General features: G+C 33.0%; 1 protein-coding gene across 1 annotated transcript; it reads right to left on the reverse strand.

Moving 5' to 3' along the window:
- Positions 1 to 37,822: 37,822 nt before the first annotated feature.
- On the reverse strand, positions 37,823 to 49,602 carry LOC149420841 (acyl-CoA Delta-9 desaturase-like). The gene is made up of 4 exons (XM_089635131.1): positions 49,383 to 49,602; positions 44,185 to 44,315; positions 40,751 to 40,956; positions 37,823 to 38,351 (listed from the first exon to the last, which is right to left on the reverse strand). The coding sequence occupies exons 1-4, from the start codon at positions 49,600 to 49,602 to the stop codon at positions 37,823 to 37,825; spliced, it is 1,086 nt and encodes a 361-aa protein (XP_089491257.1).
- Between the last annotated feature and the right edge of the window lie 22,487 nt (positions 49,603 to 72,089).

Raw genomic sequence — 72,089 nt, forward strand, 5'->3', positions numbered from 1 at the left:
TCCCGATCTGGCACGCCACCTAGCTGTTGGGCAGGCGCATCCCGAGCACACCTCACCCGATGAACCCGGGCACCCCTGCTTAGTCACCAAACGTAGCGAATCATTATAGCAGAGGTTTTAGCTATCCAACAAATGGTCTCCGGGGCGGTGGTACCCAAACCCGCCTCCCGTATTGTTAAGCATTATCATGCCACCAATCATAGAACATGCAAATTAATTAATATGTTTTATTATTTGTTATTTGAATGCTGAAAAAGGCACATGAACAATGAAATTAATGAATGTGTCTATTATCGGAATAATTTTACTAAATATATTTTGCCAAGACAGCTGGCAGATAAATAAAGCATTGCGTTGTAAACAAGTAGTAAAAAATAAAGTCTTCACCAGTGTATTAGAGAATTGCCTGTTTTTGTATATATTATAAATGCCTAGGTTCTTACTCAGTAACCAACCTTTGGATCTCACCTGTACTTCCAAACAATGCCATTTATCTTAGAAAAGCAATAATAAGTTCAGTGAAACAAATTTCAGGGTCACCTTGAAGTGTGTTGGTTCTGAATTATTAAAAAAACTCGTATGATCCGCTCAGGGAACAATCAAAATTCACGTAGAGAAGTTTCATTCAAATTTAAAAATATATCCGTCTACCACATCGTCGCTGCGCTTGCAAAATCCGCTATGTAAAAAAACGTTACTTTTCAGGAGAAGGAAAAAACTGATTAATTCAACAATGGATCGCATTTTTTAACATCAAAATATACAGAAAATTAGATATTTACGCCGGATTTTGTATAAATGATAATTTACAATTAAATATTTAGTTCTTTGGCGGTTATATTTAATTTTGTGAATAAATGACACATAGCTGATTTTATATGGGTCTTTAAATCCGCTTTGTGTTAGAGGTAGCATATATTCATTGACTAGGTATTATCGAAGCATAGTTGAATGATTGAATACATGCTGATAAAACTTTAACGTGTTATTAAAAAGCAGTGTAAACTGTCAACATAAACAAGTTTTTAGTTCAAGCAAATATCAGCCTGGATTTGTCAATAATACCTAAACAATTTTTTTGGTCCAAGAACTGAAATAAGATATTTAATTGTTGAAAGAAATATAAATTATTAGTGGACCTTGTAATGCTCCGCAATTGCTAATGTCTTTCTTGGGCGTCTCCGACTTCTTTCACCATTCTCTACTGTATACCACAAAGTAACTGTTAAAAAAAATTACAGTACATCTTCTTTAATTTGTCTCCGTGTCTCATTCTGGCGCAGAGATAATAAGTTAAGTATCTCCCGTCCACCAACTTCTTTAACAGGTTGGGGCAAAAGAAATCACCTGATGTTCTTTTGCTGTATTTCTATGTTTATTTGTACGATAAATTTTGATACTGCTAGTTATTCCGCGTTCTTGCAAATTAAACCGATTCACGTCTTGTCGATTCGCAAATGTCAAAACCGAATTGACATTTGGCGCCATTTACAAAAGTTATAGCGTTTTTTTAATAGGATGATTACTTTTGCCCCATATGTCTTGTCGATTTATATTCTGCGTTTATTTACTTCACAAATGTCAAAACCGAATTGACATTTGTTGCCATTTGCAAAAGTTATAGCGTTTTCCAATGGGGTGATTACTTTTGCCCCACATGTCTTGTTGATTTGTATTCTGCATTTGTTTACTCCACAAATGTCAAAACCGAATTGACATTTGGCGCCATTTGTAAAAGTAATAGCGTTTTCCAATAAGGTGATTACTTTTGTTCCACCTTGTACCATCAAACTACTTTTTAAACATTTCTGGCACTAATAAGAACAAACTTTGAAATTTTCAGCGATATCGGTCGACTACTTTTTGAGTTTTGAGAGCAAAAATATACACTGGCTGAATTTTTATATTTTACTAGCTGACGTGTACCCGGCGTTGCTCTAATTTTCTATACTTTCTATAAATAAAATATACATTAAATATATATATATTAAATGCATATTTAAATTCTCTAAATGAATGTGAAAACCCTGTCAAAATCCGTTGCGTAGTTTATAAGAACTAAGAGTACAAACAGACAGACCCGGAGAGCAACTTTGTTTTGTACTATTTAGAGAAGAAGATCATCTGGTCTTACCGAGACCATCACTCTACCAATTGAGCAACTGATACCTAATCAAATTTTGTCATTTAATAATAATTTGTAATTTGTAAATTAAATTGTGTAATTCAAAAATATGCTGAGAGAAAATACCGTTGAACAGTAATGTTATTTTTTGGAAATTCCTAATTAGACTGACATCCGAGAAAATCGTGGTGACTTAACCAGTTTACAAATTAATATTCTTTACAAAGTTTAAAATTGCTACAAGCATGTTTTGTACAGAAACGGCTGCGTACCCATGTTTCAAGCCAAGCAGATTAAAGCGTAAGTCAATAATTCCAAGACGGTACCTGTCAGTTTTCTCAGATAGGGGCGAAAGTTCTCAATAATGGTTGAAAGAGCTAAAGGCACGCGTGGCAACAGCTTGCTGTGCTTTTAACAGCCTCCGTATCCCAGACTTCACCGCTCTATATTATAAAGGCGCCCGATTACGAAGAAAACCGAATGTAGCGATGGGTTATGACTCATTTTATTTGGAGCGGGAACCACGGTACAAGCTCAATATTGTCGTACGGTTCAAAGAGTCTACTCAATTGACCAGAGCATATGAGCAATAAGAATACTGTTCTCGCCCGGTATGACTCGCCCGATATGGCTCCACTGGTACAGCTCCCCCGCTACGGCTCCCCCGCTACGGCTCCCCCTCTACGGCTCCTCCGATACGGCTCCCAGATCCCAGCTGATCCTGGTAAGAGCTTGGTCCTGGTCTCGTAGGACTCTCGGTAGTTAGAAGGTGAGGGTACATACTATATCTAAGTACAGATGTCACGTCACGGTTCACGTCTCTGAGTCTGTAGTCTAATAACAAGTTATACTTGGATACTTTTAATGGCGCTATCCTTGTAAAATATCTCCTGATAAAAAGTACTAAAAGTTCAATTGAGCCATGGTGCGGTTTACGGGGAATTGGACGAATTGCTTTTCAAAAAGAGTTCTTCTCAATTGTTTGACTCGCTCTTGAACGACTCATCGCCAACCGAATGCCTCCTTTGAAATGCTCTTTGAATCCCGCTTAGGCTCAAGTATAGCACATGGTATAAAATATACATTTATGTACTGTTAGAAAAATTCGAAAATTAAACTTAGAAAATTTCGTGGCCAAACTTTTGAGTGATTACACAGAGAAAAATGATCCTGTTAAAAAATGATAGCATGCCAATTTCCTAATAAAATATTAGTCATTCAGAACATATTGAGAACACGTATTGTTTTCCTGATTAATATCATGACGGAATGCGACAATATCAGTAAGTCAATATATATATATATATATCAGTATTTGTATGAAAACGTGTTGCCGTTCTCATAAAAAAATCGTTTGTAATGAACTCAATTCATTCGTTGAAGGCCTGCAGTCCCATTGTTAACAGGATAACGAATAAATTTGACCAGCATTTTAATAAATTAACAGTAAATTTTCTCAATATTATTTCATATTTGTTTGATTTAATGATTTTGAGATCAAATCCTTTTATCAGAATGTTCAGTATCCTTAAAGCGTAAGAGCGCAATACATTGGATTTCCCACCTACATAATACACGTCATGTAAACACTGCCTAACGCCTTCTCCAAATTGCGGTCTAGAACCTACCTACAATCTGGGTTAGTCGCTTCGCTTATATTGTAGTGTTATCGGGGCTAAACCGTGCGAGTAGGAAATAATATATTGAAAAAGTTTCCGAAAGAAAGTCTTCGTGATCCCGTATAGTAAATAAACGAACTTAAATAGTAACTTGATTTGTTAGTTTAATTTCACAGAAAAGAATCCTTTTATTAAAGAAATCCAACTTGTATAATCATCATATATTTATGTGTTGTATATATGTAAACTATATACCCAGAGGGGTTAGAAGAGAGGATTGACCGCCACAAAATTGTATTGTAAATCTTGTCATAACCCGACTCAAGTATTTGATTGACTTGGACGTGCTACGTCTTCCTCGAGCGTCCCCGACTTCTACCATTTACAACAGGGTTGTTTTGGCAATTTATAGCTAAAATCGTATGTTCGGCAGCATTAGGTTAACAGGGGTAAATTTAGGTCTTTTGAGCGAGTAATTTCGAGCTAATATTATGTTCATCTGATTAATATATTGCGTAATTTTAAGTTAACAACTCTCAAATTAGGTCTTTAGCGATTTACACTTAAATCTCCTAATGACTCATAACACGTTGCGCATTATTAGGCTGACAGGTCTGAATTTAAGTCTTTCGAGCGATTTACAGTTAATGTTGTCTTCTTTTGATTAACATGTTGCATAATTTTAGAACAACATGTGTGAAGTCTTTGACAATTTATGACTAAAACCTTCTAATCTTTCGCATGATGCGCAATATCAGGCTGATATGTCTGAATAATCCATGATAAATAGTATAAAATAAAGCCGCTATCCGCGCTTCCCTCTTTGTGCGTATTTTGATGAGGGTTTTCAGTATAATTTAATTTATTTTTCCGAAAGGTTTAAATATTTAATATCTCCTATTATACTCAGAGAAAGTAGAAAAAAATCAATGTGTTGTAATCAAGTCGTAAAAAAACGCCAGGTACACGTCACCTAGTGACTAATAATATTTTGCGCATTAGTAGGCAGGTCTGAATTTAAGTGTTTGTCGCGATTTTCGAAAGTCTTCAATTGATTCATTATTTGCTATACAATACCCTTTTCTGAATTTCGAAAATAGTATGGAGAGCCAATAAAAGGAATCAGACTCAAAAATGTATCATTGTTTTCATTTTTTTTCCAAACATGTTTTTACATGATTTAGGGGTGTTTTACGGTATCCCGAGAACAGAAGCCACGAGGTTTTAATATAATTCGGGAGTATCTTTGGGTGCTCTCCGCGAAGGAAACCCGTGTATACTTTATCTCCTACATCCCATAAATCTTAGAGCGTTATTTTATCTAAATACACTTCACTTCCACGCTCAACTGACAGGCTGCCTAAAGATACGTTTCAATTACTGATAGGCTTAAACACCAAAGCAGAAATATATCAAAGAATACAATGTAATATTGTCATGGATGTATTAGATTACAATCGAATCGAACGCGTATTGGATATAAAAATATTGAGTAAAATCAAAACTAAAGTAATATTAATAATCGTTAAATAAATATTGTTATTGAAAAATATCATGAAAAAATTCTGTCTTCTACCTGGCAATTTGATAAATAAATCAATATTTTCATTTTAGAGAGGAAAAAAATGGAAATTTACCGATCATATATTTGAGATTTATTTTTATTTTTATGTAAGTACCGCAAAAGAGTTCCAACTGCTCCCGACCGTCTGGAGCCAGTGAGAATATGGCATCCCCAATCGATACAATCTTGTGAGGCTGAAGGTACTGGGGAGTGGAAGGAGATGGGGAAGAAGAAGATTGAGGAGTATTTGGCTATTCAGATCTAGTCACTTAACAAGGCTAAAGCCATTTAGCAACGTTTCAATTCCGGTGATTCGATTTCAATTTCAACGGTGGTCTTGCACCAGGGCAATACTGAAAATATCTTCTTCGCAAGTATACTACATATTATTTTTAAATTGATACATTGAGAAATAAGGCAAACTTACTTGGGAACTCCGGGATTTATACCTGCGACCTTCGGCTTGCTAGTCGAGAGCCTTACCCCTCGACAACGGAGACCAAATTATTATTTTTACTAACCGGGAATCTTAATAATATTTTTAACAGTACAAGTACAATATAAAATATGCGTAATAAATTCAAAACTATAAATTATAATAAAAATAATCCCTCTTATTTGCTAAGCATGTAATTTACGATATTTGCATATCAATCTTAGTGTTTTTATCGTAAATTTAAGCATGTCAATCTTGGTAATTTATACAGGAACTTATATGAGGTTTGACAATTTTATAAGCGTAATAGAGTGTGCTACATTAAAAAAAATTAGCCTGAAATAACTCCTTTTTTGACAAAACGCGACTGTCTAGAAATCATGCTCGAAGTCAATTTTTTTTTAAATTTTTAATCCCAATGGATGGATCAGTTCTTTCTGGTGTAAGTAGAAAATTACGGGTTAAAAAAAAATTATTTTCAATAAATAGGAATCATAGATCCAACCTGGAATTCAATTTGTAATTTGGGAGGCGGTTTTGGGTACCGCTGCCCGGGAACCATTTATTGGATAACTGTAACGTATTGTTGTTTTATAGGATAGAATACTGGGCCCTTAATCTCCAGTATTCTAACGAGGATAGGATCTGGTTATATATTGAATAGTCGTAGATTCTTATATACGGACGTTGTTTAATTCGGAATATAATAAACTGACAATACAAGTAACGAGTTACCTAAAGGCCGTCTAGCGAGAGAATGAGCTCCTCGCAGCCCGACAATGTAATCGGAGGCCGTTGGTAGCGTTCGGTTATGTTCGGCAGAACCCGAACCTGCCCGAACCTAAATCACCAAACACTACAATAACCAACACCTCTGCCATAGGTTACCTTAGATGCTTCGCTGCTGTATTCAGTGCTTTTGGGCAGTTGGAGTGCCTAGAAAGCTGCCTTCGGAGAGAGAGAATGAATAACGTAACAAAAATTTATTTTTGAAACTTGAGTCTCGACTGGTGTCGTTTAAAACAGCCATTTGTGTGTTTTCTCCTTCTGTTTGTTTGCACAGTGTACAGTGCCTTTATAAGTGCAATGTAGGTCAGGTTTGTCTATAAGAAACTAAGCGAGCGCAAAACACGACCGTTCTATGCCACAGAAGGAAAACTAATTAAGCAAAGAAAATTACTAGAATTGCTATTTCTTTTGAGAGGGACAGCTGTGCGGCCTTTTTCATAAAAAAATTAAATTTGAATTTGAGGCCAAAACACTTGTCTAAACTGATAAATAATAATTTTATTCTAAAGGTGTAGAAAATATGTGCTATATTATTTATTTACTTTTCAAATTATAAAACAAAGGTCATTAATGAAATCGGATTTTCATGATTTGAACTTTGGAAATTATTTGTGATTAATAGTATTTAGTAAAGATCTTAGAAGCAACTATGGAAATTATTTATGAAAAATGGTATTTATTAGAGATTTTAGAGGCAACTTTGAAAATTATTTGCGAGTAATGGTATTCATCAATGATTTTAGAGGCAGCTTTGTAAATTATTTGTGAGTAATGGTATTTTTTTTTTTGTATTTCCTTTATTTTTTCCCAATTTATATATTTCACATTACAAGTTTTATAATAATAGGAAAGGGAACCCACTAAGGCGCAGCCTGTGCGTGGGTAATATAAGTTAATACATCAGATTTTTGTACCTAAAAATATATAACAGTAAAAATAAATAAAAAACAGTAAGCATAATAAAGACAAACGGTAGGATTAAAATTAAAGTTAGTCTAAAAATTAAACTAATATAACTACTATGTAAATAAAATGATATATATAGGATGTAAATAAATTCATATAGACTTTTTGTCATACATGTAAAGGAGATCCTAAAAAAAATAACTATCCATCTTTTGGGATGCTGTGTGGAGGGTCTTTTTAAGAAAAGGAACTAGAAGAAGTTCTGGGAAGGTAGAAGATATGAGGGGTGGGTAGGAATATGGGGATCAATGTGTCTAAGAGTGACGGACATTTGAATATATCCCTCCCACTGGGTTAAGATACAAGTTGGAGAGATCAAAGGTTCTCCCTGAATGCGCCGGGCGCAGGCGCATCATAAACACACCTCACTTGAAGAACCTGAGCACCTCTGCTAAATCACCAAAAGTAGAAAACAACTTGGGATGACCAGAGACTATGGCAGAGGTGTTGGTTATCCAATTAATGGTTCCCGGCGCAACAGCACCAAAACCCGCCTCCCAAAGTGTAATATAAATATTTAAAAAAACATGAAAAAAGCATTTTGATGGGATTAAATTTAAATTGCAAACGACCAATTTACATTGCTTACACAAATTTTTCGTACACAAATTTAATATTATATAGAATATCTTTTATTTGTTAAAGTTTTTATATCGTTATATTTTCAAAGTACGTGTATGCTGCGTAAGCTTGTTTTTAAGTAATTATCATTAATTAACATGCAAAAAATTGTCAAAGTTACTTCTAAAACTATGAAAAAAAGATTTCTAAATGGCTCATACTTTATAATTCAAAATAATAAAAAATAAAGTTGTACGAATATTATAAAGTATTTTGGTCTCAAATTCAAATATAAGTGTTATAGGAAAAAGGCGGTTCCTCTTCAATTGACGAGACAAGATAGACAGCTTAAAACCCACATCGTTAACGAACTATTCTTGGAGAAAAGCTGACTGAAGATGTAGGAATATATTCAAGAATAATAATTATTTGTTATTTGCTTATTTGCCTTTTTAAAATCTGATTAAAATTATTTGGCTTTCTAAAATTTTATGAATTAAAGTTTTTTTTATGATATAATTCTCAGTATCAACTCGATATCGCTTTATAAAAAAATAATGTTTTGGGCTTTGGCTGTATTATTTCCATTGTCTTAAACAGTCAACTTTATTCAAGAGTGAACATTGTGAACAGTGAAGATCTTTTCAACAAATCATCAAAGTTAAAGAATATTTCCACAAATTTTAAGTTTCTACGAATTTCCACAGTTTATACACGCGTGGAGCATCGTAAACGTGGAAAAAAAGATATTTTATTTTTATTATTCAAATGGTAGAAATTCAAGTATTTTTTTAGTTGTCAAATAAATGATCCGTTTTTGTTTACGCAAAAACAAGACTTTACACTGTTTTTATAACGCGTTTTTAACGACAGTGTTTTTTATAGACAGTCCTCAATTTCATATAAAAAAACCATTTGCTGAAATTTGCTTATTCTTCGTATGTTTGATAATACAAAAAATATGCATTGCATGCTCGGCGTGTTGACGTATTTTACAAAGCAGAGCGCTAAAACAGTGCCATATTACATTATAGGCCAGTGCAATTAGAGCAAAAAGGGGACGCGATCGTAATTTACATCATTATATCTAGGTACCTACTTTTTAGATATAGAAGAAAATTGTTTAAAAAAAAGTTGTAGGTGATTTAAGGTTCTACTAAATTTATTAAACCATTTTAGCCGAAATTTTCATTTTAAACGAGATATTACGGAAAAGCTAGGATTTTGGCTGGTTTTTTCAAAATAGCGGTATTAGCACAGGTCCGCCAAGGTCTAAAATATTACATCAAGGGACCAGTATACAAAACTTATACATAAATTGAGACGATCGAAATAATTAAGTTTGCGGATCACTTGCACTGGCCTAATATTATATTATTCGGACATATTAAAATTAAGATATTCATAGAAATATATTTTTTTTATTTATTGGATGATTTCGAACAAATACAGATTTTCCTTTATTTTAGCCACATTTTTTACTCATTGGTCCAGAGCTACGTATCCTAATCCTTATTTATATGTTGGAGATTATTTGGAACAAATGGTCAGCCCCAGTCTCATTTACTCGTAACCTTACTAAAAATGGGTTTTTATTGACGGCGTACTTTAACGCTTTGATTGAGAATACAAGGTTATAGGTTTTAGGTTAATCCGCACGGCAATTTGTCACCGATTTTTTGTATCAATTAAATGCTTTATGGTACAGACGAAAGGCAAAAACATCAATCACAATCATATTTATTGTTCATCTCTATTGTAATGACATTTTATTGTTCCAGAAAATATTTGAAAAAATTGTATTGTTTATTTTTACCCTCGAACACGAACTCATAAAAAATTCAATAAAAAATTACATATCGTCACTAAACACTAATCAGATAATAATTAGAAGATATAAATGATGATTTTAACTACTAATCCAATATAGGAAAATGAAATCAATGAGTTTGTTTATTAATCTATGAAATTAATTAACTCACCTAATAAATTTGAAATATTTAAATGAATTACAGGTAATAATTCAACAAAGTTAACAAAAATCTATTTATCTTGACTTCTGAAATATCTCCCTAAAAATTGTACAAGGCAACAAAACTTTTAACTATTAAAAAAAAATGAATATGAAACACGTATACTAATAAAACGTGCAACGAACACAGAAAAAAATCTTTAAATTAATTTAATTAAAATAATGAAGTGATTTAATATCGTGATGCATGTATTTGGGCAACTTTTCTAGTTAAATAAATGAAAAAGAAATTATCTTTTTTATGAAATAAAAAATACATTTTTCGACATAAATTTTATTCTATCAATTATTTTAACAGATTAGGGAAACAATTGTTTTTTTTGGACACATAAATAATGAGTAGGGAACGCACCTACATCTATCAAGGTAATCCTTTCATCTTTGATCCGACAAATTCACCAATACATTTACTTACAATCAATCAATGATCGTTTGGAGAAGCCACCTAATTTATGTCTAGGTACAAGTTAAATTTAACTAGTCTACAGATTTACTCCAAGCGATCAACATATTTTTTTGTTAATTTATTACCCAATAAAAGGGGTATTTATTCCTATCAGAAAATGTAATCATATTTTAATAAAAATAACCATTTAAATTAATTAAATAAAAATGGAAAATATATTTTGGATTCGTCGTATAATTTTTATCACAATATAACCGTTAAGCTTTAACATTAGGGGATCATCGAAATAAACAGTTTATATAAATATTATAAACAGAAGTAACATCAAAATAATGTACTAGTCTTTGAATGTTTTACTTGTTAGTCGATTATTGTTGTATAATAATAAGTAAACAAATTATATCGTCGGATTCCTTGTATAAAGAAAGAGTCTACCATAAACATAACACAAGATTCACTCAAAATGATGGATTAGTGGTTCAGAAATGTAGAAAATGGCTATTGGACACAGATTATATGTACTAATTACCTACTGAGGCCCTTGTATAGCTAATTGGAATTCACAATGGAACTTAAAAATCTATAGTAAATTGTTCCTACCTATGTATGTTAAATATGGATATTCTTTCGATGTGACTGTTTCAATTGTATTTGGCTAATATATAAGGCTTACACTGCAACTATATTTTTATTTAATGTTTTTATATTTTTAGTTATATTTTTTTGTTATATAAACTTAACCGTGTCATTGTACGAAGTGTTTTATGTATGTACCTGCTGACAAACTGCAAAAGCAGTTTAGCAGGTTTAAATTGTAAAATAAATAAAAAAATATATATTTATCAATTTCTAGCGACAGCTTATTTTCATTGAAGACGTGGTTAAAATGATTATAAGGAATTTCAATAACTATGTAGTTAGAAGCTGTTTTTTTGTAAGTGTTAACCCTCATTTTAAGGCTAGCGATATGAGATCACGTCTACGGACTGCAGAAATTACGAAGGTTTCAATCACATTAAGAACTCACTTCCGAACTTAGTGAAGTTTTTATGCGATTTTTGCACTTGCCGCTTGCGTTTTAATAAAATTATCCCACAGTTAACCAAAGACGACGTTTCTGCAGGAAAAAAATCTGATTTAATTCGTAGTTTGAGACATAAAGCCTTCCATCGCACCACAATGATGTCTTAAGCCAACTTGCCTGAGGAAATTACCCTCAACCTATGACACTTCATGTTAATTCAAACCCAATTCAATTATGAGATTGACTTTGTCTTCCTGAATGATTGCAAAGCGGCCGCATTGTGAATTTAAATTGCATATTTGGATTACAAGGGTATAAGTGGTAAGTGGTGGGTGGTGTTTGTAATGTCGGTATACAAACCCCAAACCCTTTTAGAATTTATTCCGCCCTATGTCACTTTGATTGTGCTATTGCCACACGATGTGAGCATTTCCACGCATGCTATTTGAATGTCGTTTTGCAAAATTAAATCAAGCGAATTATGAAGAAATGCGACATGTTTTTGTGAAAAATGTAAGTAATTAAACAATGCAACAAAAAACGTGGAAGTTATTTCAACATCTGGTCGTTTTGAAAATAAAAATACAGTACGACATTTTCGTTCTATTTTGAATTGTCTTACGTGCATTTTTTATAGTGCTATTAAGCGAAATAATTACCTTTAGTAAAATTCAATCATCAAAGACAATACTAACGACTCTTAAACAAAAAATGTAAAACAGAAAAATCAGAAAAAATTCGGTGGCATCTAGGAATTGAACCCAGTACCCTTGGGTGATTGAACCCTGCTGGGGCTTTGCTCAACCACTGAGCTAAGTAGACCCTATCTTCGTCGGTCATATTAAACCTTATCATACTTCAACTAAGAGAAATGTAAATTTTACAATTAAAGTTTTTACAAACCTAGAACAAATATTTTATATTTATTTTTGGAGTATACTGAGAAAATGATAATGATAAAAAACTACAAATTTAATCATTGAAGACAATATTAACGACTCTCAAACGAATTTTTTCTCTGAATTAAAAATCTTTAAATTAATAAAAGTACCTAATACCTAAAATGTTTTTCAATCAATGTTTTGTAGTTCAAAATTCTAATCTTGATATTTAATTTCCTAAACTTTAGTTGAACAAAAAAATATAATAAATTGATTTCGGTTTACATTGCTCAACTACGCGAAGCAAGGCAAGAATGCCTCAAACAAAAATTAATTTGACATCTAAACATATTTACCTACCCACCGATCATAAACTAATTCAACTTGGAATAAACTTATTCAACTTTCCAACTTGTAGGTTCAACTTCATAACTTATTTAATTTACCGTTCAATTCCGCCGATAGACATGCTTTCCAGTATTTCAGGAAAATGTTCTCACTATCGAACAGGATATAAGATGTCTGCCACAATTACCTCCAGATGCCGTCTGTGTAGACCCGTTTCCCGCCAAATGGCGCGCAGAAAAGCCTTAATAATTACATTACGCTTGCAAAGCTCTCCTACGAAACCTTGAGAATCCACACTAACTGAACATGATTGTCTTACTTACTTGAGGTGAGCATTCCATCAAATGTTTCAAACTTAGAACATTCAATAGTTAGTGCATAGTAGTTGGAACAAAGCTGAGGTACCCACTAAGCTAGAACTAGTGGGTTGATTAATGCATGCTAAAGGTGAACGTACAAGAAACTTTAAGACCACTTTTGAAATAGCTTCCGAGCAGAAAGCTACGAACGGCAGCTTAGAAATAACATTTCCTTAATTAAAAAAGACAAAGTTTGTTTGGCTTTATGCAAAGCACTACGAAGTAATACAAAATCATATGTTTTTGGTTTTAAAATTATCATTACAATTAAAATACTGCGAGTAAAACACATCTTGGCTTTTGAAATAATAAGTCTTTTCATAAGCCCAGAAAAAACTAAAATAGCTGTGAAGCTCAAAATCACCTGCTTACAAACCGTTTTTCGGTTATGATTTTTTCGTCTAATGTGGAAAATGGATAAGTTCTTTTAGAAAATAATTATGCATTTGTACCTGAACTTTGCTAAATAAAAAGTACCAGGCTTTTTAGCTACGTTTTTCTCGCATAAACCAAAACAAGCAGCTCGTGTAAAGGGTATTTAAACCTTATCTCCATCTACATAAGGAGTTATGTTGTTAGCCGCCTGATCCCAAATATTACACGACGTAGTGCATCGACTGAATTGAGTATTTTTAAATTATATTTGTGCATTAAAATCAGATGTGTGCAATCACCGAGGTCATATTCAGTCTGGTTTACGTGATGATTACTCATATATTCTTTGGAAGTGATAATTGATTTTCCTACTAACTAACAAAATGAATGAAAACATAATTCGAATTCCATATATATAAGGTTACATTGACTCCACACAGAGTCATCTCTAGAGATGCTGTGTGAAGGACTTTTTGAATAGAGGAAGAAGTAAGGACTGTGGTCTTGGAGAGACAGTCAATGATAAAATATAGGCAATGCGACATGTATTCATAATATATAGCATAAACTTGTTATAAATAACTAGCTATTAATGTCAGTAATAAGCCACAGCTAAAAAGCTAATATAATTATAAGTGATAGGAATAGATTACATGCATAAAATAAGGTGTTAAGCGACTTAAGGTGATATTATCACGAAAACGGCGCTATACAAATAATCAAACCATTTAATTTCCGACTTTATGTCCAGGTTAAATCTTCTTCACAGGAAAAAACTAAATTCTTAAAAACTAAAACTTCCACAAACGATCATCTAGTCAATCCACATTATGCAAGTGCATTATAGAAGCACAATAAATACAAAATAATACAAAAGCAACAAGTCAAATCACCAAAGATCAAAATGGAAAATAATTCACCGACTCCAGATATTTTCATATCACAGGGTTTGGCTCGGTAGACCTTCTAATTGGACCCATATATCCTACTGAAATTTATCAGAAATGCAGCTGCGCTAACCTAACCTAACCTAGCGTAAATAAAATACGATTTTTTCTTGCTATACCACCTTCTTCTTCTTCTTTCGTATTGTGGGGGGTCAGAGGGGGACATCTAGATCTGCGAGCCATTTTAGGGCCTCAGGCGTCGCCATGTGGACCTCATCAATCCCGCCGGGGAATGAATGGAGCGGAATGAATGAAAAAAAAGCTATACCACCTAACTCGATTTTACTCGATCATTTGGCATTTCATCTGCCTGTATTTTATTTGTTTAATTCCTGTTCTGATTCAAGACGGTGGCCTTATTTGATACTACATATTTATCCCGCCAGAGTTCACCTGATCGTTGTTCCTACTATGCATCAAATAGGAATAATCAAGATTGATGAAATTTCGCTTACTTAACCACCGAAACAAGAGGAAGGTCACCGTCGTCATCTGTTTTCAAAAATCTCGTTGTAAAGCCCGAGGGACGTCAGCTAGTTCAATATAAATTATAATGGGTTTCATGCGTGCCTTACTTAGCGATGGCAATGGGTCTATTACTACGCTTAATTCACTTATAATATATATCATACTTTGGGGACTGGTATCCAATATGTATATTAATAATATTCGAGCTGCTCCTAAGCATACCTCGATACTCCAAAAGCAATTACGACCCGTATTAAAAATAGTTTCATGAAACACCAGTGCCTCTTACTACAGGGTTTTCCAATAAGAGGTGTTATTTTGATATTCAATCGTAAAAGATCAGTAGTTTCGTTGCTTGTGTGGCACGTAGCGCCGTATTGTTGAAATTAAACGTTGTCCAGATCAATATCATCCAATTCCGGCCATAAAAAATCATTAATCATCTCTCGATAGCGCAATCCATTCACCGTAACTGTTGCTCCAGCCTCATTTTCGAAAAAAGTAAGGTCCAATGACTCCGCCGGACCATAAACCGCACCAAACAGTCACACGTTGATGCTTTTCAACACTAACTCTTCGGTTTTCCGATCCCCAGATGCGACAATTTTGCTTGTTGAAGCGTATATCGTTCCATTTTTATTAATGGCGTAGTTTCTACTTGTCAAATTTAAAAAAATGACAGCTTCAAAAGTAACATCTACTGAAACAGCGGGCCATTCAAAATAACACCTCTTATTGGAAAACCCTATAGATTCACTTCTGGGTTAACCCCTCAGGTATTTTTGTGAAATTTATGGCATAAATTGAGACGGACTCATACTAGTCGTTGGATCTCCTTTTGTATTATGATAAGACATACAATTTAAGCAGTGTTAAAAAGAAGCTACACCACGCTTCTTATCTGAATGCAAAATTTGACGACACTCTTAAAAAAATATATATTCCAAAAAGTCATAAATCATAAAATGTTGCTTGTGTGCGAAAGATTTGTGAAATTTCTTTAATTCTTTATTAATAATTTTTAAATGAAGTAAAGTCATGTTATGTTGTATAATAGGTTTGTCAAGTTGAACTGGTTTATTGTTTTGTTTCGCGTACAGTGGTATTTCTGCGGCCTACAAGAAAAAACCATTGTAAAAAAAATTCTGCCTTTTGTTGAAATTATAATTTTTTATTGCAAATGTCCGTTTGTTGTATTAAAATCTGAAAGATTCTATCTATATATCTTGCCTTCAAAATGAAATTTTATTTTGATAAACATTCAAAAACAGTTAATCTGTTAGAGAAAATTAATTTCATTCCGCTTCCAAATACGCGCAAAACTTTTTAATATGACGTGCTTATAAAACTCACTGCCTTACAAGATGCATATATTTTCAACTCTAATTTGAAATCATTTGAAATGCAGCTCTCTAAATTGATAACTTAAAGAATTTTTATTTTGTGAAAATGATACTATCATTATCAGTAGTTTTTTTTACTGTTTTGGATAGTTTAATAATTTGAAAACTTTATTTCTTTAATTGTTGATGTTATGCATTTTTTTTGGAATGCTTATTTGTAATATGGGTGGTACAAATACTAAATAAACATTTAACTTAATGGAACTTTGTCTAGAAATTCGTCCAGAAAAATAATGTTTACTGTTTTAATTTTAATGTACGACTGTTTGTTTCCTCAAAAAATAAAAAAATAAAAATCGTGAAATATTTCTAAATAAATGCAAAATCTCAAAATTCCCGAGGGGTAAAACATTATTTAAGCTTATTTAACAAAATGTATAAAATATTTCAAGGATGGAATCTTTATCGTTCCAGTCGCTAAGCAAGTTGCAGTGGGGTTGTTTTTTGGGCTAATCACGGGGCTCTCTTGTTTCACTTTTAATTTACGTTAAAGCAGTTTTGCGAAGCGCTGCTGCCGGAGTGTCTCATCATATATTTTTGTTCTTTTTTTATATTTTTGTTTTGTTTTTGGCTGTTTTATTAAAGCATTGCAGTGCCTTGCAAAATTTTATCAACGTTGATAAAGGTCGCGGGTTTTGATTAATCTTTCGGATGAGATGGGACCCAGATTAAAGTCGATGTTGTTTGTTTATTAGACCAATTCTATGTTTAATATTTTAATGTATATAATTTTTATATTAGTTTATCAGGGGTAAGATAAGAGATCATGGACGATATAAGCTGGTACAATTCAAGTTGTCATCGTGAGTTCTGTTGTACAAAGGATTCAAAAGATTTAAAATTATATTTCTTAACAATCAGAATACGCCAGTAATTTTTTAATCAATTCTAATTTTCCAAAGCCTGTAGATTTTGTTAATTATTTTTTTTTTGTTTTTTTGTTCCTTATGATACAATGTATCTGTTTGACTGCACTAATCCAAAGAATTTATGCATTCTCGTAAATTCGGAATCTGATAGTATTATTACGCCAGCGTCTGGACGGTTTAGGCCCTCTGATTGGTCGAATTCAAATATTATGTTTCGGGTAAATTCCACTTAGTCTACCCTGATGGCCAACAGAGCGCACCTCTGGCAGCATAAGAACGAACCAAATAACTGGCGTGAATATTTAAATATGCAGCTCACAATACACATAGTAATGCAAAATTACTTGACCATTAACAAGCGTTTTGTAAGAAAATTTCTTCTGGAAGCTTGTATCTTTGTGATATCATTATTTGTTTTATTAAAACACAAATAACTTTGTATACATCACTTTATTATATACAACCTCTGGTTACCGGATAAATCATCACAATGATAATTCATCACGTCTTTAAAAAGTTATATAAAGTCATGGAAAGTGATGAAACAAAAACTGAGTTATGTAGGTTAGGTAAGTTGAAAAATTTTTTTTCATCGTTTCTAATGACTTTATATCACTTTTTGAAAGTGTGTTGAATTGTCACTGTGTTGAGTTATCATTGAACCACAACCTCTACATGTTTCATGAACGAAGTTCAACTCATCAGGAGTAAGTATACAATGAAGTAAAAAATTAAATATGGTAAGAAGAAGTGGAAGGAGGGGTAAGAGTGGGAGGGTTTATATATTTTTTTGCTTATTAATTATATCTGATTTTATATTGACATTTTTCTGATTTCTAATATTTCAAAATTATTTATTTGGGATGCTTTGGAACCTGTATAACCTGATATTAAGCATCGCAAATAAAGAATTTAGAAATTTTAGAAATTAGAAAATATGTTAATATAAAAGCAGATATAAATAATAAGAAAAAATATTATAAACCCCCTTTAAAATATTTTCCCACTTAACTGGTCTTTCCCGTCTAACGATATTGTAATTCCTAATTCTGATAAACCCCGCCCTCTCTTACCCCTCCCCAATCCTTCCACTTCTTCTTTCCTATTGTAATCTATATTTAATTTTTGACTTTTTGGTGTATACTCCTGATGACTTCGTTCATGAAACTTGTAGTGGTTGTATATAATACAGTGATGTAAAGAAAATTATTTGTATTTTAATAAAATAAAGTTTAATAAGATTACATTATTTTATCTATTTCCGCTGTATATCAATGCATATGTACAAAATAAAATGTCAACATTATATTTTAATAATCTATTATTTCATTCTTCTTATATTTTTGAAAATCATAAATGCAAAATATTGTTTATTGTCATTAAGTTGAATAAAATGTTTGTTTGTTTTTAAATGCATATAAAAAACGGTAGTTGTAGGTAAATAATTACCATCAGTTGGAGTAAAATTAACACTTTTTAATCAAACCGAATGCTAATCTCACGCACAATCACGCTCATTTTATTCATTAAACGGGTACAATTAATCAATATGTAATAATCTATTATTTCAGCCAACTTTATTATAACTATCTTTAACTGTTGTGACAAAATATACGATATTGATTTACCTTATATACACTGACGGTTGTAACACATATTTGCGCACTGCAATGTATCCTATGAGCAGATTATATTAGACACGGTAACGGTTAATATCAGTTGTAGACATATAGTGAATAAAAGTATTTCATTTGAAATAATCTATCACAAATACGTAAAATTTCATTTATTCAAACAACTGTCATTCTTATTATGCCTAAATTGAACATATTATTCATTAGCTCTTTCCTGTTCCGTGTTTAAACAATATATACTCACCCTCTTTCCGTGAATGACCTAATATCTACCTATTAAATTTTACTGTTGTTAGTATCACTTAAACTAGGCGAAGGTTAACGAAGTGCCGCCCGCAGGGCCTAGCAGAAAAAAACCCCCCGGAGCGAGTTTTTAACTGCTAGTACAATTATATTACTACAAAAATATATTTTGTATAAATCATTTTCAATGTTTTATCTTGGTTCGGTTTAAAACGGTGACTTCTGACGTTGATGAATACAATACTAAATGATATAAATCACGTAGGGGCGTATCAGTGAGTTATCATACAGTGGTATTACTTTACATTTCCCTATAGTAAATCCCAATGGGCACTCTCACACTCCATAATTACGCACATGTTGGATTTTATGACGCAAATAGTAAGCCTACAACATTTACGAGAAAATACCAATTTTAGTTTTTTCGATTAAATCATTACAGACGATAATAATATTCATTAATACCTACTAAATTATAAATATAATAATATAATATTAAGATAAAAATTATATAAAAAGATTTTTTTTATAAATAAATATAAATAGTTAAATTATTTCACTCGAAATGGTTTATTAGTAAATATAATTATCTCGCTTAAATTTTTGTTACGTGAATACCGCACAAGAGTTACAACTGCTCCCAACCATCTAGAGCCAGTGAAAATATGGCATACTCAATTGGGAAGAGATGGGAAGAAGAGGAATGCGGGGGAGTACTGGATATTCAGATTTGATTTAAAAGCCATTTCAAGCAAAGTTTCAATTTTGGAGGGCGGTCTTAATACCAGAGTGATACTGAAAGTATCATCCACTCAGGAACTTGCCACAAGTGTACCATAATATATTATTTTAAACTAATACATTTTGAAGTAGAAATAAATAGCAGATCGCAGGAAAAGGACTTTGAACAGTTGTTTACTAGGCAAAGCAAAAACTTTTTAAGTTATAAAAAAATCGGGGAACTCTATCTGCAAAGAAGATAAGTAAAAACTAAGGACGGGTTGTTTCGGAGAATTTGAACAATTCATCAAATTTCAACGTTCATTTTCAAGTACTGTGAAAGATTTTTTCAAGTTCTGTTTTTATTTCAATTTTGTCAAGCACTTAGCCTATAATGATATAATAACAGAACTTGAATTGGACTTTCACAGAACCCGAAAATGAACGTTGAAAATTGATGAGTGGTTCAAATTCTCCGAAACAACCCGTCCTAACAGTACCTAGAATCTTCGACTACGAATAAAAAGTTTTACCACTTATAACGGTGTTAGATTATAACAGGTGGAACTTATAACGGCGTTAGATTATAACAGGTGGATCTCATTACGGCGTTAGATTATAACTGGTGGAACTTACACCGGCGTTAGATTATAATAGGTGAAACTTATGACGGCGTTATATTATAACAGGTGGATCTTATAACGGCGTTAGATTATAACAGGTGGAACTTACAACGGCGTGGTGGAACTAGAAAAGCACTCCCTTTATTTGAATTACGTGTGAATCCTAAAGGTAAAGAATAATTTGAATAAATATAACGACGTAAACCACGTAAAGTGTTTTCCGGAAACATATGTCCTTGCAGGAGCACGTACCGTACGTTAATATAATATTAAGTGCAGATTCCTATCAACCTCCTAAACTTTTTTAACAATATAAACAAAAGATACCAAATAATTACTGTTGACTAAAAGTAAAAGTATTATGTTAGCTTTTAATTAGGCGGGAATATTTAATATCCTTTTTCACGTTGTGACAGCGTTGAGTTTAACACTTTAAATTTAGGAACAATCCATCAAAAGAAATAACTGACATTTTAAATTAATTGAAAAACTTTTCCTCGTGCCTTCTCCTTTTCGGAATTTTTCAAATAAATTATCTAACTTTCCATTTCGCAATCTATGATCTAAAATCAGATGTATTCAACGATTGCGAATTTATCTCCTTATTTTTTTTCTCTGCAAAAAAGTACCTGCTGATATTTCTAATTAATCCTCCCTGCAACTAGTCTTGACAGTCGAGGTAATTACAATGTTATCAGGTCGAATGAAATAGAAACCAATAATACGCTCCACAGTCAGTCAACTACACAGACTTGACAGCCGAGGTAATTACAATGTTATAAGGTCGAATGAACTAGAAAACAATAATACGCTGATCATAAAGAGTGGTCAGTAAGAGCCTATATCACACTTATGTCTATTATAATTTGTATAAGTCCATCACATTTGATGTTCATAAAATCAACGATCATTTCCAATTTGAATGGTTCCCGTCAAACTACAAATCTATGCCCGTTTTAGCTCATGATCAAATTGTGATCAACTGTCAAGCATAACAGTATTGCGTTTTGTTTGTCTGCTGATCATAATTTGATCGAAAACCAAATTGTACCGAGAACCAGCTTTTAACCAACGGTCGAAAATTCAAAATGTCGCATCTAGACATTTTAAACACTCCAACCTACGATTTTCATGAATTCGTTGTTTGTGTTATTTATCGATTTAACTTTGAGAAACCATTTAAACTTGACCTTTAAATAATCATAAAATATGCGAACGTTTCGTACTTTTAGGTATTAAGTTTCTGTAAAAAGAGATATTTTACCACATAATTGTGTAACAACATTGGGATTGGACCTTTTTATAAGTTTTTCATCAATTGAATGTATCCCAAGCGTACTAAACAGATGGGAAAGTGTCTCTTTGCTAGATGGGTTATTGAAGCGAAAACAGAATTGAATAGAAAACACAGAGAAGTTAATATGATCTTCACCGATTTGAAAGAAAACTATTATTACCAAATTAGTAATAACTTTGACTCCAGGACTCCGGTTGAGTAAAGAAACATATGATCTCTTTATGAAGTGGTTTCAAAATTTAAAATATCAGTTGAAGCTGAGATATTATCGCAAAGAATATTATCAAAGATCTTTGCGCATGTTTCAACATATGTAGATTCTAATATAGACAGCCAGGTTTCCGAAGTGATTTTTTTAATTTAATTTATTATGATTTAGCGACCTTATCAACTTCTACAGAGAAAGTAAAACTTTAGCTAACTTAGTGTAAACGAACACACTCTTAATACGTCAAAATAATAATATTTTCCCGGGAGCTTGTATGTGGAGTAAATGTACAAAATATATCCTCATTGGGAACAGTGGCGTTTTCAGTTGAGATTTTTCGGAGGTGACGGTGATTTGGAAACGATGTGAAACGTGTATCTATTTTGCAAAGACTGGAAAACGAAGATAGGACCTATCAATATGGCTGAGACCAGTGGCGACTCGTGACTTTTGGGTATACTAGAGTGCTAATATTACAAAAAATTGCATTATTGATGTTGTTGTAGCTGAAAACAATTATTTTTTTTTATAAAATTCGATTTCTTGTATGAAGAATTTCAGGAAAACAGGAATTCAGTTTGTCCGTGAGCCGCACGGATTTCCTGAAAATCTTCATACAAAAATCGTTTTTTCGAAAAAAACTAAAAAATCAATTTCAGCTACAACAACATCAATAATGTATTTTTTTGTAATATTAGCACTCTATTACAACCAAAAGTCACGAGCCGCTACTGGCTGAGACGTTACGTCGCCGAGAAAACAGAGGTATCCAAAATGATGTATCAGCACTTTCAGCGAGGTACCTGAAGATGGAGTTTCATGTGTGGACACGATTCTCACAACCTAAAACTATATAAAAGAAGAATACATACGTTCATGATACAAAGTGGCGGACTAAGCCCGTCAGAGGCCTGGGGCGGCATAGATGAATGAGCCCCTCCCCCTCCAGTTTAAGAAGTTGATGTAATTTTACAAGCTTTTTATTCAGTTAACATTCAAATGTAGAAGTGTTTGTTTATTTAGTTAAAATCTTGCAAGCAAAATTTAAATATGGATATTGACGAGGAAAATAAAATACAAATCGATCCGCAAAAAAAAAAACATTCGATTTGTATGCACCAAGTCTTAAACTGTTTGAAAATCCAGTCAAAATGGCCAGGGCCGTATTATGCGTAAGGCAGTGTAGGAAACTGCCTAGGGGCCTCGCATCAAGGGCCCCCGAGACCAGCATTGCCTAGAGGCCCTGACATGTTTAATCCAGCCCTGGCAGGCCCGTATTGTCCATTAGGGCCTAATGATTAGGCAATGTAAGCCACTGCCAATGGGCCATACATCGGCTAGGGGCCCCTAGGGTAAAGAAGCCCCGAGACGTGCATTGCCTAGAGGGCCCGACTATAACACCACGTAAGGATTGTTTTATAAAGGGCACTCTTCTATTTTTTTAAATTTTTATGAACGCTGAAAATTAGCTGGTCCGCCATTTTTTATTTTTTTTAGATATCGAAATTCCCTCTACATGGTGTCACGAATACTGGATTTTTGAATGGTTTAAGAACTGTTAACTGAACCTAGTGTAAAGGAACCCCGAGACGTGCATTGCCTAGGGGGCCCGGCCCTCGCAGGGCCGTATTGTCTATTAGGCAGTGTAAGCCACTGCCTTGGGGCCACGCATCGGCTAGGCCCCCCTAGGGTAAACGCGCTCCTAATCGATGGTAGCTAAAGGTAATTGGTGGGTGCAAATTGCATGTATAGTTTGTTTAATATGTTGTCAACCAGGATGAAAAACGTGTTAAAAACGTTTCGAGAAAAACGCATTCAAAGTTTTGCTGAATGATAATTCAACATACAAACTGTTCCAAATGGTTTCACATAAAATCATCTATCTCCGTCAATTTTTTGAATTTCTTTAAAACATCTTGAGAGCATTCTTAAAAAGTGCATCTTTCAAAAAATTAAAATTAATAAAGATAATTTTTTTACAGTGTGATGGTGCCTTAAAGTCTTGTTAAGGATTTGATCAAGAGAAAATTGTGGCGTAAAGAGATCCTTGCTTATGTAATGATCTACCCTTTCTACTTCAAACTTTTCCTTCTCTTCTTTCTACGATACATTTTCCTTAAGTCCCGTAGGTAACTTTTCCATAAGGCTTTGGTTATATATATATCCGGGGTAGGAAGGTCCTCCCTGCCGTCTTTTCTTTATTACACACCCCTTCAAGTGTGTACATCCTAGTTTGTCTACGTGACGTACGACCTTGAACGTACTCATTTCACGTGACGGTTCAGTATAAAAAGGCTTCACCGAACGTTGTGTTGGGTTTTTGTTTCTCGGCTTAGAAACCTAGTTATTTATGTTTTGTGTGGTATCCCTTGGTTCTTTTGAGATAGAGTGAGTTGAATCCATTACCGCTGTTTTTCAAAACCATTTCATAAACCTTATCTTCTAAGTCGCCTGCTCACCCCCCCCTAGCTACTCGATTCTACCTATCGTAGGGTAATGTGAATATAATAAAGTGTTAGATTTTATATATGTGATATACATACGATAAATTTATGGTGTTAGTTGTCGGCGCCATCCATGTATATATTTTGGGAGGGGAAGGAGAGGAAAGGAAATGAATTTTTTTCAAGTTAAGATTGACTCCTCCGCTTACCAAACAAAACTGATGGATGATAGTTCGAACAAGGCAATCGATATCTGCGTGTCTGGATATCACAACCGGCCGGGTCTCCCCTTGTTCCAAATCGGCAACCTTCACGCCAGAATAAAGAAAACCAGGTCTCATCACCAATTTCAGAATTGCCCCAATCTCAAACACCTCCAGGATAACCTACTTTACTGAGTGTAGAAGGGGAAAGCCATGACATCCCTTGTCACGAATCTAGTCGCGAAAGTGTGACACGTAAGGTCCTAAGTTACGAGCCACCTCTAGAAAACATTGTAACTCCCACGTCGTCGGGGATTTACATCCCTTTCTAGGTCAATACATATATAACACACGACGATCTTGTCGACATTTTGCCCGCTTATTAACGATAGGTTGTGTGCCTACCCATTCAGCCAATTATCATGTGAGATATATGTAAGGTCTACTCGATATGCCAAATTTGGGATGAGGACTGTCTGTATTTTAATATTTGGTTCCAGTATTTATTTTATGAGGTTACTAGCATCCTCGTGTATTAGGTATGGGTAACTCCTACTGAATACCTATCCTCTCAGGTAAGGTATAAACGGATAATTGGTTTGATGTTTTGCATTTAATTTAAAGAGGCTGCCTACCTCTCGAAAGATACCTGTTGAGAAAAGTTGTTCGGTTGGTAGTTTTATTTCGGAGATTACCATCTCCCTCTTTCGACTTTAGATTTGTTTTCGTGCATCCCAATTCGTAACTTAGAAAGTCAAACAATAGATGAAAAGTATTAAATTAGAAAAGTCAAATAACAGAAGAAAAGTTTTCATTTTGTTCCGTCTGGTTGCATCCGAACGCTTTCAATTTGGGACGGCATACGCTAGCAAAACTTCCCCTTTGACTGACTGTACTCCGCGCCTCTCGGCCTATATATGAAAAGTCATTGGCCTGTCTCTCACTCACAGCTGATTGACAATCCGTCTAGGGTATTCCTTTTAATGATAACATTATTTGGACGGCAGGTGTCGTAAACTTAGTTGTATCCGTCTTTTAAAGGGGGTCCCCTGGAATTTAATAAATAATATAAAAAACTCACCCAGTTAGGCACCTCTCATTCTCAGCGTGAAGCTTACCTGGTTACACTATATAGCTAAATCACTTTAATTTTCGACCTCCTCCCTACGCTTATAAAAGGGTAATTAAATATTCCTGTAAATAAAATTGTACCTCCCTAATCTGTTAGGATTCGAACCCACAGTTAATAATCTATTTGATTCTCTGGGTTTCGGTCTCCGTGGATAGAATGCCATCTCGCCAAATCAATAACCTAGCCCGATTAAAACTTGCTGCCTTTATATACGGTCACTCTGTTTTAAAAACGCGATCATTATTATTATTATTTTCATGTTTTTAAGACAAGTAATTTAGTTTGAACTACACATTTAAATCAACACAACTTTATAACACAATCGCGATTGCACAACACCGGGCGCCCCTGAGGTGGGTTTTTACAAAACGGCGCTCTACAAATTATCCGATTGTTCCTTATTGTCATTATTATTAATTGTTTTCTCACTGAGTCCAACCACTTTCACTTCACACAAAAACCGGTTCAATAATATTTCACTTTAGTTCAAAATTCCACAATACTATTAACACCATCTGAATCCACTAATTCACTGCAATTTCACACAACACTTCTCATTTGTATAGATTTCATGGAGCTGTCAACGCACTCAAGTTCCAAACCTGACTGCCCGTCCCCGCGCCCTGTTCCGTGTGAATGTGTTTACTCCAGGCCTGTCTGTCCATAAATCTTCCGTCGTTGTTTAAACAAAAAATTTTTAGAGCACGTTATTTTATTATTTATCGTTTATTTTTGTGGATGTCCAAAACATCACAGCCTCCCTTTAGTTCTAAGCCCAACGGGTAATCTCGCTTCCTCGTGTTAGTCGATGGGATTAGAAATAACTATAGGTAATTTACGTTTCTCGAATACCTCTGTATTTATTTTTTATTTTTATTTTAAATTTTATTTTAATTCTTCCAAAATGTTGAGCGCCCCTGTTCTTCGTTTCTAACCTAGCATCTGTTTATTTTTTTGGTTCCCGTGATTATCGGCTTGTTCTACTGGTGAGTTTTTTTCCGCCCTCAGCTTTTTCAAGTGTTTCGTGCCTCTATGGGTAGAAATTCAATATGTCATGTCACACTTGTTTATTTTAGAATTTTAAAGTCTGAGTTAATTGTTTAAACAGTGTTGTTTCATCTCAATACGTTATTTGTATTATGTTCGAGTGTTATTTATTTCCATGTTGATTTGTTTTTATTTTGTGTCCTCGGCTGTGATCCGATGGTTTTTTGTCCGTCTGTGTTATTTATGACTTAAACATTCTCTGCCTTTTAGATCTGGAATAAACAATAATTGTTTACAGTTATTCTAATATCAATGGTATAAAATATGCCATATACTTCACGATATCTGAATGCAATGTTTATTTTAGATTTGTCCCAGCTATCTTATTCTTGTGTTATAATTAATCCGATTTCGATGTTTGTTTATCCTTTGGCTTCGTTGTTTATGAACATTTTAGATGTTTTTTGTCGTCACAATGAATTCAATGTTTTCCGGGTCTGTCTGTTTATTCTATTTTGCCTTTGAAGTACGATGTCTCTGTTATCATTTTTGACGATAGGTACCATTTCTTTTGCTGTTAATGTGAATTAATAAGGTTTATGAAATCCATTTTTTTTTTTTTTTTCAACAACAGTAATGAATTCAAACCAGCTTGTATATCTATCTCTCCTGGTTTGCGGCAACAGATGTAATGATCTACCCTTTCTACTTCAAACTTTTCCTTCTCTTCTTTCTACGATACATTTTCCTTAAGTCCCGTAGGTAACTTTTCCATAAGGCTTTGGTTATATATATATCCGGGGTAGGAAGGTCCTCCCTGCCGTCTTTTCTTTATTACACACCCCTTCAAGTGTGTACATCCTAGTTTGTCTACGTGACGTACGACCTTGAACGTACTCATTTCACGTGACGGTTCAGTATAAAAAGGCTTCACCGAACGTTGTGTTGGGTTTTTGTTTCTCGGCTTAGAAACCTAGTTATTTATGTTTTGTGTGGTATCCCTTGGTTCTTTTGAGATAGAGTGAGTTGAATCCATTACCGCTGTTTTTCAAAACCATTTCATAAACCTTATCTTCTAAGTCGCCTGCTCACCCCCCCCTAGCTACTCGATTCTACCTATCGTAGGGTAATGTGAATATAATAAAGTGTTAGATTTTATATATGTGATATACATACGATAAATTTATGGTGTTAGTTGTCGGCGCCATCCATGTATATATTTTGGGAGGGGAAGGAGAGGAAAGGAAATGAATTTTTTTCAAGTTAAGATTGACTCCTCCGCTTACCAAACAAAACTGATGGATGATAGTTCGAACAAGGCAATCGATATCTGCGTGTCTGGATATCACAACCGGCCGGGTCTCCCCTTGTTCCAAATCGGCAACCTTCACGCCAGAATAAAGAAAACCAGGTCTCATCACCAATTTCAGAATTGCCCCAATCTCAAACACCTCCAGGATAACCTACTTTACTGAGTGTAGAAGGGGAAAGCCATGACATCCCTTGTCACGAATCTAGTCGCGAAAGTGTGACACGTAAGGTCCTAAGTTACGAGCCACCTCTAGAAAACATTGTAACTCCCACGTCGTCGGGGATTTACATCCCTTTCTAGGTCAATACATATATAACACACGACGATCTTGTCGACATTTTGCCCGCTTATTAACGATAGGTTGTGTGCCTACCCATTCAGCCAATTATCATGTGAGATATATGTAAGGTCTACTCGATATGCCAAATTTGGGATGAGGACTGTCTGTATTTTAATATTTGGTTCCAGTATTTATTTTATGAGGTTACTAGCATCCTCGTGTATTAGGTATGGGTAACTCCTACTGAATACCTATCCTCTCAGGTAAGGTATAAACGGATAATTGGTTTGATGTTTTGCATTTAATTTAAAGAGGCTGCCTACCTCTCGAAAGATACCTGTTGAGAAAAGTTGTTCGGTTGGTAGTTTTATTTCGGAGATTACCATCTCCCTCTTTCGACTTTAGATTTGTTTTCGTGCATCCCAATTCGTAACTTAGAAAGTCAAACAATAGATGAAAAGTATTAAATTAGAAAAGTCAAATAACAGAAGAAAAGTTTTCATTTTGTTCCGTCTGGTTGCATCCGAACGCTTTCAATTTGGGACGGCATACGCTAGCAAAACTTCCCCTTTGACTGACTGTACTCCGCGCCTCTCGGCCTATATATGAAAAGTCATTGGCCTGTCTCTCACTCACAGCTGATTGACAATCCGTCTAGGGTATTCCTTTTAATGATAACATTATTTGGACGGCAGGTGTCGTAAACTTAGTTGTATCCGTCTTTTAAAGGGGGTCCCCTGGAATTTAATAAATAATATAAAAAACTCACCCAGTTAGGCACCTCTCATTCTCAGCGTGAAGCTTACCTGGTTACACTATATAGCTAAATCACTTTAATTTTCGACCTCCTCCCTACGCTTATAAAAGGGTAATTAAATATTCCTGTAAATAAAATTGTACCTCCCTAATCTGTTAGGATTCGAACCCACAGTTAATAATCTATTTGATTCTCTGGGTTTCGGTCTCCGTGGATAGAATGCCATCTCGCCAAATCAATAACCTAGCCCGATTAAAACTTGCTGCCTTTATATACGGTCACTCTGTTTTAAAAACGCGATCATTATTATTATTATTTTCATGTTTTTAAGACAAGTAATTTAGTTTGAACTACACATTTAAATCAACACAACTTTATAACACAATCGCGATTGCACAACACCGGGCGCCCCTGAGGTGGGTTTTTACAAAACGGCGCTCTACAAATTATCCGATTGTTCCTTATTGTCATTATTATTAATTGTTTTCTCACTGAGTCCAACCACTTTCACTTCACACAAAAACCGGTTCAATAATATTTCACTTTAGTTCAAAATTCCACAATACTATTAACACCATCTGAATCCACTAATTCACTGCAATTTCACACAACACTTCTCATTTGTATAGATTTCATGGAGCTGTCAACGCACTCAAGTTCCAAACCTGACTGCCCGTCCCCGCGCCCTGTTCCGTGTGAATGTGTTTACTCCAGGCCTGTCTGTCCATAAATCTTCCGTCGTTGTTTAAACAAAAAATTTTTAGAGCACGTTATTTTATTATTTATCGTTTATTTTTGTGGATGTCCAAAACATCACACTTATATAGTGGTGTTTAAGGTTATATTTACTGTGCTCTGTCGCACTAAATCACGTATCTAGTATCCTGCATCCCGCGTAGTAATCCAAAAGACTCTTGTCATCGAGTCCCCAGTCAAGGAATTAATGAATTTATTCCGTATTCAGTTGTGACGTCACGCGTCATAGAAACAAATCCTATGTCCCATGTACCGAGTCTGTCCGGACAAGCGCTCAATCCCAGTCTCAGGGAATAAGTTAAACAGAACAGAGATACAGTGACACAGAGAGACTCGATACAGAGTTCCCAATTCCCTATTTGCTGAAGATATCGAGTCCCTTTCCTTACTAGTTACAGGTCCGTCCGCACCGTCTGCAGAACGCAAGTCATAATATCACAGCAAAACACAAAACACTTATTAGTCAGAAGTTCCTAATTCATTACACTATGCCAGCTGTCAATTGGTTCGACGTTAGTGTTGCTAAACCATCGATTTAGTACCTAGTCAGGTGAAAACTTTCTACTTCGGAATCTGAATCCTAGTAAAAAAGCGAACGTATCTCCTTTTTTTACTCTTTTCCACATGCGAAAATTATGCAATACGCTTAGAAACAAAACGATGTTTACGTTATTGTTCTTATAAGTATGTTTTTTTTATGTACCTGCTTACTTGTAGACGTAAAACGAGATAAGTTGGCTGTCGAATTGTGTGTGATAATAACAAGTAATTTGTTTTGATTTCTGTATTTTTGTACTGAATTGTAAGTCACTCAATTTCAGACTTTCAATCAGTTTTTATTTGGCGCATGGATTTAACATTACAATTGGGGTAAGTACCTACAAACATTAAAATAAATAAATATAATATATATTTGGTTGAAACTTATTCCAGGTGATCGGGTCGAATATACAAAAGTGGGATAATAATAATATAGTTCTTATTATTGCCATAAGAACGTATCTCACTGCCCCTAAAATAATATTTTTTTATGTAAAGTTAGTTTAAGGTACCTACTTTTGTAGTAAATAAGTAGATAGTTTTAGGAAGAAAGATATAAAATAATTTTAATTCTGGGATTCAGTTTGCAAAAAAGAAAAATCGAGTGTGACTTTTTATTTTTGGTTTCGTCTAATGATGTTTTACCTTCGTTTTTTTAGGAAAAAGCAACATATTGAATAGCCAAAATGTCTTCCAGAAAATAGAACGAACTTTGGTGTCACTTTTCTGTTTGTAACATATTTATTTTGTGGTATGACATATTTTTTTTTTACTAAAGTTACTCCAAAGCTCTCCTCGCTTTGAGAACTCTGTGCTATAAAGTGTAAAGCTTACACATACAGGTTTTCTAAGTAAATTTATAAATGTACTTATGCAAATGTAAAAAATAAATGCCTATATTTGATAGTTTTGTGTGTTTATTTAAGATGTTTTTTTTCAAAACGAACACATTTATTTGAATGCGAAAAAATTCTTCACTAATCAATCCTAGCATTCTAGGTACAAAACCAAAATGAAGTGTCGAATCAAGGAATTAAAGGAATGAATTGAATGAATTAGTTCATTGACCAGGTGAATAAGACTGAATTTATTTATTATTGTGAATGAATCTGCCCATGTCTAATTTGTATGCCTATTTTGAAAGAATCTAGATTTTATGCGGGCAAAACCATTTATTCATAAACACATTTCATGTGCACAGGAGCAAACAAACAATATTCGCATTATTAACTTTAAAGTAGTGTTTTTATCTGAAAAAATGAAGTAAACGCCATCTATGAACGAGCAATTTATGAAACAAAATTAGTTAACCCGTTTTAAAATGCAGATCGATTTCCGAATAATTCAGAAAGGGTAGATAGGTACTAACTCTCAGAGCCGCCTATCAAAAAGTTTCTTGATCGATCTATAACAACTTCATCTGCGTTAATTCCCCCCTTCTTCCATTATCTACCAATTTTTGATCAGCCCCATAAATTTGACTTATTTTAAAGTTCATGTAATATTTGGGTTTTATGAGTACATTTAGACCGTTGAAAGATTAACTTAATTTTCATCCTCTAGGTGCTCTTCTACTACAATATTTTATACTATCCCGCCTGTGCCACTCAGTTGTTCCATATCATATGAAAGAAAGAGAAGAATTAGTGCACATTAATACCAAAGCTTATTCTGGAAACGCTAGAGTATAATAGTTAAGTTTTTGGCATAAAATAAGGCTACTTTAAAATGGAATGACAATGTTCAAACGTAATCCCCCTCCCCTCTAATGCAAATTGTCTTCGGGGTGGTATTTTTTAATCCCTTCCGAGCCCAACCCTATCCTTTCAAAGTGTTCTACTGATTCTGCTCAATCTCCCTCTCTCCCATTTACTTCCCTTCGCAACTCGTTCAGTCTCACAACATAGTCCCACTAGCACCGGGTAATTGGGACTTTTGTGCGAAATTAATATAATAAAAACAATACGAAATTAAGTTAACTCATACAACCTAATAATAATGTTATCTAAGGCAATGTCCGCCTACACACTACACACGGAGAAAAAGGAATATTGCTAATTTATGTTTAACATATTGTCATTACTTATAGCAAGGCAAATGCAAGTGCATAAATACATGTTTTGAAATATTAGTAATTTACTAAAAGTTTACCAGAAAACGGCCTATAATCCCATTTTTAACTGAGTTTATAATAATTTAAAGAGATTCTTAATAAATTAGCAATACTCATTTTTCTCAGTACACATTATGTTAATTTTACGAGACGTTATGTAATTTATCAATAATCTGATATCAATTATCCCTAGTATTCAATGTATTATTTTTAATATATTGAATACTAGGAGTAATAGAGAAGAAGATGATATTTTTAATAACCAACTTCCGATGAAATGACTGTAAATATGTTGCATACCCTGTTAAATTACATTTGTTTTAAATTACATAATTTGTTTGTTTCAATTTTTAACGAAGTTATTATCATCTTCACTCAAGAGTGATAATGTTACCCCAGTTAACAGTACTCAATTTTACTGATTCACACGTAAAGTTACCTACACTAAAGTTTTTTCAAATAAAAATGAGCTACATTTGGGTTGTGTATTTACGAGGCTTTCTGGAATTCAGAAAAATGAGTAGTAAAAGTATTAAGGTTTTCGTTTTTGAGAAGTTACGTAAGAGGGTAATATAAATATTCTTGCATAATTTAAACTTTCTTTTGATGTGGTTTTCTGAGATGCCTACAGGAACCATTTCTTAAGGTGACTTTAGTGTAAAGTCAGTATTTATTATGATAACGTTTGCAAGGGATAATTTTTGAAGAAATTATGTAATTTGAACACTAAGCTTTGATATGATTTGAGATTAAGGTGATTTATTTTTGGGTTAATATGCCGTGTTCTACTGCCCCTTTCTTTATCCTACGTTTGGGACAACATTACCGTGTCCACCATCAGGACACACTGAGAAGATAATAATAATAATTGGATATTTGTAGAGCGCAGTTTTTGTGAAAAATCACCTCAATGGCGCTGTAAAGCATTAAGACTTCTTCAAAACTGCGAGAAAAATGCAAGACTTATTGAGGCCTGTAAAAACCAACTTTCCTCTTGAGACAGATGGAGTTTATAAACTAAGCTGTTTTGGAATGACATGTTTAGAACTAAGGTTAGCTTAAGTAAAGTCAGAACGGACGATCTCCAAAAGGATATCAGAACATTTCATACCGTGTAAACTCGGCCAACCTGACAAATCGGCAATTTCGGAGCATTTATTTGAAACCGGAAGGTATTTGAAGGATTGGTCTTTGAAGTCCTGGGAAGACCCAAAACGCATTGAGCACGCTTAATTACGGAGGCAATTGAAATTCATAAATAAATTTTTCATTCATTCATATTAATAAAGACGAATGGGGCTAATCCAAATAGTTCTTGATTAACGGCTACACCAAACACTGTAATGTTATCCGAAACGTTGGATAAAGAAGAAGGTAGCGCAACACGGCATAATACCTCTGAAATAAATCACAGCTACATGAAAAACCATAAGAAACAAGTACTAATAAGGTGTATACTATTTTTATCGCTGACAATTAGCGTGGTATCTAAAAAATGTTCAATTCAAACGACATAACTATAACGAAATAAGAAGTGATCCGCATTGTTGGATCAAGGTAATATTTCCCAACATCCTTTTATTTTATTTTATTTTATTTTTTTTATTAAAAAAAGAAAGACAAACATTCCCGGGTTACGAATAACCCAACAATATTTGAAAATCTCCTACTACCACCACAGAAAGCCGAAAATGTTGCTTGTGTTGTGATGGAGGACTTAGCCAGCCGAGGAATCGAACACGCGACGCTCGGGTGAGACCCAAGCGCTATGCCCACTCAACCACTGACCGGTCATTTATAGGTATAAGGTGGAGAATTTTATTTCCCCATGTAATAAAAAAGTGAAATGTGGGATTGAGAAAAATGGCCTTTCACCTGCAGCTCGTCTACATATGAACAAAAATATTAAAATTGAAAGTTATCTATATCTGCCTATTTCAAAATCGAACACACATGAATAGAATATCTTTTTTTATTGTTTGCATTTACAAATTACCGAAATGTACTCGAAATTAAAAACCATTTAAAAATACCAAAAAAACTTTGTATCATATACGTAGTTTTTTTTTTTTTTTTATTTGTATAAAGATTACATACAATATTATTTATACCCGCTAAGCTACTGCAAGTAGCTTGTCAGCAGGAGATTAGTTGCACCTATAATAATAGTATAGTACATAAAATTAAAATAATCATCAACGCTTTAGCGTAGTAATACATACATTTCTACAAAAAAACCAAAAAAAAATAAATAAAAAATTGTGTTATACCTTAAATTTGAAAATACAGAAACAGTGTTGTGGGGAAAAAAACAGTCTTAATACATGAGGTTACTCCTTAGTAGCCATGATTTTAATATTAAAGAGAATTTATTAATGGAGCAATTTTCTTTTAATTCATATGGCAATTTGTTAAAAATTAAAGGTAATACGTAATACGTATTACCTTTAATTTTTTAGTAATACGTTTTTAGTAATACGTAGTAGTAATTACCTTTAATTTTTTAGTAATACGTTTTTAGTAATACGTTTTTTTTAGTAATACGTTATTATATCTTAAGTAGCCATTTTGCTAAAAAAAATGGTAAATGTTAACGTATTTTCTTCACGCTATGTTTTGACATGGCTATGTAACTTTTATTTATTTATTTCTTGATTAAAACAAAATTAAAGGATCAAAGGTTCATATTTCGTGTTAAATAAGATATTAATAAAATAATAAAATTCTAAAATTAACATCAATAACAATGGCCACAAAATGAAAAATTGATATTAATTTAAAACAGTTATGAAAATTAATTATTTTCCATTTCCAAGAACTGAAATACCTATTTACTTCTCATTTTTATCTTACAAGTATTTTTTTATTTTGTTTCACCCTAACTAAGAACCTTTAATAGTGTATTAGTTTTGTTTTGATACAAATATGTTTAGAAAACTATCCTAAAAAAGATACTTTCATATTATGTCAATACGTGACATGAATAAAAGAGATCAAATTTATCCGTATATTTCATTTGAACAAAATAACTATTAAAATGAATTATTTTGCCTTTACAGAGACTGAAATAGATGCTCCGCATTGTTATGAAACTGATTTAAAATGTTTTTAAAATAATATCTACGTGTTAAATATTCCATAAAAGGTATTCTGAAAAGATTTTACTACCATTGTTTTGATTTCAACTTAACCCTCTGATTTATTACATTATTGTAAAGAGACATCTATGAACCAGAATTTACAGTGCAAAGAGAAATAAACGTGGCAGTGCCTTTCATATTGAGCCTCCTTCACATTTGACAAAGCGATGGAAAACTGTTTTCTCGTGATAGCAATAGATGTCTCTGGACATTTTCTAATGAAAGAAAATCGGATATTATTTATTTATTTTGTAACTAGCTGTACCCCGCCACACGTTTCTGTTGCATTTACGTTCAAAAGATGGCGCTGTTGTTAAAAAAACCATGTTGGTCTAACAGATTTACATGTCACAGGTAACATCCATATAAAATAAGTATTTAAAAAAACACAGGCGTATTCGAATGCAAAATTGTACAAAATACAAAATTTCAAAGCAAGCGTTAAAGAACTTTCTTAGACTTAAGATATTGATTAAACGAACATTAACATTTTTCTTTATATGATAAGGATATTAAAATAATTTATTTATTTAAGTTTAAAAGATTTTCTGATCTCAAAGATACATTAAAAATAACTTAAAGCAAGACCACATAAGTTATTAAGTATTGAAAAATTCCAGTAAAAAATAATTTATTTTAATTTTTACCTTTTAATTCATCTAATTATTTTACTTATTAATTGGTCTAACACAATGGGTCGTTTTTATAAAAGTATAACACATTTGATTTGTCGCCTCTATATGAGTTTAGATGACGTCACAAATATATGTATACTACCGTGACGTCACGATCGGGATACGATGACGTCAGAGGCGTACAGTGCGGGTGTTAGTTTTCGACCATTTTGAAAATCGGTTTATTATTATTTATTGAACGAATAACTATACAACGCAAATGAAGCAGCAAAACTCATATTCAGAATCGTATAAATCTTTATTTTATTGTTCTCTGCATTTTTTTTGAATACCGTTGTAATTTTCACTGGATATTCGTAAATACCAAAAGTGAGGAAAAGGAATGAAAACCAGTGATTGCGAGTTCAAATCCCGACGTGCCCTAGTAAATATTTTTGGTTCATTTGTGTCATTTCACCAATTAAAAAATCACAAGGTTTAATTGCGGTACGTTTCATAGTGGAAGATACTCTCAATATCACCCTGGTGTAAGACCACCATTTAAATTTGAAACGTTGCTTCCGGCCAGATACTATATAAAAGGCCAGGTACTTCCCAGCCCTCTTTCCCCGTCTCTTTCCCCTCCCCACCACCTTCAGCTTCACAATATTCTCCAATTGAGAATGCCATGGTCTCACTGGCTCCAGATGGTTGGGAGCGGAATTCTCACAAAAACAAAAAAATAAACAAACAAAAATATACCTGTATTCCGTTTATTATTTTTATTCTTATTAAAATTTGAGAACACATTTAATCCGTGAAAATTTTCTTGGAATCACTAAGGTTTTAAGAGGCTCTTCAGAAATTTTACTTACATCACGTAATATTCAAATTAACAGCAAAAAGTGTGTTTTATGCGAATCTCGGCAAAAACATTTTAAAAATTGAATGAGCAGATTTTTCCATATATTATATATACATCATGAAGAGTGACCAATGTAAGTTTACCATGCTGATAACTCAGGGGAAGATCAATGAGAGAAATTTTATTAATACATCAAATATATAATATATTTCTACAGTGAACTATCCCACCACTAACCATAGATTAGACTATTATTTGACTAGTCCAACTATTTTCAACTTATGCCGAACAGATTGCATCCACCGGTTCGTCGAACACTAATACAAAACTTTCATGTACAATGCATTTGATCAACGAAAATGATGCTGCTAATGGATATATAATACAATTTCTTTTTATTTCGTACAGGCAGATAATACAGATGTCTTGTTGAAATATTACTATTGTTTTTGGTTGATGTTTTTTTTATCACTAATAATAAAAAAAATCAAAAAAATAAATTAAATGTATTTTATTAAGTCAACCATCATTATTTTACACAATATAATACAACTTATTAACTAAACAAATAAAAGTTTTCAACTTAAATACAACATACTTTTAATTAAAATATAATAAACTGCACTAAAAACATTTATATCTATAAACATAATAAAAAAAATCAACATGATGCCTATGCAAATACTGCCAAAGGCTCTTTGAAAAAAATGTAGCAATTATTATGACCCAACCTACGACACCAGAAGAAAATTAGGTACGTAGATACAATCTTTTTGGATGATTCAGAAACTTTTGGCTTCTATAAACGCAAGGGAGCTTCTATTATATATTATAGCGCCATCTTTTTCCTCTTTCGGTTGATCTTTATCACCCCACCCCCAAACATTATGCGAGCCATCACCAGATCGCTTAGATCTTCTCTCTATCAGATTTTTGGACGCTGTTTTTAGGTCATACGCCCAACCAATATACGCCATGAAGTCCAAGAATGCCTTAGTAATGTTCATAGAGTATCCCCCAAGTTCTGCAGTCTTGTAGTCCCAAGGGAAAGTGTGATGGTAATTGTGAAAGCCTTCCCCAAGGACTAAAGATGAGACCCACATATTTTCCACTGGTTTGATGTGGCGGTTGTATGGCTTATTTCCGAACATGTGGGCGGCGCTGTTGACACACCAGGTGCCGTTAAGGACGTAGGTATAGCGGAACATGGTGGCCACGAACCAGGCGTTGGAGAAGGACTCATCCCAGAAGTACATGGGGATAACGGTGGGGATAATAAAGCAGAACATCGGCATCAGCAACAGGTAATATCTGGAAATCAAAACGATAGTTAAAAAAAATTACTTTTAATGAATCTGAAAATGTCTCTGAAAACCAAAAGACAAATCAAAATAACTATTAAGTTTCGTACATTTAAGAAATCCACACACGTAGAAAAATGTGTATTGCTAATTTTTAAGAATCTCTTAAAAAATATTGGTAATCCGGTTCAAACGGGATATATTATCACCATGTAGGAACACATATACCAACATCATGATAATATATTCGAAATTTACTCAAAGTTAGCATATTAATTCATTCGTTAAAGTATTTCTTCAGTAATTTGAAGAGATTCTTAGTAAATTAGCAAACTCATTTTTCTCCGTGCATCGTTAAAAGTGTTGAGTTATTAGCGTTTCCGTGGACCCGAAATTAGTTCCAATTTTCTTTACTTCTTCTGAAAACGATGAAACCTTTTTGTAATATTTTCGATCTATTTTCTTAAACTATAGCTGTATACCCTCTATACTTGCTTATTATATTATTGACACATTAGAGATTTTTTTTCTCGAATTCATCAAAAGTATTCAATTCCATTGGCATTTCTGGGCTCTACGAGTAGAGAGGTTTTATGTTAATGGGTGACATCAGTTTTCTTTAAAATCAGTACAGATCTTGGTAGTGTTTTTAGTGGTACGAAGTTAAAGCAATTGGAAAGGGGTATTTTCATTGTTCAAATGCTTAAACGTAAGAAAAAAATCATAATCATGGCACGTTTATTTGATTTTTATATTGACAAATAAATTTTCGACAATGATTTAAAATGTGCCTTTTTTATTGACCGCCAAAACAACTCATTAATTTTTATCATGAATTTAGCGATTCTGGCGTCATGCCGTCCAAAGTTGGTGATAACCATCTTACCAACTAGCAGCGTATTCTACGTTATAATGCGTTGTAGCCAGTTCGAACCGTATAGGAATGAGCTGTTTTACATAATATTTTTGTGGATAGAAATAATGTCCGCACAAAATAATTATACAAAGTGTGAATAACATTAATAAACGTTTTTATATCTTCCTTTTTGTAACAAATAGAGATAATGATATCCTGACCGCGATCTTCGGTGCTAAAGATTTCATTAACATATTAATTTAGTAGTGTGGACAATATGAAGTAACTATAAATACGTAGTGTTTTTTTTTAAATAATTGTGTATAATAAAATAAAATATATTATACATAGTAAAATTGACCACACGGTGGCTGAGTTGACATCGCCTTTGGGTCCCACCCATGCGTAGTGTGTTCAGTTTATATAAAATTCATAAATTTTATATAAAATCATAAATTCAATACTTGAGAGACCTGAACTACTTGATTTTTTTTTACATATAACTCGCAAACCAACATCATGGAATTATCTGGCGTTCTATTGTGATAACTCCAACACAGAATCACAATTCTATATACCTAAATATAAAAAAAGTCATTACCCAATTTATTTCAGAAAGAAGAACATCAAATGTAACTATAGAAACTACATAGCTCTGTTTATCTTACCAATTTTTTGTAATTTTCCTAATATTATATTTTTCCATCTTGCATGGTGGAGTGTCTAGTTTCCACTTTATTCGTTTTTGACATTGTTTTTGTTTCAGAGGTTGAGTTTTATTTTGTCTTCTATTTTCTTTTTGCTTTTGTTTTTCTTATTTAGATTAATAAAAATAATATTTGTAATAAATAAGAAATAACATGTAAAAGCCCAGTCGGGAGTGACATAAGAAATGAATAAATAAATTCCTCGGCTGGCTAAGTTCTTCATCACAACACAAGCAACATTTTCCTCTTACTGTCTTGGTAGTATGAGATTTTCATATATTATCAGGTTATTTGTAACCCGGGAATGTTATATATATATATTTAAAAATACAATTTAATGTATATATTAAATGGTATTTTTAGTGCAGTTGAGTGGTTTCGGTTTCAATCTGTGCTTGGTGTTTGGTTTTTTTATTTGTAATCTCCCTGTTTTATATCAAACTGTTTATTTGAAATTGAAATGCTATAATATTGTTGTGAGTTTTTAATGAGAGTTGATTTACTTAGTTGAGTACTATAGCATAGGAAGCCCTTTTGCCAAAATATTGAATTTTTGGTTGTTTGTATTTATCGTTGTTGTTATATTGTATAGTTGTTAATTGTGGTATTTTGTGATGTAAACATAAAGAAGAATTGATTTAGAATAAAATTGTTCAATAGATACGATATGAAGATTGACGAAAATTTCTCCAGTTCTTACCGGGACTTTCAGAATATTTTTCACTACGGCTTTTTCGGTTTTAATAGATTACATCAAATTATACAAAGTTAGAAATATATAATTTTTCAACAGTCGGTATTTAGAACCTCATACATATTGCTTTACACATTATTTAGACAACTTACTTCTTTTGGAACATCAGTAAAGGGTCAGAGTAAAGGTCACTGTTATCGATCGTGTGCCCTTTGGCCTTTATCTCAGGGTGCTTCTTGCAAAGCAGCCAGCCCACGTGCGAGAAGAAAAAGCCTCTGGTGGCGTTGTAAGGATCAGCATCTGTCTCACTGTACTTATGGTGGAGGCGGTGATCTCGTGCCCAATCTATTGCTGAATCCTAAATAAATTGTTTATTTTTATTTTTATTAATGATTTTTTAAAGTTGACATAAGATTAACGGGGGTTTGTTCGACGCTCACATTTAATTATTTCTGATGAACGTATTACTAAATATCAAATGTTTATAGGGAGATGTAAGTTATTTATATTTAAGATAAATAAAACAGGACCTTACCATTAAAATATTTTACGTAAAACCGTTACAAAATTTCATGATACTATAAAATCAGCGGCAAACACTTGATTTTACTTTTCTAGACCATGAATTAGTAACTTCCCGAGGGATCTCTCTGGAGACAGTTGAGATTTTAGTAATACGTTTATCAGAAATAATTCAAATAAACCCCACTGAAAAGTAGATTTTCTAGGCCTGCTGGGGCAAAGTCGACGGTAGGTCCGTCTAATTAAATTCTAAAACGCTTTTGGCGCTAACAAACAATGTATGAATAGTAAGGGTTTTTCTAAATTTGCAAATCATTTAATCTCTTCAGATTATAGTTTTAATAAAATCACTGGAACTGACTTTAAAATAACAATGGTGAAGGTATTAAATTAGACAATTTAGAAGCATTAGATGTTAGGATGTCTTTAAATACAAATTTGTCTGAATACTTACTTAACAATGAAATAAATGTATTATATACATATATAATAAATATATATGTATAAAATAGTTAATTATTATAAAGTAAAATATAAAACAGGTTTAATTTTAAGGTTTTTTTATTGTTTCCTTCCACTTATTCAATGTCAATTTTTTATCTGATTCAAATATTTGGTCTCTGTCTAGTATTGTTTTTTTGAAGTGAAACTTCTTTAGGCGCGTAATGAATTTTCGGGGACGGAGTAAAACCGAGTCACGATCGAAACGAAAATGCGGGTACCCCCACCACCGATTAAAGTTCATTTGATCTAGTCAAAGTTTTGAAGTAACATATAAATGCTTCTTAGCTCATCCCGACAACTGGCGTTGGTGGTGTAATGGTCAGCATAGTTGCCTTCCAAGCAGTTGATCCGAGTTCGATTCTCGGCCATCGCACATTATTTTTTTGTTTTTAACGCCTTTTTCATTCAATATCTTATTTTTTAGTAGGTCAGAACATTTTTTAAAAGAAAATAATATTGCAAAATAATAAAAACACTTATCTCACTGTGATAAAACATTACTCCGCTAGAGCGCGCTTTGCGTTATTGTGTTGGATTAAAATTATTATCTAATCCGTATATTATGATAATTGTATTACATTTATTTAATTAATTTATTTATTTTGATAATATGTAATAATTTACAGAAAAAAAAATTAAAACTATCTCCCTCTGATAAAATATCCGTTCGCTAGAGCGCACTACGCGATCTTGTGTGGGATTCTATTTCTGTACATTGTACATTATTTTTAAAAATATATTATATTGAAGTGAAACTTCTTTAGGCGCGTAATTCGGGGACGGAGTAAAACCGAGTCAGGATCGACACGAAAATGCGGGTACCCCCACCACCGCTCACCGTTCACTGTCCCTCTCTCACCATATGCGCTTGTTGAGGTGGGGGAGCCGCTCACGAACGTTCTCTCTCTTCTCTTCTTTCCTCTCTCTCAGACACCAGCGAACTGCGCCACGCCAAGCATCAGCTGCTTGGTTAGTATACTGCGTCGTGAGTGTAATACGAGTGAAATACGTAATTGATTGTGGTTCATACGGTTTAACAAAAGAAGTTTCACTTCTGTCTTGCGTAGGCTTGACACACCCACTTTTTTTTTTATACTATGTAACATTGTGTTCCTCTGTCTGTTTACCAATATATACTCGATAACTGTGTCTTAGTGTTTATTTATTATCATATCCCGATGAAGCTTGGTTTAAGCGAAACTTGTCGATACGCAAAATAATAAATAAAGTGTGTGGTTATCTGAAAAGTGTTGGTTTTAAATTTATAATATATATAAGTTCTAATCACAAGGTAATTGATTCGAAAATTTGTTTTTTTTTTCGAATTTATATGTTAGAATGTGCAAAAAAAAATACAGTGTGTGGCAAGCCTACGCACGACGGAAGTAAAACTTTTAGTATTCTTCTCTCTCTCTTTTTCTAAGTATTAATTAGTTTTTGTACACACTGTTTGTGTGTACATGTCCATTTGCATTATTATTATAGATCATTACATCATATTTCACTGTTAGTATAATCTCGCCAATATGTTAAACAATCTTATCATGCTATTACAACAACAATACTATTTTGTGAGATATTTATCCACTCTTCTTGGTTATGTTTACCTTACGTTAATGTCATCACCATCACTGTGAGGATCAGACTCTCTTCTTCTTTGGTGATTTTCAGGGGATATTTCTTCTTGTGCCACGAATGTTTTTCTCATTTCTATCTCGTCACAAATCATTTTTGACACTAAAACTCTGTTTCAAATCGAATAAACCACAATCAATTACGTATTTCACTCGTATTACACTCAACGCGCAGTACAAGAAGCAAGCAGCTGATACCTGGCTTCGGCGTAGTTGGCTAGAGAGAGAGGAAAAGAGAGAAGAGAGAGAGAGAGAGAGAGAAAGTTCGTCAGTGGCTCCCTCACCTCAGTAAGCGACTACGGTGAGAGAGCGACAGTGGACGGTGAGCGGTGGTGGGGGTCCCGTACCGCCACCACCAAATGATCACGGTTTTTCGTGACGGTCATGAGTCAGTTTTACTCCGGTCCTCGAAAATGCATGACGCGCGTAGAGAAATTTCACTTCAAAAAAATCTGTGCCAAAATATGGATAAAACAAAATTCTCTTTGTTTAAATGTGAAAACAATTTATAAGTATAAAAATATCAAATTATCTTTTTACAATTTTTTTTTCTTTACCAGTTTTTTGGAATAACTCCATTTTCCATTTGAAGTCACTTATCGCCAATCTTTCCTGAGTCGAAAATCGTTAGCCATAATCACGATTGAGCTTGGGATTAGTCGATAGTTTTCAGACGTGTTTGGAAGTAAGTGATTTGGGTAAGTCACAAACACTCGATTGTCAATAAAGTCCCTTGGGTCCCAAAAGTAATTAACGGATTTACTGAAAACGATTTTTGCAATTTTCGAACGTCGTATTATTTTATCAGACTAATTAACTTATTTACGAGAGTTTAAACCGTCAGTCATTGACAATGTGGCATACATGTTTAGGGAATGTTGTAAGGTTGTGAGACACCAGGGGAAAATGGTACATTTAGAGCTTACCTGAAATGCTATCAAATTGAAAACTAGCAGCATAATTTTCAGTGGTGTCTTGGCCTTGAAGGACCTATGGGACCAAAGCCTGTGGGCCCCTGCTGTAAGTCCCAGACCCGATATGACATACAGAAAAAATGCTGAAAATTTAGACAAAGTATTAAAAAAGGTTAAACCTTCTAAAGTTTTAAAAACTCCAATCCTTTTGTAATAATTTTTTTTTCTTTGGTGGTCATTATTCTTTTCAAATTACACTAACTGTATGTTGACATAAACTAGTGAGACATCTAAAAAAACTTTTTTTTTTTGGTTATCTGTCAATAAGGTTCGTTATTTTAATAGTGTAGACTGCCGGCATAGTCCAGTGGTAACGCATTGGGCTGCCATTCCGAAGGTCGCGGGTTCGAACCCGGCGTGCGCAAATAAATTTTATTTGATTAATTTGTGTTATTTCACAATTAATTAATTAAAATAATATATAGTATATTTGCGGCACGTTCCAGAGTGGAAGATACTACCAGTATCGCCCTGGTGTAAGACCACCATTCAGAATTGAAACGTTGCTCCAAATGGCTTTAGCCGTGTTTAGTGACTAGATCTGAATAGCCAGGTACTTCCCCACCTTCCTCTTTCCCTTCCCCACTTACCTTCAGCCTCACAACATCCCCCGATTGAGGATGCCATAGTCTCACTGGCTCCAGACGGGAGCAGTTGGGACTCTTGTGAGGTATTCACTATAAAAAAAAAAAAAAAATTAAAAAAAGACTGCTATTCTGGGATATTTGGTTATAGTCAAATATATCGCTATAGCACTCATTACAAAAAAAATATATTGCTATAGCACTCATTACAAAAAAAAATATATCGCTATAGCACTAATTACAACAAAAAAAATATCGCTATAGCACTCATTACAAAAAAAAATATATCGTTATAGCACTCATTACAAAAAAAAAATATCGCTATAGCAATCATTACAAAAAAATATATATCGCTATGGCACTCATTACAAAAAAATCTACCATGTTAAATGTAAAATTGGGCAACATAAATTTGTATCACTGTAAGACTCACATAGTTCAATAAATATTTTACTTATTCCAGTACAAAAGTGAGATATGTAATATATCTCATAGTAGCACTCACTAAAATTACTTTGTATAAAACTATTTACATTAATGATGTCTCATTTCGAGGGTTATCGTCTTTTTTTTTTTTTTTTTTATAGTGAATACCTCACAAGAGTCCCAACTGCTCCCGTCTGGAGCCAGTGACACTATGGCATCCCCAATTGGGAGATGTTGTGAGGCTGAAGGTAAGTGGGGAAGGGAAAGAGGAAGGTGAGGAAGTACCTGGCTATTCAGATCTAGTCACTAAACACGGCTAAAGCCATTTGGAGCAACGTTTCAATTCTGAATGGTGGTCTTACACCAGGGCGATACTGGTAGTATCTTCCACTCTGTCATCACTGAAAAAAAATGTTTTAATTTTGATATAACAATATTGTGTCCAAACTCTACTGAAATTTAGGAAAAGAATGATGACTGCGTATGTGAGCGCCACACTTGGATATATATTATGTTTATAACAACTACAAAAAAATTGCCGGATACCTTTGAATTTTACCTAAATATGGCCTTTATAAATATTTTAGATTATCTGTTGACTCGGCGTTTCACGGGCTTTATTCTGTTTTTATTTTTAAACAGATGAAAACAAAATTTACCTCTTCTTTTCAACGTTAATTGTGCAAAATTTCATCAAGAAGTATACAAATGCTGGTATCAATAGCAGGAAAAGGGGATGGGCTGTTTTTTCAAAATATAATGTAGCAGTGACCTTTGTCTTATTCTGAAGGCCAAGTGCGAAATTTCATCCATCTCAAAATAATTTTGTAGATTTGTACAAATCCCCGCCACTCGCTACAGATAAATTTATATATATACTCTTTTTTAAATAAATATATATATGTATAATATTCCTACAGTGGAATGGCGATGCTGTCAAAACAAATTTTGGGAACATTGTTGATTGCATTCGAAGTGGCAGGATGATTTCTTTATCCTTGAAAGAATCGCAAAGATGTAATTTATTGTCAGGGTCAATTTGGATACATTAGTAATTGCATTCAGAATAGATGATTGTTTTCTTTCGGGACATCACAAGTCTGAGATTCTTTCCAGGGCATTTTGGAGAACATTTACAATTGTAAAGTTAGAATTTCCACATTTATAAATCAGTATAAGACATATGCGTCCTATAGTACTTTTTTATAAATTTCTTAGGTGATAGAAATTACACATTAATAGACCAAAATTTATGCCGTATGACATGAATTTCTAATTTTAAAATTTCGAATCTTTATTTATTGATTGAATGGCTAGTCATTATTATACAGTAATCGTATTATACAGATTCATAAATTTAAATAGTAGCAAAAATGAAGATCAAGTATTTGGAACAAAAAAAAAACATTTTTAAACTTGAAATAAAAAGTTACTTTAGATCCTTATCTCTCATAAGTATAAAATAGCCTTTTGGAATATAAAAAATAAAATTTAACATAATATTATCAACGCTATTATATTTTTTCTATCTAAGTAGGTGCTTAACCTTTAACTATGGACGTCGGGTCTCAGAGGCCCAACCCCTTCTTCAATTTGTCGGAATAAACAACTTCCCCGCGCGTGCCATCCCCGCGCGTCTCAGTAGCTTCAGTTTTAGTTGTGTTATGACCAAGGAGGGAGAAGGTCGCGTCATCCGGCACTTATTACGTGAGTAATAATCATTTAAAATTTGATCAGGGCCTGGGAGACCCGTTGACTATAATTTCCATACAAATATACTCGGGCCTATGTGACCCGTCTACTATAATTTTCTTACATTTTAGTATTACAAACTTTTTTAATTTGTTCTAGATTTAAGTGGAGTAAATGCTTACGTCTTGTTCAATCAGGAACAGGAAAAGAAAATAGAAAGAGGTGATTTTTTGAAAACTTTAGCGCGGTCTCTAGTCCTGCCACATGCTCAAAGACGAGTTTTATGCACAAAGTTGCCTAGAGAATTGAGGTTGACAATTACTCGAATATTAGGTGCAGATGTGCCCCCAGCGGCAATACAGGCTGAAGAAGTTGGTCCTAAAAATCGTAAAAGATGTAGATTTTGCCCATCAAAGCTCTCTAGAAAGACAACCCATGCCTGTATTAACTGCAAGAAGCCAGTGAAGCCAGTTTGTCGTCCAAGCCTCTATGTTCTGAGTGCCAGTAATTTTACATAAGTTTGATCCTTGTGAGAATTTTTATTTTATTTCTTTCAGAAGTTTTTTTATGACTTTTTGTTACTGTTTCTTTTATTAGCTAGGAAAAATTATTGGTTTTGATTTTTGTAATACCTACTATAATTAAGGAGCCTTAATATGATCTCAAGTCAATTAAGACTGAAAACTGACTAGGTTTGTTAAATTTGGAGATAATTATTAAAATATGAATAAAATTTGATTATTTTTATTACTCGATCTTTTATTTATAAATACTTTCTACATATAAACTCCTTGCTAAAGTCAGATTGGTCCAGGTTTGAAAATTAGAAGAATTTTGTGAAGGGGTCTGTGTGACCCGACGTCCATGGGAGTGTGATTTTTTTTTCACGTCCATAGTTAAAGGTTAAATGAGTACTAAAAAAATTAAAAAATATATTTTTTATAATTAACATGATTTTTTTAGAAAAATATTCAACATGTCCAATCATACACTCGAGCTGAAGGCGCCAACACGGAAAAATAAAATTCCATCTTATTTTTACTATAAATTAATTTCATTCAAACCCACAACCTCACGGCTGCAACACAAATCAGTAGTGCTCCATTTCACTAACCTTGCCTTGACTCTCAAGTTTACGGGATTACATCTTACTTTATTTAAAAAATATACTGCTTTGTAGCAAAATTTTACATTTTGTGGTTAATTTCGCAAGCTGCCAGTAATTTGGTTACGTCGGGGGTGAATAATTATTTTAAAAATAGATTTTCTTCGTTCAGTTACGGAAATTTTGTTGTTCTGTTTATTGTATCTTTCTGGTACATAAGTAAAGTTGTTTATAGTTTCAGCACTGTATAAAATGATCACAAAATCTGTAAGCATGGAATGTATTTAAATTTCTAAAAATGGACCAAATTTCATTTCTTTGATTGTCATTATATTTGTAAATTACAATAAAGGCATTTGTTTATTTTACTTTTTTTATTCTTGAACACCTTTAGTGAAAATTGTACAATTCAGAATACAGAAATGTAAATTGAGTTCAAGTCGAGGTGTAGGTAATTGACATTTCGTAAATGTATTGTTATGAGTGATTAATATGATGGTCATTATTCATTACGCCCACATAAATTGTGTAAAATGATTAACCAGGTGTCTGTAAAGTCCATGACCTTGAGAAAAAATAACACGCCGAAAAATCGTAAATAATTTATTTCAAATCCACCATAGAAGCTGCGTACATCAAATACCAAGGGTTTCTAAATCAATATTTAAATTAAAATCGCTTACAATTTTTTGTGGACACCTGTGTCCCATTTACAGTTGACAGGTTAGTATGCATGGAATTCCTAGGCATTCTATATTTTGTCAAACAAAATTCTATTTTAATTTTTTTTCGTCTGTTTCATATCAAAATATCAAATAATGCTGTTAGAACTGTAATAAAATCGTCTATTTTTATCTTGTCTTATATAATATAAGTAAGTATGGTGATAAGTGATTTGGTACCAAATAAATGAACAGGTTTAAAGCATTTCTAGAAGAATCATACGTATTCTGTACAATATTAATCAAGTTATCTGTTAATGATTGATGATAAGAAAATCACATTTAATGCTTAAACAGCTGTCACCAAATAAAAACCAGAATTTCTATTTTACGTGAATACCACACAAGAGTCCCAACTGCTAAAATGTCTGGAACTATCCATGGAGCTTATGGCATCCACAATTGTATTCATAATTTATATGAGAATATCAAATACCTAACTGAATAATTTTTTTTAAATCTTCAGGGAAGTATTATTGTAGTTTTTGTTGTTGTTGTGAATACCGTACAATAGTACAAACTGTTCACAGCTTGTACTCTTGTACACTGTCTCTCGTGCCAACAAAATGTTTGAGTTTGTTCTCCGTAAAGTTGTAATGTAATAGAAAAAAAAATTATTACCGAATACGTCAGTTGACCACATTGCAGTGGTGAGGAAGAGGTAGGCTCCATACAGCCCCGCCAGGTGGAGATAAGAGAAGAAAATAATGTTCCTCCACACTAGCTGTGGTTTTCTGTTGTCAGCTTTGAAATGGGTACCAATCCCGTTATACGAGCTGTGTTCCAGGTCCAAACTCTCGTTCTCAAAGAGGATGCCGGTCACGTCGGGATTTGGTGGCATTTTGATTTTTCTGAGAAAAAAGTGCCCTTATTAACTATCTATGTATAATCAGTGAAGACATATAATATCAATAGAAGGGCGTTATTGGCATGTGTTCCTGAAGTTATAATAAAGTTTCACTATTTTGTTTAAACTTATCTCTATAAATAAAATAACCTAACTTAGTCCAACGAAATAGAAAAAAAAAACATTTTAAAAATTGGATTGCATTAATCGGCAATAACTATTTTTCAGTAAAGAGAGTTGAAATCACATCTGTCAAAATAATATTTAAGAATCAATGATTTTTGTGATACAAAATTGAATTAGATTGTAAGTTTAAACAAAATAGTCAAGTTTTACAGATTCATTGTAACATGTTTTCACAATAACGTAGGTAATATTAACCGGTAGGTGTTATGATTACTTAAAACTATAAAACATCGTATTTGATCATTGAAAAAAAAATAAACCTGTATCTTTTGTCGTTTTCTACACTACCACTGATTCGATTAATCAATTACCAAATTATTATATTAATAATCGTCCAGCCCAGTAAAAAACAGTGTCAACAAAAAGGCAGTGTCAACAAAAGGGCAGTGTCAACAACGCCGGCCGCTACAGGCGCTACTGGCGGCAAATTGAATTACTTAGTATTTGGTGGCGGTGTTTTGCGCTTTCTAATTTGTGGTTATATTAAAATTGATTAAAAAATATGTGAAAATGTCCCAAAAACTAGGTTCCGTGGGTGCAGTTTTCGGATATAATAATTACAAACAACAAAAACACTCCAAGTCATTTTTCAGGAAGCCAAAAATGTTGACGAAATATAAATCGGTGAAATATAATTTGAGTTCGTTAAATTCCAACAAATTAAATGTTCTTGCTTACGTAACAGTTGATTACACCATGAAAAAAACACAGTTATTTTTATACAAAAATCATAAGGGTAATTCAGCAAACTGTGTTAGTTCCTGGTAAAGTTTTAAATCACTATAAATGTTGGTGTTATTTTGGAATATATTAAAAAAATTCATCATTTAGTAAAAATATTGATATATATATATATTTTTTAATTTTAACCGTCTAAGTGTTTTATTACCTTTCTAAGCCATCAAAAATAAAGTTTATATCCGTTTAATATTTTATTATGTATGCGCCAAAAAGCTGTAAGGTCGTATGTAGGTTACCAAAATTTTTTGATTTCTATAATTAAGTTATAATAAATAATATGTTTCACCTAAAAGCCTTTATGTGTTTTGTGTGATAGAAAACCAAGGAGCACAAGTAGCTAGGAGGCGCTAGTGTAGCATGCTGCCATCATAATATATGATAAATGTTAGAAGTTGTAGATATTATTCATATTGTAGGATATTTAATTAAAATACTAACGAATCACACTAACAAAAAAAAAGAAAAAAAATAGTTACATTGTTTTTCGAAGGAAGCAAATACTCTGGGGTCTGACTTTATATAAATGAAAAAAAAACTTTGTAATATACCACTTTTATTGAATCAATAAATGATAGCCAACCAGGTTTCGCTTATCTCAAGCTTCATCAGGGCTTGCATAGTGTGTTTTTTTAAATTTAATAATTTTATTGTGTTAAATAAAAAAATATATACACCACAAATTAATTAACTAAAAAATTCACAAAAAGGGTTAATTGTTTTGAATTTATTAACGAAAATATACGTTTATGAATGAGTCGATAAATGCAAAGCACATACCAACAAATACCTTAAATGAAGTGAGAAAATCTTTTTTTTTTTAAATTTAAAAGTCAAATTTTGTTCGTGCGTATAATTTAACATAATTAAACAATGGATGTCTGGCTCGTTTACATGGGCTGTACGTTCAACGATCCACAATGGATTCAACTAATTTGTTCCTACATAATATTTGGAGACGTTTTTGTGGCAAATTCAATGAACCCACAATATATCTCAGTACAATTATGTTTGAAAAGTTTACTGAGGCTCGTTTCTACACGGAGACATCTACAAAGAGTGCAAGGCTGATGTATGAGTAATTAGTAATATCAAGAAAAGGACGCTTAGATGGTTTGGGCATGTAGAGCAAATGAGTGAAGAAAGTAGTGTAAAGAGAATATATGATGCAAATGTGAATGGTAGCAGAAATCGGGGACACCCGAGGAAGACATGGCACGACCAAGTGACTCAGAAACTTGAGTCGGGTTATGTCAAGAGTCAGAATAATAGAAGAGTATGTATGAATGTGAATGAGGCCAGAAGTGTGTGTTAAGTCCGAGTTGTTTGGCGGTCCGTCCTCTCTGCTTACCCCTGCGGGGAAACGGCGTGATGGTTAGTTCATTCGACATCTCAAAAACAAAACTTCCTAAAAATGATGTTGGAAGAGTTGAACTAAAATATTAAAAATACAAATAACTCTTTTTTTTTAAATTTATGTTCTTCTAACCGGTTATGGTCTTATTATGGAATTATTTATTTTATTAAATATTAAACCCTTGAGGTGATTTTACACAAAAACGGCGCTATACAAATCATCCAAACAATATTATTTATTACTCTACATTACTGCAATTTTACATACACAATCTACATGTTTCGCTAACAGTTAACATTTTTTTTTATAAAAGTAGAACTACTTTAAACCGACACGAATAACATCCCAGAGCTGTATATTGAATGGTGATTTCGCTCATCATTTATAAGAAAATGATCACACTTTCGGGGTAAATACGGAATTAAAAATACTGCCCACAGGTTGTCAGGTATCACAAATTAATCATTTTTAAATTTTAGAAACTAGAAAAAAGTTAATTTGTATACAGATATACTTAGTAAGCAGAATTTTTTTATGGATCGTCTTTTAAATATTTTCCCATTTAACTGGTCTTTCCCTTCTAATGCCATTGTGATTCCTAATTCTAATAAACTTTCCCCCTCTCACCCCCCAACCATGAGTGATCAGCAAACTCAGTCACTATTGCAACATATAGAGCTCTCTTATGATCTTTAACTTTTATATTAAAGCTTCTAAAAGTTCTATGTAAAAGGAAATGCAATCATAATAATTGGGTTTTACATACTCCTGAATCTTTTAACTAAAATAGCGCTTCCTTTATTGTGAACCATATATTTCTTCAATTTGTTATTCGTATAAAACGCCGGTTGAATAGTACCGAAAATATTTTACTTATAATTTTACACATATTTATTTTTGTTTTTTGTTGATACATGAGAAGCATTTTTTATAAGCTATTATTTGGTAATGTGAGCCTCATTGGGTGGTTACCCGTGCTGAGGTCACTGTTTATTTCTATTTTCAGACATCGGGTAAATATACAGTTTGTAGATATGATGTTTATACTTTTAAAGTATTTAATTTAAATGGATCTTGTGAATAAATATACTGACTTTTACCACAGATTTTCGAAATATTATGAGTATAGGTATCAACTTTTATTCATAGATCTCCAAAAAGCTTTTGACACAATAGACCATAAAATATTACTGTATAAACTAAAAAAAAAATCATATGGCTGGAACGACAATGAACCCGTTGACGACATATATAACAGAGCGAGAACAACAAGTACAGATTGGCAAACATAAGAGTAAACTATTGCTATTAAACTATGGCGTCCCCCAAGATAGCGTACTGGGACTGTTTCTAATTATTATCGATATAAATGATATGACTAACCTTAAAATTAAAGAAAAATTGAAAAATTGTCAAAAAATTGGCGGTTTTGAAAATAACATTAAAAAGTTTGGTATAAGTTGATGCCTCAGAAATCCTTCCTGAACAGGAAAAAAATATAAAATCTTAAAGCAAGCTGGTGATCATTAAGCGGAGTTTGAATATTTATGCATTTCTGTAAAAATAAACAATTTTGAGTGAAGCTTTTAAAAGCTAATTTCTGTTAACCCTTTCCCCTCTATACTAACTTTATATTCGGGATATGTAAAATAGGATTAAATTTATTAAAATGGCAATCGTTCAATCTGTATTATAATACGGTATTATTAGCTGTGGAGGAACAAATGATTGCATCTAGAACTTGAACCCTGAACCATCGCCTTTCCGGGGCGGTCCTCTACCAACTGAGCTAATGAGACTCTATTCCCTTCTGTCATATTTAACTTATACTTCGAGCAAGAGCTACCACCATTATCTTTATTTTTGCACTAAACAATAAATATTTTTTTTATTTTTTATTTTTTTTTTAATTATTGTACGACAGACAGGTAAGTCCAATTATGGTACAATTTTATTAAAACTAACAATACATGTACATATATTTTTTAAAACATGGTATAGTGATATTAAACACATCTATATCCGCTGGTAGGGCATTTAGTAAGGTCATACCTCTTGTCATGCTATGTCGGGCAATGACATCTGTCCGACCCTGCGGTATACAGAATAGGTCGTGGCTACGATTTCGACAGTATTTATCAGGAACGAATAATCCACAGCATGACAGGAGATATGGGCAATCGATAAGGTTTTTTAGTAACTTTAATTCAAATACCATGAGTCCGGCATTACGCCTAGTCTCCAGGCTTTGGTAATTTGTCTCCTTTAGCAGTTCCACGTGATGCATGAATTTCGGATATATTCCGTATGATCGCATGTAAACATACCTTAGGAATTTTTTTTGAATTTGTTCAATCATATTTATGTATTTAAGTTGATAAGGTATCCAGACAGTACTGGCGTACTCCAGCTTGCTTCTGACCACTCCGTTGAACATGGAGGTCATTGGAGGTCATATTCACCTTAGACATGCAAAAAAAGTCAATAAATGTCGCATATTAAGAATAAAGCTAGGATATATTTATCCAAGACAAGATTTGAATCCTGCGATCATACATAAAAATAGCAGGCAATAAAAATGTGTAATGAGAAAATGAATATAATTTTGGTAGTTCTTATTCAAAGTTAGACAATTAAATATGACTGAAGGGAGTAGGGTCTGATTAGCTCCATTGGTTAAGCATCGCCCGGCAAAGAGAAGGTCCTGGGTTCAAGTTTCAGATGAGACCGTGTATATTTTGCGCTCGGCGTAACGACGTATAATACGCATGGGGAGGCCGTGCAAGAGAATTTATATGTGGCGCAATGTATACGCTTAACGCGACGTCAAAATACGCTCCGTGAGTTTTGGCCCTATATGTTAATACAAATCACACAAATATTACTTGTCTCTTAAAAAAACCTTGCTGGAATCATTGTGGATTTTATATAACTCGATTTTTTGGAAGAGTGGATGATAAACGAATCGGGAAAATTTATTTCAGGTCACCGGAGACGAGAAACCATTTTAAATCTTCTGCACCTATGCTCGATGGCAGCAAATTTTATGTAGTAACTACTCAAAAATCTTTAACACCAATAAAACAACGTTTATTCACAGGAGAAATTAAAGTTATTTTTATATGCATAACAACTGCATACGAATGGAGCCAAGCCATAGTTGAAAACAAAAACACACTTTATCTATATCGCTTTCACAAAGTTTTAGAGATATTGAATGAGTTCATAAAATCATCACCGTTGCTTTTGAACATGAATTGGGAGCAATATAAGGGCACATATAATTTATTTGGAATTTTATCACGACAGCTATAAAGTCAGTTCGTAATAAAACCGAAAATTAATATCCAGACAATGTCTGTCGTTTTGTAAGCTGAGTTCATAAAACTTCCTGTAGGTACGTCACAGTGTTGTAGTTTAATAAATTTTTATTGTTGCAACTGGGAATTTAATTTAATTTAAACACCGGAATTTTTCACTCTCCGGATCACTGCCCTAGTCAGACCGCTCTATATCGAATTGTGTTTTTACAATACAAGGCATTTGAACATGTAAAGCCCAATGAATAAGAGGAAAGTATCCAAATTAATTTTTTTTAATAATTTCCTTAACGTGTACCATAATATCTTTTATATTTATACAAAAAAAATTAAAAATAAGTAAATTTTCCATTGTTCAAAATGTTAAATCTCCGAAATTTTTTCAGCGATTGCTTTGAAATTTTGAACACAACGTTGCATTCGAATCAGCGGTGGTTTGTGACTTTTGAGTGTGATAGAGTAAGAAAGTTTGAAAAATTCGACATTATTGATATTATTTAGTCAATAACGTTTTTTCAATTTTTTCGAAAATCCGATTTTTCGTATGAAGGTTTTCAGGAAATTTCAGTTTTTTTTCAGATTTAAAATTTCAAATTTCAAAAAAAATTTAAATAAAAAAAAAATCGTTTTCGGCTACAACAACATCAATAATTATTTTTTTTACAATATAAGAATTCTAGTACACTTAAAAGTGACGCGCTACTGATTTAAATACGTGTGTGTTTTTATTTACCTATCTAAATACAAAATCACGTGTCACTGTGTTCGAACGCGCTAATTTCCGAAATCGCCAAACTGATTTCAATGAAATTTTGTGAATGTGCATGGATGGTCCTAGTTTGAAATATAGGAAAGTTTTGGACCCGATAGGTGGCGATGTTGTCGAGATTTTAAGAATTATTTTTCAGATTTCTCATCCATAAATACATACAGCCACAATTTTTACTACCCTGTATATAAGGCGGTCTGTGGCAGTAAAATGACTGCTGACGTTGTACGACGACATTTTTTTCGAATATCTAATAATCCAAAACCAGTTTGGGCCAAACGAAATTAATAATGTTTAATTTATTTAACGCTCTCAAAAGTCACGAGCCGCCACTGGTCATATGTGGTGTTCTTCGTTATACTGTAGTACTTACCCTAAGTGCACTGCAAAACACGTCATTACAAATTATTACTAGTTATTACAAAAGTATGCAGAGGTATAATAATGTGGGCATGTTTTTAATGTAATGTTTGTTTGTTGCATTTTTAAGTCTGTGCATTCAAAGTAGAGATATTTTTTCGTAAGAGTGCAGAACTGTATTCAGGAATAGTGGGTTCGCTTTAAATATTAAGGGTGGTAAATAGATTTGTATTCTTTATGGGGTAACTTTTAAAATAAGCAGCAATGAAAAGTAATTAGATATTTTCTTATCTAGCTGAATTCAAAACGTATGATTTACCTTTCATTACAAAATCTTACGTTTTTTAACAAATTGAACATGAAACTTTTTTTTAAGTATTTTCAAATGTTATTAATATTACTTCAAAAGAATACCACCAGAAACATCCTTTAAAGTGAGAAAGTTTTTAGGAGTAAAAGTTATTACAAGGTAAATTGTTATTTTCAAATTTCATCTCGAAATTTAAAAGTCAGGAAAACAATTTTCTGTTTATAAATGAAATTTAGTAAATATGAAAGCAAGGTTTAAGATGAAGAATAGAAATGAATGCAAAACCTGATCTACGAAATATTCCGAGTCTTTAAATATAAAAAGAGCTTAAAATCTTAAAAAAATTTCAGTGCATTAAGGTAAAGGGTTTATTAAAATTGGGGATATTACATATTTAAAACATAATGATTTCTCACTGCCTTATGGATACAGTTAAAGTGCAATACTAAGAATGTTTATTACTTAACTTAACTAAAAATAGTATATACGTAAATTGGAAGCCAAAATTATTGATAGTTCATTTATTTCTATGTGACATGAATAGGGGGTTTACTGTTAATATACTCTATGAAAGATAATTATTATCATTACAGAAAAACGCAACTTTATTTTGCATTTTTATAAGAAAGAAATATTCTTTGACTAAGGAAAACTTCAAAAGATTAATTATACAATTTTTCAGTACACATATATGGTATTAATGGCTGGGGAGGGATATGATCATATTTTAATCCAACTAAAATAATTTTCTAAGATTGATACTTAAAATCTGTTAAGTAATATTCAACGTACCTAAAATAAACAAAATTGCTAAACAATTTTCAATAATTATACAATTTTTATACAAAAGTTGTATAACTTACGACATTAGAATACATAATTTCCTAACACTCAAATAAAATCATAAATACATAAATCAAGTACGACTATGGTAGCTGAAAAAATCATAAATTCATAAATTTAAAAAAAAAACTTTATTTATCGAGATTTCAGAAAAATATTAAAATCCCAAAATTGAACAGCCTAATTTAAATAAGCCTATTCAAAAATCCTATCTATTTTGGAATAACTTATTGAACAACCTTACTTTAAATGTAAAAATTATCTAAAGTATTCATGAATTTTAGTTATAATATAAAAATTACCTCAAACCACCATAAGAGTTCGGTATTTTTTTTTAATAATCTTTTTCTTTTACCATAATTTTTGCATTTCCTTTTTATTACATAATTTTATTATTTAAGTTTAAATTCCCTCACCAAAGATACTTATGGTGAGAAACATTTATAATGAAGTTACTTCTTACTATTTAAATACACTGAGAATGTGTTATAATTATTGTTCAAAAATACGTAATCACTTAGCAGACATTACAAGGAAACATATCATAGGTACACAACATGAAGTGTCTTATTCCTGTATATTGTTTCATCTCTGTAAATCATGTACTGTTTGTTTCTACAATATAAAATAAAATATATACGCTGTTGTTTTCTACTTACATTTTTGTTCATCAATCAATCAACACTTGAAAAACAGATTTATCGGATTAACGGATAATAATTTAAAAACTTTTTTAAATCAAGTAATTATTGAAATTTTACAAAACACTACCGATGTCTTAAATAACTACTGGAAGACTGGCAAAAAATAACTGTCTCAATTGGAAATATTCGCTTTTTTTGTAATTACTATTTATGTAAATTTAATCAATTTAAATGGCTGACCCTTCGATGGAATTAACGGGTTCAATTGGAAATGCGTACACATCTCCTTAAATCAAAATAGTTTGGCTTATATTCTTGACAGACATAACACCTTTGATTACGTTTCATATTTTAAATCAAAGTACATATTACTAACATAGTTGTTGATACCAGGAAAAGGTCCAACATAAAAAAATCAAAATTCCGCGTAAAAACATATTTCATCCCATTAACATGATAAACAGTTATTATAACAATGGTTCTATTACTTCCTCATTGGCTTTAATAATAAAATGTATTTATTGTACGTGTACATAAGACACAACATATGTAAATTACTGGTGTGAAGGACAATGAAGGTTAACTTCTCAATTTACCAACAAACTATTAACTTAAATAAGTTGTCCAATTATTCCAGAAGCCATTGAACAAAATAATGAAATAAATTCAAAAAGATGACAACCTCCGTGGTCGAGGGGTAAGGCTCTCGACTAGCAAGCTGGAGGTCGCAGGTTCAAATCACGGCTAGCGCAATATTTAATTTAATTTATTTGTTTTTTTTTTATTATTATTTTTTTTAATATATTCAATAATATTGTATTTAATAATATAATAATAATAATTATATAATAATAATATAATAATATTGTATTACAATATTATTGAATATATAAAAAATAAAAAAATTAAATGGAGTTCTACAAATTAAACTTAATAACAATAAATAATTTATTTGTGTTATTTCACAATTTATTCATGAAAAATAACATGATGTAGTATATTTGCTACACGTTCCAGAGTGGAAGATACTCTCAGTATCGCACTGGTGTAAGACCACGATTCAGAATCGAAAAGTTACTTGAAATCGCTTTGGCCATGTTTTGTGGCCAGATCTGAATAGCCATGTACTTCCCCACCTTACTCTTCCTCATTTCCTTCCCCTCTCCACGACCTTCAGTCTCACAACATTGTGTTAAGTTGTGAGGGGATGCCATATTCTCGCTCACTCCAGACGGTTGGGAGCAGTTAGGACTCTTGTGTGGTTTCACATAAAAAGGATTATATTATTTCATAATTATTTTATTTTATTTGAGACAAGCTGATGTGTGCCTAGCATTGCTCAGGGTTATGTGTGTTTTTAGTAAAGTTTTGAGGTTTTAAATTCTATTGTACCTAAAAAATAATATTATTCAAAGGAATGGAAAAAGTTTGCTTCTCATAAATTTTGATTTTACTTGACCATGCCATATCGTCTTTGGGCTTACCCGACTTCTCCGAAAAATTTCTTCCAGAAGGTTTATAAATATAATACATGCATGTTATATTTATAGAAAGCATTGAAAAGTCAAAAAATATAAACGTGCGCTTACATTGCTAACGCTGGCTAAACCTTATGAAATATTTGGAAATAATGTACTAAGGAAATATATTTTTTGAAAAGGCCTACAGAAAAGTCAGAAATGGTATATGTCTATCTCCTAAGTGTAACCCCTAGCAACGTCGGGTATAGGTCAGCTAGTTTTTGTGGTTCCATGCACGGTGACTATTAAACACACGGTGACTATTAAACACACGGTGACTATTAAACACACGGTGACTATTAAATACACGGTGACTATTAAATACACGGTGACTATTAAACACACGGTGACTATTAAATACACGGTGACTATTAAACACACGGTGACTATTAAACACACGGTGACTATTAAACACACTGCGACTATTAAACACACGGTGACTATTAAACACACGATGACTATTAAACACACGGTGACCATAAAACACACGGTGACCATTAAATACACGGTGACTATTAAACACACGGTGACTATTAAACACACGGTGAATATTAAACACACGGTGACTATAAAACACACGGTGACTATTAAACACACGGTGACTATTAAACACACGGTGACAATTAAACACACGGCGACTATTAAAAATACGGTGACTATTAAACACACGGTGACTATTAAACACACGGTGACCATTAAACACACGGTGACTATTAAACACACGGTGACTATCAAACACACGGTGACTATTAAACACACGGTGACTATTAAACACACGGTGACCATTTAACACACGGTGACTATAAAACACACGGTGACTATTAAACACACGGTGACTATTAAACACACGGTGACTATTAAACACACGGTGACTATTAAACACACGATGACTATTAAACACACGGCGACTATTAAACACACGGTGACTATTAAACACACGGTGACTATTAAACACACGGTGACTATTAAACACACGGTGACTATTAAATACACGGTGACTATTAAATACACGGTGACTATTAAACACACGGTGTCCATAAAACACACGGTGACCATTAAACACACGGTGACTATTAAACACACGGTGACTATTAAACACACGATGACTATTAAACACACGGTGACTATTAAACACATGGCGACTATTAAACACACGGTGAGTATTAAACACACGGTGACTATTAAACACACGGTGACTATTAAACACACGGTGACTATAAAACACACGGTGACTATTAAACACACGGTGTTTATTAAACACACGGTGACTATTAAACACACGGTGACTATTAAACACACGGTGACTATTAAACACACGGTGACTATTAAACACACGGCGACTATTAAACACACGGTGACTATTAAACACACGGTGACTATTAAACACACGGCGACTATTAAACACACGGTGACTATTAAACACACGGTGACTATTAAACACACGGTGACCATAAAACACACGGTGACCATTAAACACACGGTGACTATTAAACACACGGTGACTATTAAACACACGATGACTATTAAACACACGGTGACTATTAAACACATGGCGACTATTAAACACACGGTGACTATTAAACACACGGTGACTATTAAACACACGGTGACTATTAAACACACGGTGACTATTAAATACACGGTGACTATTAAACACACGGTGACTATTAAATACACGGTGACTATTAAACACACGGTGACTATTAAGCACACAGTGACTATTAAACACACGGTGACTATTAAACACATGGTGACTATTAAACAAACGGTGACTATTAAACACACGGTGACTATTAAACACACGGTGACTATTAAAAAGACGGTGACTATTAAACACACGGTGACTATTAAACACACGGTGACTATTAAACACACGGTGACTATTAAACACACGGTGACTATCAAACACACGGTGACTATTAAACACACGGTGACTATTAAACACACGGCGACTATTAAACACACGGTGACTATTAAACACACGGTGGCTATTAAACACATGGTGACTATTAAACACACGGTGACTATTAAACACACGGTGACTATTAAACACACGGTGACTATTAAACACACGGTGACTATTAAACACACGGTGACTATTAAACACACGGTGACCATTAAACACACGGTGACTATAAAACACACGGTGACTATTAAACACACGGTGACTTTTAAACACACGGTGACTATTAAACACACGGTGACTATTAAATACACTTTTAAAAAGTGATATAAAGTCATTAAAATGGATGAAATTTTTTTTTAACCTAACCTAACCTAACCTTCTTAACCCAGTAAATAAAGTTTTTTTCATCACTTTCCATGACTTTACATAACTTTTTAAATATGTGATGAATTTTCATTTTGATGATTTATCCGGTCACCAGTTTTTGAATATACATTTATATTATTTAAACGAAATCAACGATTACAATATGGTTGGTTTATACATGTGCAATTAACTTAACTGAGAAACAAATTATACATCAGAATTATATATAGTACACTATATATTTAACAATTAAATAATTCAAAATTAAAAATTATGTATTAAACACTTATATAACAGATATATATTACCTATTAAAATAACGTTTTTAATAAGTTTTTTTTGCACCTGTTTTATTAGGTTAACTTATTATTAATAATAATAGTTGAATAGTGAGTTTATCACCATTTTTATGAAAAATTACCTTGAAAGGTCTCGCATAACTATTATCTTCACTATAATAAAAAAAGACAAGGAAGGTTTCCTCTAGACCAGTGGTTCTTAACCTGGGTTCGATCGAACCCCAGGGGTTTGGTGAGTCAGTCTCGGGGGTTCGGTGGAGGCCAAGACCCCCGACTTATATGATTCGTGGTGACACGTCCCCTTTGTCCATTTTTTATTTTTATTTTCATTTTGTACACCTATATATAAATATATACCATGTTTTGAATTTGTAAAAATCAAATTTTATTTTTCAAATTAGGAGGGGCTCGGTTAATGCGCACATGTAACTGGTGGGGTTCGGTACCTCCAAAAAGGTCGAGAACCACTGCTCTAGACAAACTGGAAAATGGTTTTTACTTTGGTCCAGGGTAGGTATGTACGGAAATGCTTTACTAGTAAAAACCCATTCTGGACCCCCCAGATATCTTCACCGAATTTAAAAAACCTAATTTTCTTCCAATTCTTCTTTAATTCAAGCATTCCTTTGTTAAAAAAACGATTGGCTTTAATTCGTCGTAAAACTCAACAAAAAAGTTTCCCTTCTGGGAATTGGTAAAATTTGTTCTGTTCAATTATCCACCAAATTTATATTTGAACACTGATTTGATAAGCCCAATTTGATTTGGATGCGGATCTGTGCCCTTATTTACCACAGGGCCTTAAATCAGTACAAAACATCCCTATTCGAATGGTGAACAAAAGCAGATGGCACCCTTCAGACAAAGGTTCCCAGAAATACTGTCACATTTTCAATTGTATCTTTAGAAATCCTACGAGGCATACCAAAAGATACAAGATATAGCTCTTTACGTTCTGCGGTTCTATATTTAAAAATAAATACAGGGTGACCAGTAACTATTTGAAATAAACAAACACGTTATTATTTAATTATATGTGAAAATTGCAAATAAATTCGCATGAATGATGTGTCCATTTTTAACCATTACGGAGGGTAAAGAACATAACGTATTTTTCATTGGTTTATTGTTACACAAATGATGTGATGTTAGAGGCAGGATTTTTTAAGCAAATAATTAGAGCGAGTTGGTATGTCTCTTTTAGAAATTCTAATGTCTCTTTACGAATGCCGCAATACTTTGTTCAGTGCTACACCTGGCATTGTATGTTCAAATAATAAATAATACTTATTCGAACCACTGCACACCACTTTTGCATTGGGTATCCATTGTGTCAATAACGACCTCGGTGGCGTAGTGGTGGGTTGTTAAGATCCATTGCTATGCTAGACCGGTCGGTGGCCGAGTTGACATCGCGCTTGGGTCTCACTCAGGCGTAGTGTGTTCAATTCCTCGGCTGGCTAAGTCCTCCATCACAACACAAGCAACATTTTCAGCTTACTGTGGTGGTAGTAGAAGATTTTCAAATTTTCTCAGGTTATTGGTAAACCGGAAATGTTTGTCTTTAAAAAAAAAATTGCAGCGGATCTAGAGGTCGCGGTTTCCATCACTGGCATGCGCAAATATATATATATTTTTTACACATTTTCTTTCTCACTAGTACATTTAGAATAATTTTCCCCACGTCTCAGAGAGATAAATAACATCATTCAGAACCGAAACGTCGTAAAATGTAAATAGCTATTGCCATGTTAAGTGGGAAGATTTTAAAAGCTCAGTATCTCCCGATCAACGATTTTCTCCATTTTCATAATATTCTTCATACGAATGAGATTTTTTACGTTATTCACATTTGAAAAAAAAAAAAAAAAATATACATATTTAAGTATCTAATTTTCAAAAGTGTGCTTACATCAGCTGATACCATTGTACAAAGAATTTAACACTACAAGTGCCAGCCATACAAGAGCTGGGCCAATTGATCGTTTTACACGATCCGGGTCGTTCACTACCCACTGTTTCTTTGAGTGGGTTTTACGGGTGCGCCGCCAGCTACAATTACAATTTTTCCAATATTTTAATTTTATTTCACATTCTTTTTCAATTTGATTTCATCATTTTTATTCTTAGGATACATGATATTTTATAAAAGTTACATTTAATTTTTTTTCTCAGTGTTTACACGTAAGTGAGAACATTTTAATAACATTAAAGATGTACAAAAGATTTAAAAATTTAAAGGAAAGGAAATAGCAGAAGATAAATGAAATTAAGAAAATAAGACGGTCTTCAAAATATATCTTCTATGGTCGCTCACCCCGTCACACTGGCAGCCAACACTCGTGTCTCAAGACCCGGATGCTGACAACCCTCTTGCTCACGTCGCTCGTCTAGCCACACCGGCACCCAGCACAAGAGTGGCACCCAGCAGCAGGTGCTAAAAATAACCCGCTTGATCTTTGGTGGCTTGTGAGCGGGTCAATGAGCGGATCTCAATGAGTGGGTCATTTCCGATTGAACCAGGACGATTTCACGCAGATTTGAATGAAAAAAATATTCTCTCTAGCCCAATTTTTTTTTAATTCTTGTCATTGTGATACCAATAAAATAATATTTCAGAAAATTATAAATTTACTAGAAAACCCTTTCAACTGAATTTTCTGTTCCGAAGAGCTATGAAACGTGTTTCAATTTGGATTGAAAAACTAAATTTATATAATGATCTTCGACAGGAATTGGTTGCTTTTGAAAGTAAAAGGCGGCAAATTATACAAATTATAGGTATAGTTTTGACCTAAATTGGGTCGATCTTGTTTAATGAAGCCTTAATTCCACCGTCCACATTCTTCTAACGTACGGTCTAAGTATTTTAGGTTTATTGAATCGAGCAGCGTTGTTTATGTGTATTATATTACTTCGATAACTTAAAATCTTACAATAAATCGAAGATTTTTATTCACTGATTTGACGGAAATTACGAATGTTTTAAATCAGCCTTTGAAACTTTAGACTTACTTTCGTCATCGTTAGAATATTATTTTATAGCGATTAGAAATCAAAGAATTTTAACCTTTCATCATACGTGCATGGTCTATGAATTCGCACTTTGGCTCGTTTGCTTGTGCTTGGTAACATAGCCCATACTTCCAGAATATTCCAGAATTCCTCGGCGGCATGCCTGCATGTTCGCTAGTATGATTCACGCAGACATAAGTAAAAGAGCCTGCAGATATTGCACGAGGTTGTTGTGCAGATTGACGGACTCAGAGGTATAGAGGTATAGACTTATAGAAAATAAAACTTGCAGAAAATTTTTCTGGACATAAAAGTAAATTAATCTTTTCCGAGCTTTATATAGAGTCGTTTTATTTTACTATTGGCGAAAGCTTAGTTGAATTTTTAATATCATCACAAAAAAATATTTAATAAATCCTAAAACATAATTTTGTTGAGATTAAACGAAAACGCTGTGGCCAGTTCCACGCGCGTGTAACAATGTTCCAAACGAGGGCGCGTGTGATGAAAGGTTAAACTACAATACCCAGACTTTCAGTCGGCCCTTCGTTAACTCTCCGTCGGGCGCATCTGATCTGACAGGCACAGTACCTTACTGTCTTTAGGAGGCGCATTGGTCCCCCTACTCAGTTTCTCACATGACAACTTGGAAAGTAGTATGTGACGTTTATGTTCTGTTATGTTCATTGCACCCGATTTCATCATATCTTTTAAGATTAATGAACATTAGATGTTTGATTTTGATTAAACACGGTTCTAGTAACATTCAAGTGCCTGACAATACATGTTTTTATCCAAATTTAATGTTTTGAAAAAATAACAATTATGCCCGTTTCAAAATTTGATTACTTGTTTCACATTATTTAACCATTAAACATTCATCAAATTTCAGTTTTTCTCTTAGGACGAGTTGTTTCGGAAAATTCGAACAATTCTTCAAATTTCAAAGATAATTTTTAAGTTCCGTAAAACATTTTTCAAGTTCTGTCAAGCAACTAGCCTTTAATTAATATATAGTAACAGAACTTGAATAAGACTTTCACAGAACCTGAAAATGAACGTTAATATTTTATGAATTTTCCAATCCTCCGAAACAACCCGTCTTAGTATACATTCCTTTTAAGGTCAGTGATTAAATTTGGTGAGCTGAAATTAATGTAGGTGGTTAAGAACGGCCAATTTTAAATCAGTGCCTGGCAGGTACATTGCGCCCAAACTCAGAGGCCCAGAGAGGCGCCCGACGGAGGGTTAGCTAAAACTAGACGTCGAAACTGCCATTGCAAAGAATAGCAAGGTTAACAAAGCCAGACCTTCAATTCAAGTATCAATTTCCACGGTGTTAAGGCGAGACATTTCTAAAAACCCCTCGGAAGGTAATCTCTGAAATCTACTCGTTACTCCGTCAAAAATACTTTCTGGAGCATGAAAGCGATAAAAATATTTCATTTTATTCTGGAAAGTTTTGCGTCTCTGGCGCTCCTGATTGGTTTTGTTCTAGGCTGAATCAATTTGATTTTAGTATATTTGCGAGACAAAGGCGAAACTTTCATTTTATCTTTCGTTTTTAGGAGGATTGTGTGTAACGGATTGCGTATTTTCTACGACGAGACGTGATATGATATCATGGGAAATATATGAAATAATCAGATAAAAATATAAAAATCTATGAAAGCGATAAGAAATACCGCTAGTTTTTTTGTGAATAATAAAAAAGAGAAATAAATATAAAATTAAAATAATAATACTTCTTATCTATAATCTGTCCATTTGAAAACTTGTTAGATATTTTTAATGGAAACATTTGGTAGTTTACGAGCGTGCTAAATAATGTATGACTATCTTGAACTTTTGTCCCAAATTGCTAAACTCGATATCGAATCTGTAATCCGAACGAGATTCTTTATAGAAATACGTGAGGCGATTAAGAAGAATCACTTATACTTTATAAAGCTTTTTTTCTGCAGTGTCTTTAATACAATTTTTTGTATCTATTACCAACGAAATGGTTTTACTACTTAAAACTTTTAAGAAGGAATTAGAAGTTTATAAAATTTTATTACGAAAACTTCGGTGTTGCTACTTGCATAAATATAAATATTTTTCAACTTTAAAAGAAGCAGGATGGACTGCGGCTCAAAATATATCGCTCATTTGCTGAAATAACGTACGTATGATGACGTACCTGAAATTTCAAAAGTTGACGAGCGACAGCGGTAACTGTCAGTATAGCTTTAATAATATGTATATATATATATATATATCACATATAAACTGTCAGTATAGCTTTAATAATATATTTAAATTTTTATATATAAAAACTGTCAGTATAGCTTTAATAATATATGCATATATATAAACTGTCAGTATAGCTTTAATAATATATGTATATATATAAACTGTCAGTATAGCTATAATAATATATGTATATGTATAAACTTTAACGCAAATCAAATCTAATGATGTTGTTATTTAAGTTCTGCAAGTATTCGAGTTTTTTTTATTGTTCTGTTTCGGCTTTCTAGGCCATTTTCAAACTGTGGTTGTGCCAGGTTGAGACGACTTATTTATATGATTCCATTTCAACTTCAATTTAATTACAATTAATGCTTGCAGAACTTAATAATAACATTATTAAATATGATTTACATTATTTTTTTATCTAAAATTGAATAGAGTTCAACGGAATAAAGTAAAAAAAAACAATTAATTATTACAATAACTAAAAACATTCAAAATTGGTATTTTGAATAGTGTTATTATTGTAGCGTACGAGCGATATGGAGATTGTAGACGATTTTTTTCTTAAAATCAACCCAAAACGGGTGCCATCAGTCAAAGTGTCGAGATTTTAACTTTTGAATACTGATAAAAACTAAGATTTAAAGTAAATTTTATTATAATATATTGAATTATATTATATAACATCCACTCTCCTGATAAAGATAAGATACCCAGCCAAAATGTACCGAACATATATAAATTTCGAAAGTGCTTTACAAAATAGTTTAATATTGTGGGATGATAATAATTAATACGTGATCACAAGTAACGTTATGAAATTAATGTGTTTTTCCTCACAATAATGTTGCTCGTTTACAACACACGTTTCTTTTGATTACAATCATAACATATCGCTTAATCTTCCTCCATAGTTTATTACCCTTAAATTACACTTGTTACTTCATTTCTATCAACACATTAGTCTGACCCCTACCAATATCAACCCTTTTTATTTCCTCACTATTCGTTTTTCCAGCCTAAGCTGGGTTTTTCAAACCCATTCCACTGATTCAATTTCCTATAACAAAATTTGGACGAGATTGTAGTACGTAGAAAAGTTGACGATCAGACGACTGGCGAAAACCTTCATTGTACAAAAGGTGTTACTTTTCTATGTTATTTTTGTCTTAGTTTACTAAACTTTTTTTTACCCATATTAAGATGTAAGTAGCTTTACCGTCTTGCTGAAGAAATCAAGCAATCTTTATCTGAATTCTTTTTTCTTATTAAACAATCATTTTGACGGGCGCCGTGGTTGAGGGGTAAGGTGTTCACATTCCACATTTGTTTATATGAAAAATTATACTGTGCTTTCTTGTAATGCTTTCTACATACATACTCTCAGTATCGCACTGGTAAATAACCACCATTCATATATGAAACGTTGCTTGGAATGGCTTTAGTAATAAATTAGTATAAGCAATAATTAGTCGCCTGTAATATCAATACAAATCGAAAATATCTCCCGAGTAAAAAAAAATAAATATTCCCGCTGACGGGAATTGAACCCGCGCCTTCTGATGTCCAGTCAGACGCTCTGAACCACTGAGCCACGTCGGATTATTTCCAACCCGACAGATAAATCAATATGTACTAGTACTTCAATCAACAAGTACTAGTTATTATATTTTTCCACCTGTTAACAACTAACTTTATTTTTGTAGGAAAGGCTTTGTTAGTGCTAAATTTCCCACTAGATGGCCTCAAGACATAATATATCTACATTTGTTGGTGAAAAATTTTGACTTGTCAAATATTACTATTTTTTAATGGTAAACTAATGTTTATAAGACAAGGTTTTTATGCATAGCACGAAGGATGATAAACTATTATAAGCAATAATTAGTCGCTTGTAATTAGTGGCTTTAGTAATCATCTTCTCCTCCATACTCCACAGTATGAAAAAAGAATTCGGTCCGTTTTTTTATTATTTTTTTTATCTGAATCTATTATGTAAGAAACGGAAGGGTGCGTGACGTCATCTGTGCGCTGTTCGTTCTGTGGTTAGTGCATTTTTCATACTTACATTTTTGAATCATTCTCGTCAAAACATCGCCAGACAAAGCCCTTATACTGAAGTTTACACAGTATCATTGATGTGCCTACGTAGCTCACGCCGAGGCAGTAAGGCGGGCTCTCGCCAGCACGCTGCTATTTTTATTGCCTTTACATAAATTTGAAATAAGTTCCTACATACTTATTTTTACAAAAAGATTGAATTAGCATGTAGGTGATTTTACTTGCAGTTGCGCCAGTTGTTTGAGTTGCATTATATGATATATGATGGAATAACTTCAATTTTACCGCTTTGAATTTAATAAAACCTTCGAAAATATCAGGAGATACTAAGATGTAATTTAAAACAATCGATTAAACGAAAAAAACAATATAAAACTGTATACCGACCTCTCCCTCTTATTATCAAAGTACGTATGTAACAGAAAGAGATGTTTAATTATTACGTTGTGATAACTTAATAAGGAGCACACTTGACATCAGATTTCGTTAGAACAATAATGGAGTATGTACACAGTAAAGCTTTATTAATTCTGAGAGTAAAAATATAAAAATATATAAGTATACCCAGAATCGGTGTTTTTATGACCTACATGAAGCATGAGCATTAACGTAAATGTGTTCTTTATTGGTCATGCCATTGTATCACTACCTTTAGTTAGCAGAGAGCAGTTGGGACTATAGTTCGGTATTTACATTTATAATAGATAAAAAATACAACTGATAAAAAATACAACTGATAAAAAAATGTGTATTAGATGCTTAAAAAGAGCTATGAACCAGCTGTTTCTTTGACGTCTACCTGAACCAACCTTTGTACCCTGGAAATTTTGTGATTTTTTTTTCTGGGGTCGCTGAAAAAAAACCTTGATTTTGGGTTCACGCTCCTAAAAGATAACGGATCGTTGATTTACAGTGTCTTTATTTAGCATCTTCTTACACAACATACTTCAGTGGTGCGACACTACTCTCCAAATTGGGAACCACATATCTCTTATTTCCCCTCCTAGTAGCGACCTTTCAGGTAGTAACTTTATAAAGACTTGGCCCTGGGAGCATTATCTGAAACCACCAAAATAACATTTTATTACAACCCAATCATCCCACGCCCCTATTTACGGAACATCGAAACCACTCAAAAAAGGTCACAAATTTTATAGTCTGCACCTGTAAATAACAAAGTTTATCATTTTACTTGTACGCCCTTCGTAGGTGGGTGAAATGATATTATATTTAGGGTCAGAAAAGCGTGCCGGCGGCATGCGACCTAGTAGAGAATTCAATAATAGTTACAGGTGTATTCCTTGTTGTGCACCACAATACCGATTTTGCTTTGTAAAAATGTGCCTATTACGTACTAAAATAATATTTTTGTTCATTTCCACCTTTCAATATTTTGCTCCCAACATACTATGAACGTTTTTAATTATTTTTTTCTAACCAACTACACAAATATAAGCCATGTAATATTGAAACTCATAACACGTATAATTTTTTACAAAATAACCCTTATATATAAACATCTCATCTTAACAATCACTCGACATTAGAATATTAAAATTTTGTTCACTTCTTTAAGATTTAACAGTTTTTTTCTTTAATTGATTTATTCGATTCTGCGTTTTCAGGCTATCGGGAAGGAGATATATCCGAATCATAAATTGCATGGTTGTAATATAAAATCTGCAAGGTCGTTAATGCAATAGACTGATTTTCAAAAATTCATTCAAATTACGGTCCTGTATAAGCTATAATGTTGTTACATCGTGCATAACGTTTAATTTTGTATGAAACCACTAATCACGCTGTATGCATTAAATTTAATTTTGCGCTATTTAAATATTAAGGTTTCTTAGTTTGCAAAATTGTTTAGGAAAAATACCGGCTATTGTTGGGCGATTTTCATTTGCTCCAGGTACCAAACAACTTGTTAACGAGTTCTGCAGAATATTGAAAAATTATTAAAATTTTGACAATAACAAAGCTACCTAGTGACGATTCCAGTTATAGGGCGTTGTTTTTTTTTTTTTTTTTTTATACTTTTGGAAAATATAAAATTAAAATTTTAAAACCATTTTTTCCAATGTTTTTATAATGTTTTAGCAATTTTACCAACGCGTAACAATTTCGTTTTCATTTAATCTCATTACTTCAGTAAATTCATTCTCTCTCTGTAAATAGCATGTGTATTAATGATTTCATTGAGTCACCGAACCTCGGTAGTGTGCAGTCGTGTTTGCCAGTGCTCTGTGTTTAACGGCTTACTGACGGCGGCGCGGCGTACAGATAAGATTTATTTATTGTTACCTTTTCGTATTCATTATTTTGGTTTCTGTTATTGGTTTGCGACGCAGTTGCGTGTATTATTTCTATTATTTATTATTTCTAAAATAATAATTATTGTTTATTTTTTTTTTTTTGAGATGGAGGAGGATGAAAATCGACCTCCAGACCCTGAGTCCATTTCTAATATTGCAGACGTCTACGATTCTGATGATTCCCAAACCTCTGTAACCATTCCTTCCCGAAAAAGACGACCTCCGCTTTGCCTT

Source organism: Hesperophylax consimilis, chromosome 9 (assembly GCF_061612785.1).
Source record: "Hesperophylax consimilis isolate HC1 chromosome 9, BYU_Hcon_1.0, whole genome shotgun sequence".
Taxonomy (NCBI): domain Eukaryota; kingdom Metazoa; phylum Arthropoda; class Insecta; order Trichoptera; family Limnephilidae; genus Hesperophylax; species Hesperophylax consimilis.

What these genes read in the sequence shown, in the direction of transcription:
- LOC149420841 (XM_089635131.1), bottom strand. Translation starts at nt 49,602, where the DNA reads ATGCCACCAAATCCCGACGTGACCGGCATCCTCTTTGAGAACGAGAGT. An exon ending in GTGGTCAACTGACGTATTCG is followed by an intron (nt 44,316 to 49,382) that starts GTAATAATTTTT and finishes CTAAATTTTCAG; the next exon opens with CATTTTTTCTGTATGTCATA. An exon ending in TCAATTTGATAGCATTTCAG is followed by an intron (nt 40,957 to 44,184) that starts GTAAGCTCTAAA and finishes CAATTTATTTAG; the next exon opens with GATTCAGCAATAGATTGGGC.